Consider the following 72,089-nt stretch of genomic DNA (forward strand, 5'->3'; position numbering starts at 1 on the left):
TATATTTAATAAACAGAAAAGAGGTTTAAAAAATAAAATAATAGGCAAGAGTTAAAAAGCTATTTTAAATGGCAAAGAGGAATGGGGTAAAACACAACAGACTCACACAACAGTGTCTAGGGGAGAGCACATCAGACTGGAATTCAGGACTGAGATCTAGTCCCAGCTCTGCCACCAGCCTGCCGTGTGAACCTGGGCAAGTTGCGTCCTCTCTCTGTGCCTCCGCTTCCTGTACAGTGCATTGCCTTTCTTAGAGAGTGTAAGTTCCTTAAGGGTAGGGACTGCCTCTGATTTTGGTGGTAGGGAATGCCTCATTGTTATTAGTAACAATACCTAGCTCTTACACAGGGCTTTCCATCCACAGATCTCAAAGCACTTTACAAAGAAAGCCAGTAGCATTATCTCTAATTTTGCAGGATGAGGAAACTGAGGCAGGGAAGTGACTTGCTCAAGGTTATCCAGCAAAGTAGGAGTTGAACCCACGTCTCCTAATTCCCCATATAGCACCCTAACCACTAGTCCACACTGTCTCCCTCTTTAGCCATCATCTAGCATTTTGGTTGGGGCCTCCAGGCACCACTCTAATACAAATACTAAGAAAAACAGCATAGGATAACTTAAAAAAATAGTCTTGTGTCCTACTTTGTCTGCGTCCTCTCTGTCTCTACTGCCTATTTAAGGCCTGATTCTGCAAACACTCACAGAAGTAGTCCCACTGACAGTGACTGCAGTGGGAGAACTGACACAAATAAGATGTAATTGCCTGGGCCAGGATTTTCAGGACGGAGTCCTCGATCCCCCATTCTACAAACACTTATGCAGAAGAGTAACCTCATGCAAGGAGGAAGGCCCATTAAGTAACTGCACTGGGGCAGATCCCTGAGGCAGATATGATTTAGATCAGGACCAGTTCTGGCGCACTGATGTAAGTGATATCCACTAAGTGGTTGGCACTGGTATAGTTTCACCAGTAGAGCTATCCCAGTGGACAATATGCCCGTGTAGACAAAGCCTTTGATTGTAAGCTCTTCAGGGCAGGAACCTATCTTCTTACATGTTTGTAAAATGCAACTTGTTAAGAGCTCCCTGTAAAGAGATGCACCCTTTGCAGTCCACACTGCCAGTTTTCATTGATCCTACAAAACCTCTGACCCACGCTGTCTATTCTTGAGCACCATTTACTGGCACATTATCTATTAACTAATTACATATATACTGATATGCCTGCTGCAGAGCCCTCTTACACCATTCACACCTATGGCACTAGAGTAAATTGTTGTCCAATACTTTTAAATGAACGTACTTCTGACAAGACTCTCCAATGTTTGCTTTACCGGAGACAATTGCTGCTGTAAAGCTTAAAGTAGACAATTATTCTGAGAGAATAAGCTGATGCAGAGACCCTTTTTCCGATCTGACCTTTGTTCCCACTCTGAGGACAGCTGTCACCTGTGACAGTCACAGTTAAGCTGCAGTCTGGAGTTTCTTGAGTGAGCTAAGTGGATTCTTGTAACTCTCCTGTTCCTACCAGGAAAATATCCAATCTTGTGAGTAACATCTGTTACTTTAAAAATGACAGGCTTTACTCAGCTAAAACAATCTCTGATCTTGACAATAAGCCAAACTGGAGCTGACCCACAGAAGCTCTTTTCTACAATTATGTGATAGTTGTAAACACCAAAAAGGAGGGAAATTGTTTTAGCTTGTCAGGGAGGGAAGATGGCTTACCTGTTAAGGGCCTGATCCGGTGCTCACCGAAGTCAGAGGGGGCTATTCCAATTACATCATTGGGTCAGACTGTAAAAGAATTGGACAATGAGTCAGAGGACTTGGGTTTGCTTCCCGGCTTTGCTACCTGTTTTGTGTGACCTTGAAAACGTCACAATGGCAACTATTTTGAACATGTCAACATTTTCAAACATTTGTTGAGCTATTCAGTCTAAGTTTTCCTTTATGCCATTTCACCCCCTTATAATAATATCTGACATTTCTGTATCATCTCCTGACCACAGCTCTCAAACCAACTTACAACGAGGAGTCTTGTGGCACCGGACCGCTCGTTGTTTTTGTGGATACAGGCTAACATGGCTACCCCTCTGATACAACTTACAACTATTAACCAATTTAGCATCACAAAAGTCATACCCATTTTCTAGTTGGAAACAGTGGTGACAACTCTCATGATTTTACTGAGAGTCTCACAATAGTTGGATTATTTCTTAAAGCCCCAGATCCTAGAGTAATTTGATTATGTGAGGATCTCATAAGAACATAAGATAGCATAATAGTTAAGAGGGACAGTGGTCATAATTTAAAAAAAAAACACCAAATAAACTCATGAATATAAGAATGGCCATACTGGGTCAGACCAATGGTCTATCTAGCCATAGGCGCCGACTCAGTGGGTGCTCCAGGGTTGGGGCGGGGAAAAATTGGTGGATGCTCTGCGCCCACTGGCAGCCCCCTGCTCCACCCCCCTGCCCCAGCTTGCCTCCACTCCACCTCCTCCCCTGAGCACGCTGCCAGATCCTGCTTCTCCCCTTTCCCTCCCAGTGTTTGGCATCACAAAACAGCTGTTTCATGCGGCAAGCCTGGGAGGGAGGGTGGAGGAGGTGGCGTGCTTGGGGGAGGAGGTGGGGCTGGGGCGGGGATTTGGGGAGGGATCCAATGGGGCAGGGAGGGGCAGGGACTTTGGGGCAGGGGTGGAGTCAGGGTGAGGCCCGGTGTGTGTGTGTGTGTGTGTGTGTGTGTGTGTGTGTGTGTGTGTGTGTGTGTGTGTGTGTGCGCGAGCTCCCACCAGCACTGAAAAAAGTTGGCGCCTGTGCATCTAGCCCAGCATCCTGTCTTCTGATACTGGCTAGTGCTAGATGTTTCAGAGGGAATGAATAGAACAGGGAAATTATCAAGGGATCCATCCCCTATCATCCAGTCCCAGCTTCTGTCAGTCAGAGGTTTAGGGACACCCATAGCATGGGGTTGCGTCTGTGACCATCTTGGCTAATAACCATGGATGACCAATCCTTCATGAATTTATCTAATTATTTTTTGAACTCAATTATAGTTTTGGCCTTCACAACATCCCCTGGCAAGGAGTTCCACAGGTTGACTGTGCATTACTGGAAAAATTTAAACACAAGAAAGATCAAGGTCAGACTATTCAAACATGGAAACCTAATGGTAGGCCTCAAAATCCATTGTAGACACTGTGACTGACCCAGGCCAGCTGGGAACAGCAGAGTAGTAGAAGGGAGATATACTGGCCACTGGATAAGCAGTTTTCTGTTCCCTAAGTGACCAGAGCAGGGGCTGCTCCAGGCTAATGAGAACACCTGACTCCAATTAACCTGCTAAGAGTCAGGTGAGGCTGTTAAGCACCTGACTCTAATTAAGGCCCCTCTGATGCTATAAAAGGGCTCACTCCAGTCAGGCCAGAGGGAGCCAGAGGAGAGGAAGTGCATGCGAGGAACTGGGAGCAAGAGGCGTGCAAGAAGCTGAGAGTGAGTAGGCATGCTGCTGGAGGACTGAGAAGCACAAGCATTATCAGACACCAGGAGAAAGGTCCGGTGGTGAGGACAATGAAGGTGTTGGGAGGAGGCCATGGGGAAGTAGCCCAGAGAGTTGTAGCTGTTGTACAACTGTACCAGGAGGCACTCTAGACAGCTTTAGTCCACAGGGCCCTGGGCTGGAACCTGGAGTAGAGGGTGGGCCTGGGTTCCCCCAAACCTCCCAACTCCTGGTCAAACACAGGAGGAATTGACCTGGGCTGTGGGTTCTGCCAGAGGGGAAGGTCTCTGGGCTGTTTTCCTGACCCTTAGGGTGAATCTCTGAGGTGAGGAAATCTGCCAATAAGAGCAGGACCCACCAAGGTAGAGGAGGAACTTTGTCACAACACCTAAATAAAAGCAGTCTGTTTTTTACTCAGACCTTTGGTTTTCTTTTACTGAATAATAAAAAAATAATAATCTGAATTACACAACCAAAGTCCATTAGACTGCTGAGCAGTAGCCCAAGGGAAGTGATGAGATCCCCAGCCTATAACTCATTTCAAATTAGATTGGACAATGTTCTGGAGAGGACAATTTTGCCCTAGTTGGGATATACAAGAGAGATCAAATAGAACTTTCCTTTATCTTTCTTCCATGAAATTTCTCTTAGATAACTACGAAGAGCCCTCTAGGTCTGTAGAAATTGGAGAAGCTTATGAGAACTCTTTTTGGTACTTTTCTTTTTGGCTACAAAAGTGTCCCTAGATGTTCTTCACTTTGTTTACTTGTTACTGAAGTAAATGGCTGGCGTAATCTACCTAAGAACTCTTGGTTGGAAGGATGGATGTGTTGGTCCCCTGAAAATTCAGACACTACTGTGTATATAGCATAGGGGTAGCTCATAGATTTATCTATAGTGATGGTTGCATCAATATTGTAGTTGTAAAGGGTCATTTTCCGTTCGTTAGAACTTTTTCATACTCTTGTTTTTCTGCATGAAATTTCACAAATTTGTTCTTAGTCAATGACTGCCTTTTGGGGGAAGGTGAGAGGATGGATTTTTGAGCTAAACCAGTTCAGCTCTTTTTGAGAACAAAGTGGAAGAATACATGTTTCTCAATATTTATTTTTAAAAGGTGGCACTTTTTGAATAGCCTTTGTACATCGGCCGTAGATAATAGAAACTTTACATTTGGCAGGGAGGTAGAACCTAGCTCACAGATTTGCCTGTTGGTGTTCTGTTGAAAATTGCTTGTGACTTGTTAACATTCTAAGGGGTTTAAAATGTACTTTGTACACGCATTCTGCAATACAATCTCCCATTAGATTTCTGGAGGTGACAAGGCCAAAGCTGAGTAAGCAACTCATGTCATGCCCGTGAAATGTATTGTATGCAGCATCTGTAGTAAAGAGAAGAGGGATGGCTCAGCAGCTAAGAGGCTTGTCTAGGCTTCAGGAGACCTGGTTTCAATTCTCAGCTCCACTGAAGACTTCCTGTATGACATTGGGCAAGTTACTTAGTCTCTCTCCCTTTTTTTTTCTTTTTCGTTTTTTTGAAAACCCCACTGTCTGTGCCTCAGCTTCTCAGCTGTACAAGGGGACAATAACCCTGTGTATCTCACAGGGGTATTGTGAAGATAAATACAATGAAAATTGTGAGGTGCTCAGAGACTCCAGTAAGGGGAGCTATGTGAGTGCCATAGATATATATAGGCCCAATTATAACAATAGAGGTCATATCACTTTACTCAACTGTGAACTCAACTGTAAGAGGTGAGTGGAAGTTTATAAATGTCACAGTAACCTAGAACAATAAACATTGACAGGAAGAGGTGCAAAAGCAAGACAAGGCAGACTGAATTAATCCAAAGAAAAAGGCCTGCTGATATCATTCAAGGACTGTTAAGATCAGGTCTGGTAACCAAGAAAAATGTGGTATCAGAAATCAATGGACCCAAATGGGGTGTGTCAGAAATTAGGCCTAATTAGTGGACAAAATGAGGAGGATGGGCTATTTCACACATCACTCCTTTTGGGGTTTCTCAACAGAGACTTTTGGGGAAAACCTGGCTACCACAACACTGGCTGAGTGAACGAAGGGAAAAGAACAAGCTTCACCATCATAGCTGCCCCTGCCAGGATCTCCTGGGACTCTGGGATTCAGTATGACACCATTGTCCTTGTTTATCCTGATCCTGAGATATGTCCTGACCAGATCAGGCCAAAGAGAGGGACCCAGATAACATTGCCATCTCCACAGACTCCAGCTACATGCCATATACTACCTGGAATTTGATATTTTGTCACTCCTCCTTGTGTGTCCTTTTCCTTTCCCATCTTATTTCTTTTCTTTCCTATCTCTCTCCTTTTTCCTGCTGTCTCATAAAAGTCAGGCTCAGCTGGCTAGGACGGTATTGTTTGCAATACTGCTGTAAGCCTGTGGCAACTAAAAGCAATGCCCCAAACACCCCAATACTGGTACTAGTTTGCCATGTCTTGGAGTGGCTGATCAGGCCGTGTGCTGTGCCTGTGTTTATCCAGCAGTGAGGCTGCAAGTGAAAGTCAACATCAGAGACAGAAGCTGCATTTTCTATCTTTGCTGTTCTCTCCCCTTTTGCGTGTGCTTATTTGCTAGGAAATGGGATCAGACTTTAGCAACAGCAACAATAAAACCAACTTCAGCCCATTTCAACTAACTTTTTCTCTCCCCTCCCCTCCCCAAGAACAGTTATTACCATCTTTGATACCATCTAAGACAGTGTTTTTCAACTTGTAGTCTGCAGACTCTAAGAGGTCCACAAAGGTGGTTGTTACCAGGAAACAGTGGTTTTCAATCAGAGGTACATAGATTTCTGGGGGCTGGCAGACTATATCTCAGATTTCCAAAGGAATCCACGCCATTTGAAATTTTTTTAGAGGTCTACCAATGAAAAAAAGTTTGAAAACCACTGATCCAAGAGACTGTCAAACAAAGCCCCAGCCCCCCTCCTTTTAAAGACTCTCTCCAGGTAAAGGGAAAGAGAAAAAGGGCTGTTAAAATTAAGGCCTTATTTAATACTGGATAATTCAAATCCTTAAACTATTTTTCCTTCTTTTTCTGTATCTTTGATAACAGGTTAAAAGGATTTTTAATGGTACACATCTGACATGGTACCAAGCATCAGTGTTTCCCAAAGTTTGGTTGTGACCCAGGACTGGGTCATGGCATGTAAGGCATTAGGTTGCCTTGCTCAGCACCCAGGGACCCTAGCGGCTCTGGTCACCTCCGCTGACCGGGACATTAAAAGTTCTGTCGGAGGTGCTGCCCAGCTAAGGCAGACTAGTGCCTAACTGATCCGACCCCGCGCTGCGCCCCAGAAGTGGCCAGCAGCGTGTCTGACTTCTGGGCAAGGGGGCCACGGGGCTCCACACGCTGCCCGAGCACCGGCTCTGCCCTCCCATTGTCCAGTTCCCAGCCAATGGGAGCTGCGGGGGCCGGTGTCTGCAGGCAAGAGCCACAGGGAGCTGGACCTGCTGCTGGCTGCTTCCAGGGCGCAGCATGGTCCATGGTGCCAGGACAGGTGGTAAGCATGCCTCTGCACCCCAGTTGCGCTGCTGACTGGGAGCCGTGAGAGGTAAGTTCACACCCCAATCCCCTGCTCCAGCCCTGAGCCCCCCCAAACCTGGAACCCCATACTGAACCCCAAACCCCTCATAGAATCATAGAATATCAGGGTTGGAAGGGACCTCAGGAGGACCTCATCTAGTCCAACCCCCTGCTCAAAGCAGGACCAATTCCCAACTAAATCATCCCAGCCAGGGCTTTGTCAAGCCTGACCTTAAAAACCTCTAAGGAAGGAGATTCCACCACCTCCATAGGTAACCCATTCCAGCGCCTCACCACCCTCCTAGTGAAATAGTTTTTCCTAATATCCAACCTAGACCTCCTCCACTGCAACTTGAGACCATTACTCCTTGTTCTGTCATCTGCTACTATTGAGAACAGTCTAGATCCATCCTCTTTGGAACCCCCTTCAGGTAATTGAAAGCAGCTATCAAATCCCCCCTCATCCTTCTCTTCTGCAGACTAAACAATCCCAGTTCCCTCAGCCTCTCCTCATAAGTCATGTGTTCCAGCCCCCTAATCATTTTCCCCCGGTGAACCTAGTTTAAAGCCCTTCTCACTAGGTTAGCCAGCCTGCTTGAGAAGATGCTCTTCCCTCTCTTCGTTAGATGGAGCCCATCTCTGCCTAGCACTCCTCCTTCTTGGAACACCATCCCATGGTCAAAGAATCCAAAGCCTTCTCTCCGACACCACCTGTGTAGCCATTTGTTGACTTCCATGATTTGACGGTCTCTACCCAGGTCTTTTCCTTGCACAGGGAGGATGGACGAGAACACCACTTGCGCCTCAAACTCCTTTATCCTTCTTCCCAGAGCCACGTAGTCTGCAGTGATCTGCTCAAGGTCATTCTTGGCAGTATCATTGGTGCCCATGTGGAGAAGCAGGAAGGGATAGCGATCCGAGGACTTTGAGTCTCGGCAGTCTCTCCGTCACATTGTGAATCCTAGCTTCTGGCAAGTAGCAGACCTCTCGGTTTTCCTGGTTGGGGCGGCAGATAGATGACTCAGTCCCCCTGAGGAGGGAGTCCCCGACCACCACCACCTGCCTCCTTCTCTTGGGAGCGGTGGTCGTGGAACCCCCATCCCTAGCACCGTGCATCTTATGCCTTTCAATCGGTGGAGTCTCCTTCAGCTCCCTTCCCTCAGATGTATCATTTAATCCACTCTCCGCATTAGTACCTGTGAAGAGAACATGAAAATGGTTGCTCACCTGTATCTCCATTGCTGGTACATGGACGCTCCTCTTTCTTCTTTTGGAGGTCACATGCTGCCAAATTTCTTCCAGGGATGCCCAGAGGATTCAGGGGGCCTGGGGCAAAGCAATTTTGGGGGCCTCTTCCATAAAAAAAGTTGCAATACTATAGAATACTATATTCTCGTGGGGGCCCCTGCAGGGCCCGGGCCCTGGGGCAAATTGCCCCACTTGCCCTCCCCTCTGGGCGGCCCTGATTTCTTCACCATCCCTCTGTTCCCACTGCGCAGCCGGCTCTGATTCTTCTGAATGTTGCGCCCATAGAAGCATATCCTGATGTCTGTCCAGGAAATCTTCATTTTCTCTTATGCAACACGGGGTCGACACTTGTTTCTCCAGACCTCGAACCTTCTCTTCCAATATGGAGACCAGCTTGCACTTTGTACAGACAAAGTCACTTTTGTCCTGTGGAAGAAAGAAGGAAGGAATTATGGAAGATGAGCGTTCAGCTGTTGTAACCTGCACAGGTTGTGCCATGTTTGTCTAAGAGCTTCCTCAGCTGTTGCAGTAACTACTCAGAGAAGCCTGCAAGATGAAAGCCTCAGTGGGCTCTCCCAAGGTGAACTCCCTCTGTTAGCCTCCGCTGTTCACCACTCAGCTCGTTCGCTGCTACTGCCTTTTTATAACAGTCAGGCTCACCTGGAACGAAGCACTCCCAATTCACACTTTTCAAACAATCAATCAGGCACACAGTCAAACTGACAAACTGTCCCCACAACAGACACTCAGAACTCACCAACACAGCCCCCCTACTGCAGCACTTAGGGTACCTCTTCTCAGACAGATCCCAGGCAAACTCCCTTTGTTAGCCTCCGCTGTTCGCCACTCATCCCCAGCCCCACCCCAGAGCCTGCCCCCAGAGCCCTGACCCCCCCTGCACCCCAACCCCCTGCCCCAGCCCTGAGCCCCCGTAACCCACAGCCCCTTCCACACCCCAAGCCCCTTATCCCCACCCCAGAGCCCCTTCCCATATCCTGAACTCCTCATTCCAGGCCCCACTCCATACCCCAACCCACTGCCCCAGCCTTTCCTACACCCCAAACCCCTCATCCCCAGCTCCATTGGGTTGTGGGCATCAATTTTCTTCAACTGGGTCACCAGAAAAGAAGCTTGAAAACCACTGGTCTAAGGTCTCTGTATGCCAAACCCCACACCGTGTTTACATTGTTTAATATTGGACACTGACTGGAGACTGACTGTGTCATGTTAATACCTTTGACTCTCGGGGCTCATGTAATCCATCTAAACTAATACAACACCTCCACTGACAGTATAATGGTATATGGCAGAGATTCTCAAATGGTGTCTGCTTAGCACTTGGTGGTACACTGCAGAGGTGGCTGGTCACACAGTGCTGGTTCTTCCTCCTTGTCTCCAGCTGCCAAACTGCACTGGAAGAAGGTAAACTATGCTCAGTACTTCTCAGGGCTGGTCTACACTAGGGGGGTGGTATCGATCTAAGATACGCAACTTCAGCTACGTGAATAGCGTAGCTGAAGTCGAAGTATCTTAGATCGATTTACCTCGGGTCCTCATGGCGCGGGATCGACATCCGTGGTTCCCCGTGTCAACTCCGCTACCACTGCTCACTCCGGTGGAGTTCCGGAGTCGACGGGAGTGCGTTCGGGGATCGATATATTGTGTCTAGATGAGACACGATATATCGATCCCCAAAAAATGGATCGCTACCCGCCAATACGGCGGGTAGTCTGGATGTACCCTGATTGTCGTTTGCCAGGCAAGCAATTGCTGTGATGCCACTCAGGGATGTTTGTTCAATCACTAATGGGTGTTAGTCTGGATCTGTAAAAAGCGACAGTCCTGTGGCATCTTATAGACTAAAACATGTATTGGAGCATGAGCTTTCGTGGGTGAATACCCACTTTGTCAGACACATGTAGTAGAATTTTCTAGAGGCAGGTATAAATACGCAGGCAAGAATAATCTACAGATAACAAGGTTAGTTCAGTCAGGGAGGATGAGGCCCTCTTCTAGCAGTTGAGGTGTGAACACCAAGGGAGGAGAAACTGCTTTTGTAGTTGGCTAGCCAACTAATGGGTGGAGAGGTGTTTGTAGGACAACGTCTCAATGAAGAAGGGATCCACCTTACGAAAATGTTTTGGAAACCCTAGTATATGGTGTACATTTTATTTCAGGCCCTGGATCCAACTCTTCTATTTTAAAGCCACCCTGGGTTGAAGGGCTACCATATTAGCTGCCTAACTACCAATCAGCTATGGGCAATACCCTTGCAATGACTCTGGGGCTTCACATATACAGGTTCCATGACATTTGCCAGCTCAGCCATGCTACGTAGTGGTTTGGACTGACACCCTTCATTGTAGTATCTGAGCACCTCCCAAGTTTGGCGTAGCAAGGTCTCTTTGGCTTTTCTTCCTCCCCTGGTTATGGGATGTTCTGCTTGAGATGGCGAAATGATTGAGGAATGACATCAGGACACTCCCCTAGCATGCTCAGTGGAGTCCTGTACATCTTTGTTAAAGGGTCATCATATATCCTATATGGCCATGGCTTGAAGGAGAAATGATTATTTTGGGAGGCAGGGGTGGGGGTGATGAGTTGAGAAGTCTATGGTTTTTCAGTTGCAGAGCTAATTTGGGGCTGGATCAGTCCCTGTGCCCAGTCTAAATTTCCCTCCACCCCTAGCAACAGAATAAAATGCTTGGTCTTGGTCCTTGCTGCTTGACAGTTCAGGCTGGGGTGCTAACTCTGCTGTTAAGTATCATTTTCCTACTACCAGGAGGAGCAACTTTCAGGTGCTCCCTTGGGCCTTTGGTTCATCTTTGGGGATCGTTAAGAAAACTCAGGAACCGCTCTTGTGCTGTGTTAGAAATCTTGCCTTCTCAGGCTTCCAGAGGCTAAATGCTTCTTATTGCACATCACACTGACTTTGAGTTACACTATGTGTCATGCTGTACCGTAAAGTGATTGACACAGCTCGATGTGACACTGGCCCAGGGAAACTAGGAAGGCTGCTAGAATTTTGACCCAATGAAAGCTAATGAGCCATGAGGCCAGGCAAAGCAATGGACCTTGTTCATGACAAGTGGTCTGTAAGGCTCAGCATAATTTATGACATGTGTAAAGTGTTATTGCTAGGGTTGGGAAAACCCATGTACTGAGACAACCTGGTCCACACACAGCCTCTGTAACTGCCAGCAACCACTCTCTGTCTGTATCTCTCTCTCCCTTTCACATGCATGCTTTCTGCTTCTCCCTCCCCTGCTGTAAAACAACCAGTGTTCCCTACAGGGCCAGAAGCTACCATAGAATCATAGATGATTAGGGTTGGAAGAAACCTCAGGAGTTCAGCTAGTCCAACCCCCTGCTCAAAGCAGAACCAACCCCAACTAAATCATCCCAGCCAGGGCTTTGTCAAGTCAGGCCTTAACAATCTAAAGATGAAGATTCCACCACCTCCCTAGGTAACCCATTCCAGTGCTTCACCACCATCCTAGTTAAATAGTTTTTCCTAATGTCCAACCTAAACCTCCCCCACTGCAACTTGAGACCATTGCTCCTTGTTCTGTCATCTGCCACCACTGAGAACAGCCCAGCTCCCTCCTCTTTGGAACCCACCTTCAGGTAGTTGAAGGCTGCTATCAAATCTCCCCTCATTCTTCTCTTCTGCAGACTAAATAAGCACAGTTCCCTCAGCCTCTCCTCGTAAGTCATGTGCCCCATACCCCTAATCATTTTTGTTTGCCCTCCGCTGGACTCTCTCCAATTTGTCCACATCCTTTCTGTAGTGGGGGCCCAAAATTGGATGCAGTACTCCAGATGTGGTCTCACCAGTGCCGAATAGAGGGGAATGATCACGTCCCTCGATCTGCTGGCAATGCTCCTACTTATACAGCACAATATGCCATTAGCCTTCTTGGCAATGAGGGCACACTGCTGACTCATATCCAGCTTCTCGTCCACTGTAACCCCTAGGTCCTTTTCTGCAGAACTGCCGCTTAGCCAGTGGGTCCCCAGCCTGTAGCAGTGCATGGGATTCTTCCTTTCTAAATGCAGGACTCTGCACTTGTCCTTGTTGAACCTCATCAGATTTCTTTTGGCCCAATCCTCTAATTTGTCTAGGTCACTCTGGACCCTACCCCTACCCTTCAGTGTATCTACCTCTCCCCCCAGGAAAACCTTGTGTTTTCCTGGTGCGTGCATAGAGTGGAGAGCCCACCAGCTGTCACAACCCTGCTCTTCAGGATGGGCATTCAAAAGGGACAACCAGGCCCATCGGCAGCTATGCCACATGCCTGAACATACACATGCTGCTATGCCCCCTCTCACAAACACCCCGTGGCCTCACACTTGGACTCCTCACTCTTCTCCATTCTCTTCCCCTCCCACCCAGCTGTCTGAAAGGAGAGGAAGAAAGAGCAGAGCCCCAGCTCCTCCACGGGGAGGGTCTACAGTTGAGGGGTGGAAGTCAGGGGCCGGGCAGAACAGACAGATCTAAGTTACAGCCCACAGCAGCACCTGTATTTCCTTCTCTAGGAAATATGTGTCAGCGGGGGCATCAGGGGAGTAAGGTGTTGTTTCGGGGGGTGGAGGACTGGCAGGTGGCTGTGGGGATGGGGCTGGAGGCTGAGGAAGAGGAGTGGGAGGAGGGCTGGCTGAGAGGAGTTGTTCCCCAGCTAATCAAAGAGCTAGGGGCTCTGGTTCTTTGTCTAGGTAGGGGTCAGGGTGGCCCGGTCAGCATTTATATGCCAGCTCTTAGGTACACTCCAGGAGAGTGGCAGTGCACTGCTGCCATACTCTAGGCAATATGCCTGGCATAGGGCAGCTTTAAGCTTTGTACCGGTCTCTACAGGAACCCTAGTGGCAAAGGCTGCCATGGGAATGCACTTACTCAGTATGACCCCTGGCTTTCCTGAACACGCCCCCTCTGCAGCCAGTGCCATCTGCTTATGCCTGTAATGTCTCTGGCACAGGAGAGCTGAGGGCCCCTTGTGCTGCCACAGAGCTCCTCTGGGCACAATTTCCATGGCCAGGGGCCCTGCATCCTGGCTTATCCTGCTTCTGATGCCCTAACCTTGGGTCAGATGTAGCTCAATGTCCTTGAGACATTTTAAATGAAAAATGTCTGGGTGTGTAAGGGAGCCTACAGATCTGAGCCCCCCTAACAAAACGGAATAACTCTGGGGGCTTCCCATTTATGCACAAGCTTCATTGTAAAAATAAATCCATAGAGCAAGAGAAATGAACACCCAGAAAAGCCATCGAGAATTCTTCCCACTACTGAGATTATTCATTTATCTCTGCCGTGCTATCTCACAGGGCTACAAAGTACAGAAAGCTCACAAGGAGTGCTCTAAGGCATCCTGAGATCCACTGATGGACCCAGAACTTACTCAGTGAGACCCTCCTAGCCATGCCATATCATCATCCTAATACACACAATGCTTGTACATTTGTTTAGACCCATCCCAACATCACGGCAAGTATTTTGATTTAATGCCCCACTGACTTTCTTTTTAAAGTTTTTTTTGTGTTAAACCCCTTTCCCCCCCTCACCCCATATACACACACTCTTGATCATGTGTGAGGTTTCCCACACCCCATTTAGATGCACAAGATTCATTTGCCATATCCCCCAGGCTCCAAAACCTCTTACATGAAATTGACTAGTACTGGACACAGTCCAGTGCTATTATCTTTTGTCAGGTTCTCTAGTGATCGACCTGTGGTAGATCACTCCTCCTGGACCTCTGTCCGTTAATCATCTGTAAGCTCTGTCCACTTAAAGGAACAGCAATTCTTTAAAATATCTGACTTACTAACACTTCCTATATTAGGAAGTGAGGATGGTACAGAGCCAAGACCTTTATCTGACAACTCTTGAAGACCAAAATAAATAAAAGACGCTCACTCAATCAATTGGCAGCATTTACAACACTATCAGTAAAAGCTGATAGGACACAGAAAGGTTAGTGCCTTTAGCCCTTAAATTTTGTTGAAGGCTGCAAGAGTGTCTGCAAATTAGAAAGATGACTTTTGTGCCCTGTGAATAGCTGATGCCGTACTAATACATTCAAAAGGAGCTGCTCAACCCTGGCCTTTCCAATCAAATTGATTAACATTTAGCCGAAATCATTGGAATCACAAAGTTTTTTGGAATTTGACGGTGGCCATCCTGAGCAATTTTGAAGTCATGTTGTAGAGAGATTAACATTCCAAAATCTACCATTCAATTTCCTAACTCCATTCCAGCGGAGAGATGTGATGGCAGTTAAGTAAGATGCAAAGCAGCTCACTAATGTGAAACCCTTTTTCCAACGATGCTAGGAAACTTTCTGAAACTCTCCTGAGTAGCACAGAACTGGCTGTCCTAAAGTCAAGGTTTATGAATTACCTGCAGGGTATTCTTATCTCAGCATAATGTCAAAACTCAGGAATCTGCTGATATTTCAAGATCTGTTCCAGATTTTGTATTAATAGTTCCGAGGAGACCTCAGATGTCAAATCTTGCCAGAAGTATATTACAATTGTAAAACCATTATGCTTGCAAGTTCTCTGCTTTTCATTTTTTTTTGTAAAAGTTTATTAGTTTTCCTAAGTTTACCATTCTATGTGGATTCAATAAAAGCCAGTGAAAATTGTATTTATTTGTTTAAAATTCTACATGTTGTTCTTGATGATCAATTCCATTCTGAGTCAGGTTTGTAATGACCCACAGTTGCTATGGATGATAAAAGCATGGTCAATCCAGGATCAGTCCAAAGCCAGACCTGGATGGGCCATGTTTATGAAGAACAAAGGTTAGGCTGCTGGGGTGCAGAGACCACTCCCCATCCTGCTGACCAGTAATGTCTTATTGTTCCCTTGTACATCCCATTTGTCTAAATCAGTGTTTCTCAACCTTTTTGATACCAGGGACCAGCTTGTGCCTTCCTAAACTGTCATGGACTGATTGAGAGGGGAAAAAAGAACAGCGTTTCACTGGTATTTCTTGCTGTTTTTTCAATATTGTCAGGCATTTCTTTTTTGTACAATCTGCATGTAGGACATTTCTTACTTGCTTATCAGCAAAAGGCCACTACTCCAATTCTGTTTATTTGTTAAAATAAAGTCCAGTCAACAAGTTATGTGATATGAAAATGTTAACCTGGTTTTTAAACATTGTTTCAAATGAAGACTACAAATAACTTTGTCTACTGTATAGCTCATTTAGTACATTAGAGATAATTCAATTGATTAGCTTCAAAAAAAATAATACAAAAAAACAGATGGCTTCACTCACCGTGCTATTAATGAGATGTTTGTGCTTGCCTTGTAGACACAAGTCTTTCAATCGGGGGATGAATGTTTGACAAGGGCTCTCTCAGCCAGTTGTGGTATTTTGTTTTCATTGAAGTCACCGCTGAAAATCCAATTTCGCAGAGGTTTGTGGAATGGAACAGAAGCAAAGTTTTGATAGTAAGTTCACTGAGTTGTGGGTATTCACTTCTGACTTTGATCCAGAAAACAGGTGGAGTCAGTTCACGAAACTATAACTTCAGACCCTCATCACTTCACAGTTCCAGCAACTTGTCCTTCAATGATGGTGACAGAGGTCTCAGTTTCTAGAGAGAAGAATGGATCATGAACCCATTGATTTCCTTTCTGTGGATAAGAATCTTATGGGAAATACTCCTCAAAATTTTGGAGAGGTAATTTTAGATGGGATGCAATTATTTCACATAGGAGAGGCAGACCATGTCTTTACTGTCATCAATAGCAAGAAACATGAAAGATAGGAACATGTTATAACAATCACTCACTTTCCAGACTTGGAGCTTTTTTTGCAAAGACACTCAACATACTTCTCTGCATAGAGAGATTGCGCTGATTGAAGTAATCAAATATATCTGCCAGATATGCAGGCTTGGCAAGCCATTGTAAATCCTGGAAATATGCTGCCAGAGGAGACTTCTTTTGAGACCGAAAGGCTTCAAGTTCATGTTGCAGTTCATACACTCAGTTTAATACTTTGCCACAGGATAACCACCACACTTCAGCGTGTAAGAATAAGTGACGGTGTTTGGATCCCATTTTCTTCACAGGTTGTAGCAAAGGTGTGAGAATTGAGTCCATTTGTTTTCACAAAATTCACTATTTTAACAACTATACCGAGGACATCATTAAGCTCCAGAGATTGCCAAGAGCTCTCGATGAATAAAGCAGTGTGTTGCCTGAGCTGTCGGTGCAATTTCCATCGCTCTCACCACTACACCTGAATGTCTGCCTGTCATTACAGTCGCTCCGAGAGTGCAAATTCCAATGCAGCGGTCCCACTGAAGTCCATGTCCTGTCACTTACTCATTTAGGACCCAGAAGATTTCAGCCTGTAGCAGGCCGGTGTGGCTCCCCTCCTCCCCGGGGAGGGTTGAGCCCCGGACACCGGAGTGGGTGGGGCTACAGAGCAGTGATCCCGCCCCTCAGAGGGTCAGGCGGTGACCCGGAAGTACAAAAGCCGGCTGGCGGAGCTCAGTAGGAGCCCAGCCACCGTCGGGAGCAGACCTGCCAGAGAGGGCTCGGGACTGGGAAGCCACTGGAGCCCAGGGCAGTTGCCCTGACTGGCCGGAGCTTCCCCTCGCCCGCTACTGGGAGGACCCACCAGAGCTTCCCCGTGCCAGCTACGAGGAGGAGCCGCTGGAGACTCCCCCTGCCCCTTGCTGTTACCCCGAGGAGCCCCCGGAGCAAACCTGGCTGGACTTCCCAGAGGAACTGCCGGATCTACCCCCCAGCCCGGGCTGCGAGGAGCCCATGCTGTTGGACTTCCCGGGAGCGGACGCCACAAACCAGGTAGGCCCAGAGGGGGAAATTGGAAGTGGCCCGGGGGCAGCCGACCCCAGTCAGGCTGCAGATCAACCAGTGCCTATGTCAGTGTTTTGCGGCCAGGATCCCCACTGACCGTCAGCGGTGGTAGCCGCTGCTAGGGCCCCGGGCCGGGACACAGTGGAGTGGGTGGGCCTGCGTCCCCCCTGCCACCCCACTCACGGGTGGCAGCCTTCCCCCTCACCCCAGCGCTCAGGCCTAAGGGTCTGGGCCTGAGCTCCCTAGACTGCTGTATTGTTACTCAGCCCCTGCTCCAGAGGGCCTGAGCTCCCTAGACTGCTTGTACTGTTACTCAACCCCTGCTCCAGAGGGCCTGAGCTCTGACTGTTGTTGCCCCGCCCTGATCCAGGGCCTGGGCCTCTATACTAACTGTTTGTTGCTCAGCCTTGCCGCAGAAGGCCTGAGCCCCTAAGTGACTGTGTGCACTGTTGCTCAGCTTTGAAGAGTCGGGACAGGATGCGACTAAGAGCAGCAGGCCGGTGTGGCTCCCCTCCTCCCCGGGGAGGGTTGAGCCCCAGACACACACGTTTACACAGCCCCTATTGTGTTTTGTGGCAGTTCTTCACAGCAGAGTAGATCTTTGTGAAACCCTCATTGGCATAGCGCACATAAACAATAACAAGCGCTGCGTTAGAAATGTCCGATGACTCATCCAACTGAATTGCAAACCAGCTTGATGCTCTCTCCCTTTCTATCAGCTGAGCTTCGATATCTTCTGCAATATTGATTCGACAGGAGATAGTATCATTTGACACTGGAATGCAACTCACTTTTTTGGCAGTTGCATCACCCAAGGTTTTGCGACAGGCATCTATTACTGAAGGTATGAATAGATCTTCACCGACTGTAAATGGGTATTTGCATTTAGTTGTGTGTAGCGACAGCAAATATGATGCTTTTAATATACTGTACCTTCATTTGATGTTATGGCAGCAGTTTCTTTTACCCCTTCACTTCATCTTGCTTCCATTGGAAGAATTCTACTGGCTTTTCTTTTAAACTCTGTTTTCTTTCAAGGTGTCAAATCATTTTTCAAGGTTTTATAGCATCATTGCTCAGAGTCGTACCACACACAACACAGAGAGGTTTTGGGCATTCTACATTTTCACTTGCAACAAAACCATACTAAACGTAAGCTGGACCGTATTTTCCATTGAAGGATGAATGTTTCCTTTTCTTTTCTAACCCTTATCACATGCGGAGTCGCTTGCATCTCTGCTATGTTTTTTCTGAACCTTTGTTAGTTCTGAAAAATCGATCCAGAGGTAACTGCTTTGACAATGACGGTGTCTGGTTAAGTAAAAGTTTTATTAGAACCAGGGGCAGCTCTAGCTTTTTTGCTGCCCCAAGCATGGCAGTCAGGCAGCCTTCGGCGGCTTGCCAGAGGGAGGTCCCCGGTCCTGTGGATTTGGTGGCTTGCCTGTGGGAGGTCCCTGGTCCTGTGGATTCGGCATACCCTCCGCCACATTGCCACCAAATCCGCGGGACCGGTGGACCTCCTGCAGGCGAGCCGCCGAAGGCTGCCTGACTGCCGCCCTCGCAGGGACCGGCAGGGCACCCTCCGCAGCTTGCTGCCCCAGGCACGTGCTTGGAGTGCTGGTGCCTGGAGCCGACGCTGACTAGAACTTACATTTTGCTCACCGCTAACTACTTCCTTCCAACTGTTAGGCCTGAATAAAGATGTAGCACAAAACCAGTTATGCCAACCTGACTGAAGTCAGGCTAACAGAGGTTTCTGGGTAATCCCAGAGTGAAAAAATACTGAGAAGCAGCATTGTCTCACAAAGCCCTGGGAAAGAATAAAATAAGTAAGGGGCTGGTACCAGCTGTGTTATGTTAGGAACAGTGTTTGAAAAACTGATAAGAAACATTATCCCACAGTTCTGACTCTAACTCCCCGGTTTAGTTTTCGGTGTGTTTAACTCCCTTACATTCCTAACTTTTGGCGCTTGTTAAAATATTAACAATTCAATTCTGTAGAAACTAGGCATGCGTATATATTAAAAGGTGTCTAATTTCTAGTTGTTAGACAAAGGGGGGTGGGTTGCTCAAGTGAATAATCTATAACGTAATAAAACTGTCTATATAGGCTAATACTAAGCTTTAAAGGGGGGGCTGGTTCTCTCTGGAGCCGAGCTGCTCTCTATTGATGCGTGCACTTGTCAATAAAGAGCTTTTGATCGGACCTTGCTGGTGTTGCCTGTCTCACTGCGGTCAGACAATGAACTTCGCTGTCGGGGTTCGAGTCCCTGACACAACAAATGCATGTCAACGTGCTTTACATATCAGCATTATGGCAGCCGATGTCAACCAAATTGGTTTGTTTGTTTTGTTTATTTTTTAATGTTCAGAAAGAATTGAAGGAATACAGTGATGTAAAATGCAAATACAAAAAAACCCTTTACATTTTAAATATTAATATTCTGTGTCAGGAAAATCTCAGGGACCAGCAAGGAGGCTGCCCCGGACCGGCACCATCCACAGACCGGTTGTTGAGAAACACTGGTCTGAATCCTAGGCCTGGTCTACACTGGTGGAGGGAGGGTTTGATCTAAGATACGTTGACTTCAGCTACACTATTCTCATAGCTGAAGTTGCGTATCTTAGATCGACTTAGAATTACTTACTTCGCATCCTCACAGTGCGGAATCAACGGCCGCGGCGCCCCCATTGACTTTGCTTCTGCCTCTCAACGAGCTGGAGTTCAGCAGTCAACGGGAGAGTGATCGGGGATTGATTTATCACGTCTACACTACACGGGATAAATCGATCCCCGATAGATAGATCGCTACCCTCTGAGCCGGTGGGTAGTATAGACGTACCCCTAGAATCCTGGGCTGGAAGGGAGAGCTTGAGAGGTCATCTAGTTCAGCCCCCTGCACTGAGGCAGGACCTAGTATACCCAGACTGTCCCTGACACGTGTCTGAATCCCCCCTCCGAAGCGTCAGAGTCCGAGCTCCAGCCCAAACTGCAACTTCAAGGTGCTGTCTATACAGCTATTTTTAGAGAAGTAGTGTGAGCCCCACTAGCCTGAGTCTATTGCCCTGGGCTGGGAGACTTGCTCCAAAATGCTGTGCAGACATAGGCGCCGACTTCTGCTCGAGCTGGAGGATGCTTGACTCCCCCCCCCGCTCTGCCCCTGGCTCTACTCCGACTCCACCCCTGCCCCGTCCCCATTCCAACCCCTTCCCCAAATCCCTACCCCAGGCCCGCCTCCTCCCCTGAGCGTGCCACGTTCCCGCTCTTCCCCCCTCCCTCCTGGAGCTTGCTACGCCACGCGGAGGCAAGCGCTGGGAGGTAGGCGGAGAAGCGGGAACGTGGTGTGCTCAGGGGAGGAGGTGGAGGTGAGGGGGGCGGGGAGAGGAGTGGGGAACTTGGTTGCTGGTGGATACAGAGCACCCACTAATTTTTCCCCGTGGGTGCTCCAGCCCTGGAGCACCCATGGAGTTGGCGCCTATGTGTGCAGACATACCTCTAGGCACTATGGTAATAAAAAGTGAACAGCTGCTGTAGGTGAAAATCATCTCCTGTTGTTGAGTGCTTATGATGTGCTCAACTCTCTAAAGAACAAGGATGATCAAGGACACCTGGTGTAAGAAGGTTACACTACAGTGAAGCTTGCAGTTTAATAAGCCTGTGGTCAAAGTCTGGTGGAAAAAAAATGCCTTTTTTCTACAAACTCTTTTGAGTTGGAACAGTCTTTTTCTTCTTGATCACTTATGAAAACTACTGGAGAAAGCAAGTTATTTTTGCAAACTGAGGATATGAGCTCCTTTCCTTTAAGTGGAACCACAACCCTCACTTTGTGCTCATGAAAAGGGCGTTTTGGGTCCCTTTCAGGTCTCTCATTCAGGAAAATTAATTGCCTTTCTGAAACCTACAGACAAAAAGCATAGCAGTGCTTGAAGAAACTGATTAGTCAAAGAGAACAAAAGTGAATGAATCAGGCATTATTTCTTGTTAGAAAGTTAACTCTAGCTTGATGCGTGTGTGTGAATTTCACTTGCCTGAACCCAGACCGAAAACATTAGTGAAATAACAAGCAGAGAGGAATTATGATCAGGTGAAGTTTTGTGTGTGTTTATGGCAAAGCAACTGCAGTTTCTTCTTCCCTTCTAGAATTATTTCTATTTGCATCTGTCTAATTTATCATTGTTGCGGTACAGTGTATTAAATCACATTAATCTAATGATGAGGAGTCCTTGTGGCACCTTAGAGAGTAACAAATTTATTTGAGCATAAGCTTTTGCGGGCTAAAACCCACTTGATCAGATGCATGGAGTGGAAAATACAGTAGCAGGTGTATAGATACACAGTACATGAAAAGATGGGAGTTGCCTTACCAAGTTGGGGGGGTCAATTAACAGCAGAATACCAAGGAAGGACAATTCAATTAACAGTAGAATACCAAGGAAGGAAAAATCACCTTTGTATTGGTAATGAGGGTGGCCCATTTCAAACAGTTGACAAGAAGGTGTGAGTAACAGTAGGGGGAAATTAGTATGGGGGAAATTAGTTTGCATAATGATCCATCCACTCCCAGTCTTTATTCAGGCCTAATTTGATGGTGTCCAGTTTGCAAATTAATTCCAGTTCTGCAGTTTATTGTTGGAGTCTGTTTTTGAAGTTTTTTTGTTGAAGAATTGCCACTTTTAAGCCTGTTATTGAGTGACCAGGGAGATTGAAGTGTTCTCCAACTGGTTTTTGAAAGTTATAATTCCTGATGTCAGATTTGTGTCCATTTATTCTTTTGCGTAGAGACTGTCTGGTTTGGCCAATGTACATGGCAGAGGGGCATTGCTGGCACATGATGGCATATATCACATTGGTAGCTGTGCAGGTGAACGAACCCCTGATGGTGTGGCTGATGTGGTTAGGTCCTGTGATTGTGTTTCTTGAATAGATATGCGGACAGAGTTGGCACCGGGGTTTGTTGCAGAGTTTGGCTCCTGGGTTAATATTTTTGTTGTGTGGTGTATAGTTGCTGGTGAGTATTTGCTTCAGACTGGGGGGCTGTCTGTAAGTGAGGACTGGCCTGTCTCCCAAGGTCTGTGAGAGTGAGGGATCGTCCTTCAGGATAGGTTGTAGATCCTTGATGTGCTGGAGAGGTTTTAGTTGGGGGCTGTAGGTGACGGCTAGTGGCGTTCTGTTACTTTCTTTGTCGGGCCTGTCTTGTAGTAGTAGGTGATTTCTGGGTACCCTTCTGGCTCTGTCAATCTGTTTTTTCTCTTCAACAGGTGGGTATTGTAGTTTTAAGAATTCTTGATAGAAATCCTGTAGGTTTTGTCTCTGTCTGAGGGATTGGAGCAAATGTGGTTGTATTATAGAGCTTGGTTGTAGACATTGGATCGTGTGGTGTGTCCTGGATGGAAGCTGGAGGCATGAAGGTAAGTATAGCGGTCAGTGGGTTTCCGGTATAGGGTGGTGTTTATGTGACCATTGCTTATTAGCAGGTCAGTGTCTAGGAAGTGGATCTCTTGTGTGGACTGGTCCAGGCTGAGGTTGATGGTGGGGTGGAAATAGTTGAAATCCTGGTGGAATTCCTGAAGGGCCTCCTTCCCATGGGTCCAGATGATGAAGATGTTATCACTGTAGCGCAAGTAGAGGAGGAGCATTAGGGGAAGAGAGCTGAGGAAGCGTTGTTCTAAGTCAGCCATAAAAATGTTGGCATACTGTGGGGCCATACGGGCATTCACTGGGAGCAATGTATGTTCATCCAAAGTCAGAATATGACCCAAAGACATTGGTATCATTTAATGACATGGCCAATGCTTATCTCCAGAGAAGTAATTGTGTCATGTCTTTTGGTTTGTTGTGGAAAGAGCCAGGCACAATTTGAGACATTAGATATATAATATTCTCTAAAATTTCCATTTAAAAGGTTGAAATGTTTTTGCATAAATCAACGATTTCAGGACTGTATGGCAGAATACAGCACACCTATAAAAGTAATGTCATTTACATTTGCTGGGAACTGAATGGATACTCCAGTGATTTCACATTCGCTAGGAATTAAGAGTACTCGGCAGGAAATACTGTATTTAATATGTATATATTTATCTTGAGGGTAGTCTCTCCTTTCATGCTTGATTTTCACTCAGAACATAACAAAGGTCAGCAATTACTTCAAAATCCACACTATGCAATTCTTAAAGGCTTTCTGTATGAAAGCATGACTCTGAATATGCCAGTGTAGCTGTATGGAAGATAAGCTTTGCTCATAGATTTAAGGCTGTATTTACAACCCAGCCTTATCTGGCCCTTTCATAAAAACATAAGAATGGCAATATTGGGTCACATCAGTGGTCCATCTAGCCCAGTAGCCTGTCTTCTGGTGGTGGCCAGTGCCAAATTCTTCAGAGGCAATAAACAGAACAGGGCAATTATCAAGTGATACATCTCCTGTTATCCAGTCTCAGCGTCTGGCAGTCAGAGGTTTAGGGTACCCAGGACATGGGGTTGCATCCCTGACCATCTTGGCTAATAGTCAGTGATAGATCTATCCACCAAGAACTCATCTAATTCTTTTTTGAACCCACTTATGCTTTTGGCCTTCACAACATCCCTTGGCAATGAGTTCCACAGGTTGACTGTGCCTTGTGTGAAGAATTTCTTCCCTGTTTGTTTTAATCCTGCTGCCTATTAATTTTATTGGGTGATCCCTGATTCTTGTGTTGTGCAAAGGGGTAAATATCACTACTGTATTCACTTTCTCCACACCAGTCATGATTTTATAGACACTTGCCACATCCTCTGAGTCTCTTTCCTAAGCTGAACAGTTCCAGACCTTTTCATCTCTCCTCATATGGAAGCTGTTCCACACCCCTAATCATTGTTGTCGCCCTTCTCTGTACCTTTTCCAATTCTCTTGTATCTTCTTTGAGATGGGGTGACCAGAACTCCAGGCAATATTCAAGGTGTGGGCTTGCCATGGATTTATATAGTGGCATCAGGATATTTTCTGTTTTATTATCTATCCCTTTCCTAGTGGTTTCTAACATTCTGTTAGCTTTTTTGACTCCCGTTGCACATTGAGCAGATGTTTTCAGAGAACTATCCACAATGACTCCAACATCTCTTTCTTGAGTGGTCACAACTAATTTAGAACCCATCATTTTATATGTATATTTGGGATTATTTTCTACGTGTGCATTACTTAGTCATTTGGCTCTTGTTCATACATGAGCAGTTTCTTTTTGGTTTTTGGGCTTTGACCATCACCCCAGTTCCAGCTCTGACAATCTGATTAGGATGCAGCCAGCAACTGGACTAAAGAGCCACGAGGAGCTACAGAAGTTGCCAAAATACAGCCCCTTCCATTCCCTCAGAGGCTGGCATTAAGCAAGCTGTCCCAAAAATAAAATCACATTAAAACTTCAATCCTTGCTGTGGCGACAGACACGATTCATTAAGATGTTAATGCATTTTGCACTGTGAACCCATAGTGATACCAACCCTTAATGTCAACACTGAAGAGGGACTGGGATTGTGATATGTATTAGTCCCAAGCAGCCCAGAGGGATTTGCAGTTCTGGAGGGAGGAGTATGTGCTTCATGCCTGAACTGCACAGCAATCAATTGGTGCCACTTTTCAAACAGCTTCATCATTCCGAATGACAACAGAAAGGCCAGGTTGCGTGAATGGCTACAGTAACTACACATTGCGGTGCACCAAAGGAGGTATTCACTAGGCAGGGATGGAGAAAGGGTTTAAAGAAAGGCCATAAGGCATTATTGGCACAAGAAAAGCCATCTAGTCCAGTGTACCAGCCACTTATGTACTGTGTCTTAATCCCACCTTTCAAGGAGCTTTATTGGCTGTCTAAATTGACAGGGCCCAATTCTGAGATCCTTTCTTGCGCCGGTTGCAGAGCCCAGATCTTGTGGTCAACTCAGATCAGGTCAACCAACCAAAGTTCAGTCTGTAACACAATCCTTATCATTATTCTTGGTGGAAGCTTCATTCAATCCTATTTCCTCAAACTGTTAACCCAAATGTGGACCTGCCACAGGGTGAAACATCTCCAATTTTCAAGCACTGATGCTTCTTTCTAGCTGTAGGCCAGGATTCCCCTAAAGCACCCGGCCAATGTGCTAGTTATAGCAGGCTGCACTGCAGCTTTAACAGATTGCAGCTAGCGCACAGACAGTGGAATTAGGAAACAGCAGTGAAGTTGTTAATGTTCTTTAGTAATATATAAGGTTAAGATTTTGTCACGGTTATTTTCAGTAAAAGTCACGGACAGGTTGTGGACAATAAACAAAAATTTCTCCATCCCTGCCCAGTGAATACACACCAGCTGTGACCCGTCTGTGCCTTTACTAAAAATAACCAGGGGCTGGGGTGTGTGTGGGAGGAATGACAGCTGGAGCTCCATGGGGGGTGGGGGCACAGCCCTGGCTCCAGCCCTGGACACAGCCATGGGGTGGGGGGCAGGGTGCACAGTCCTGTCTCTGGCCCCAGCCCCCGTCACAGTTGCGGAGCAGGGCCACACAGTTCTGGCTCTGGCCCTGGCCACAGCTGCAGGAGAGGGAGGCAGGGGGGCACACAGCTCCAGCCCCAGTGGCAGCTGCGGGGGAGGAGGCACGGCTCTTGCTCTGGCAGCAGCTGCTCACATCTGATGCGGAAGAAGTCAGGGAGGTCCAGTAAAGTCACGGGATCCATGACTGCCGTGACCTCCATGACTAAATCATATCCTTAGTAATGTACTATATCATAAAGGCAGCAAAGAGTCCTGTGGCACCTTATAGACTAACAGACGTTTTGGAGCATGAGCTTTCATGGGTGAATACCCACTTCGTCGACATGCATCTGATGAAGTGGGTATTCACCCACGAAAGCTCATGCTCCAAAACATCTGTTAGCCTATAAGGTGCCACAGGACTCTGCTGCTTTTACAGATCCAGACTAACATGGCTACCCCTCTGATACTATATCATAGTATTTTCTTCTCTGGAAATTTCACACAGTTTATAGAAAGCTCTACTGAATAAAGGTAATATTTTCAAAGGCTTGTTCATGCTCCAATCTCTTTCATCAATGCCCATTTAGATCTCTTCATCTACCACTTGGATTCCATGACAGCTCCTTTTGAATTCCAAACCCAAATCTATCTGCAGACTTACTATCTCATTCAGCAGGGCAATCACCTTCTACTAGATGTTACCTCATGACAAATCTTGCCACTCATCTTGGAATTAGTTTGTCAGATAATCTATATCACCACTGAACATGCTCACCTTTTAAAGCAAGGGAAAATCTGAAGCAATTGCAACCTGTTGCTCAAAAAAACCTCAGGCCAGGATTTTCGAGAATAACTGATTTTAAGAGCATCCCTTTTTGAAGTCCCTTAAAGGGACCGGATTTCCAGAAAGATCTGGGCACCCACCCTCTGAAAATCAAGACCCTTTACGGTGTCTCAAGTAGGGCACCCAAAATTAAGGCACTCAGAATCAGGAGTCACTACTGAAAATCCTGACTATGCTTTTCAAACTGTATCTAAATTTGTGAATTCTGGGTGTATATAATACTGTAGCTTAGTGGTGTTCACAGATATAGCCTCAAAACTCACCATCATTATTAAGGGGAAATGAGATTATTTCTTTTGCAGGACGTTGTGTAAATTATATCCTTACAACATGAGTTACTGTCACTATGAAGACAATGGGTGAAAAAAAACCTGTGACCTTTGGAAAGAAAAGATAAAGGCCACTTATTTCAAACTTGTGCAAACTTAAATGTCTTTAATAATCCCTTTTAATATTCTGCAGATGGAATCATACACTGAGTTCCAGACTCAAAGGACATGTCATCTTGGCCTTCTTTAAAAAAACCAATTTGCATATAGAATCTCCTTTAATTATCTTTGGCTGGTGAAATGACATAAAGGGGCAGTCACGATTCACTGAAGTATCCACCCTCACTCTGAATGGGGATGGCCATCATCTCAGTGATATACATCAATTAAACAAGTCACTTTAAATCATGTAATTATATCAGGTGAGATTCTCATCCCTTAGGTTATTTGAACTGAACCTACAAATTGTGAACTCTGCAATAATGATCACAGCTGTTCCCCCTTCCCTAGCAATCCTGCAGGGCTATTGCACATAATTCCATCCTGTCTCCTGCTCTGAGTCAGCTTGTCCTCAAAGAGACCTTTACTTCTTGCCACACATGGTCATTTTGGTATAAGGACCACACTGGGGGCCCTCAAGAGGATTTTCAGGCCTCTATAGATGCAATAGCTCTTTTCTGATCTCTATATATTCTGATCTACTATATATATTAGGAGTAGGGGATATTAATCCTGGACAAATTTCAACTCTGCCTACCTAATTCTCCTGCGCGTTCAATTGAACATGGTCATCTTCCCTTCCTGGTCTGGATGGCTGTGTTGTGTTGATATGTGCTGAACTAACAAAAGAGTTTTTGTGCCTTTTTGTCTTTATACTTAGGAGTGGAATTGTTCTCCACCTTTGGAGATGCCCTACTGAGCATGCTTCAAGGGTTCATGACTCCCCCTGCCCCATTTGTTTACCTGCTAGTCCCAGACTAGCTGGACTTAGTGGGCAGCTGCTCCATTCTTCTGTCAGGAAAAATCCAAAATGGAGTACTACAGTTTAAAAGCAACAGCGACAGATGCATGGGTTACACAACAACTATCCACCACCACAGAGCACTTCCTATAATCCCAAATTTTCTTCAGGAACCATAAGAATAGCCATCCTGGGTCAGGCAAATGGTCCATGTAGTCCAGTATCCTGTCTTCTGACAGGTGACAATGCCAGGTGCTTCAGAGAGAAAGAACAGAACAGGGCAATTATTGAATGATCCCAGGTCATCCACTCCTATCTTCTGCCAGTCAGAATCTAGGGATACCCACAGCATGGGGTTTCATATCTGAAAACCTTGGTTAATATCCGTTGATGGACCTATCCTCCATGAACTTATCTATTTTTCTTTTTACCCAGCTATACTTTTGGCCTTCACAACATCCCCTGGCAACAAATTCCACAGGTTAACTATGTATTGTGTGAAGAAGTACTTCCTTCTGGTTGTTTTAAACCTGCTGCCTATTAATTTAATTGGGTGATCCATGGCTTTTGTGTTATGTGAAGGAGTAAATAATACTTCCTTATTCACTTTCTCCACCCCATTCATGATTTTGTAGACCTCTGTGTACTCCTTCAATAATCTCTTTTCCCAGCTGAACAGTCCCAGTCTTTTTAATCTTTCCTCATATGGTAGCTGTTCTATACCTGTAATCATTTGGTTGTCCTCCTCTGTACCTTTTCCAATTTTAATACAACTTTTTTTCAGATAGAGCTACCAGAACTGTAGGTAATATTCAAGGTGTGAGCGTACCATGGATTTATTTAGTGGCATTATGACATTTACTGTCTTATTATCCATCCCTTTCCTAACATTCTGTTAGCTCTTTGACTGCTGCTGCACATTGAGCAGATGTTTCTGGAGAACTATCCACAATGACTCCAAGATCTCCTTTTTGAGTGGTGACAGCTCATTTAGACCCCATCATTTTGTATGTATAGTTGGGATTTTGTTTTCCAGTGTGCATCACTTTGCATTTATCAACATTGATTTTCATCGGCCATTCATCAGGCACCCAGTTTTGTGAGATTCCATTGTAATTTCTCACAGTCTGCATTTAACTATCCTGAGTAATTTTGTATCATCTGCAAATTTTGCCATCCCACTGATTACCCCTTTTTCCAGATCATTTATGAATATGTAGAACAGCTTTGGTCCCAATACAGATCCCTGAGGGACACCACTATTTACCACTCTCCATCTTGAAAACTGATAATTTATTCCTACCCTTTGTTTCCTGTCTTTTAATCAGTTACTGATCCATGAGAGGACCTTACCTCTACCCATGACTGCTTATTTTGCTTAAGAGCCTTTGGTGAGGGACCTTGTCAAAGGCTTTCTGAGAGTCCAAAGAATTCTAATAGATCAGTGAGCCATGATTTCCCTTTACAAAAGCTGTGTTGATTCTTCACCAACAAATCGTGTTCATCTATGTTTCTGATAATTCTGTTCTTTTACTAGAGTTTCAACCAATTTGCCTGGTACTGAAGTAGGCTTACTGGCCTGAAATAGCCAGGATTGCCTTTTTGATCACATTAAGTGATAGTTTGCATACCACAGTAAATAGTTCAGCAATTTCATATTTCAGTTCTTTCTGAACTCTTGGGTGAATACCATCTGGTCCTGGTGATATGTTACTGCTTAATTTATCAATTTGTTCCAAAGCCGCCTCTATTGACACCTCAGTCTGTGACAGTTCCTCAGATCTGTCACCTAAAAAGAATAGCTCAGCTCTGGGAACCTCCCTCATATCCTCTGCACTGAAGACCAATGCAAAGAATTAATTTAGCTTCTCTAAAATGGCCGTATCTTCCTGAAGTGCACCTTTAGCAACGCGATCGTCCAGGTGCCCCATTGATTGTTTGACAGGCTCTCTGGTGCACTTAATTTCTTTTTTTGCTGTTCGATTTTGAGTCTTTTGAGAGTTGCGCTTCAAATTCTTATTTGGCCTGCCTAATTATACTTTTACACTTGCCTTGCCAGAGTTTATGCTCCTTTCTATTTTCCTCAATAGTATTTGACTTTCAGTTTTTAAGCGATGCCTTTTTGCCTCTAACTTGCTCCGTGTTCCAGATCTGAAGAAGAGCTCTCGAGAGCTTGTCTCTCCCACAAACTGAAGTTGGTCCAATAAAAGATATTAATTACCTTACCCACCTTGTCTCTCTAATATCCTGAGACTGACATGACTACAACAACACAGTATAAAATAGTCATTTTGTTTGTACAATAGTGTTTTTAAAATCTTTACTAGAAATGGTGTGCAAAGGAAAAAAGTTTTTTGTTCATTGGTTTGAGCCTCTTATTTTATTTTTGTATCTTCAGACAACAAACAAGTTAACTTGAGATGTGAGGATGTGAGCAGCAATAGTGTGTGTGAGAGAAAATTGTATTAGTTATTTGTAATGACAGTTACAGAAATATGTCTTAACTGTAGTGGCTGAAAAGTATCAGGCATCTCAAATGACAAACACATTTGGCAGCCCTGACAAGCCTGTCTGCAGCCTAGCTGAGGTTGTATGCCTCATACTGGAGTGCAGACAGAGCTGCAGTTGCTCTTCCAAGCCACCAGGGGCTGCAGTGGTTTTAGGCTGTGGAGTGGCTTCTCTACCTCCCCTCTCGCTGCTCTCCTGCTGGCACCAGGCTAGCACAGAACAGCCAGGGCTGCCTATAACATAGCTAGCTCACGGCATGAGGGCTAGCATCCCACACACAGGGAGTGGCACACAAAGGAGCGGGAGCGGGGAACTTATTACTGTGCTGTGCAAGCACCGTGGCCCAGAGTTTTAGAGTTATTTAAGCATCACTGTGCTCAGTATTGCAATGCCTAATTGATTTAGGAGCTAAAATCTCATTTTTCTAAAGGGATTGGGGCATTTAGGAGCCTAAATTACATTGACTATCAATGGGGTTTTGGCTTCTAAGTGCCTAAATCCCTTTTGAAAATGAATTTCAGGATCCTAAATCAGTTAGGCACTGCAACATTGAGCCAACATCTAAATACCTTTAAAATTCTAGGCCTGTGTCTATAAGATGTGAACTACTCAGCTAACTTGAAGGAAGGGCTAGTCCCTGTGACACTCTGTACCTCAGGGGAACACTCTGCACCCCCATGTTCAGCCTTATAATATGATTGTGTGGTATCCAATGGAAAGTTTGTCATATTGGGTGTCTTCGGAAGGCTCACGATTCACTGAGCATTCTTGTTATACTGATGTTATAGGTTGTAATTGTATGTCTATAGTTATGAGGCTGAAAACGTGTCCTCATGGCTTAAAACAAGCCCAGGGAAAATTCTCCAGAAGCAGAGGGACAGTTCATACCTCATCAGGGCGTGTATGGGACAAACCCAGCCCAGCCTCACAGGAACAAAGGACACTGGCCTAGGCAGCAACAAAGAGCCTGTTGGACTCTGGAGTGAGTCACCCCCCTTCCCTTGGTCAGTCTGGGGCTACGATGAGGTAATGCTCACTTGACTCTGAAGGGAGGGGGGCAAAGCCAAGAGGGAAGAAAGAACATGATAAAAGGGAGAGACGTTTGCCATGCTCTCCTCTCTCTTCCACCTCCATCTACAGACACCATCACCACCACCACCAACCAACTGAAGCGCTGATCAAAGTGGAGAGCCTGCCTGAAGGGCAACCAGCCAGCCTGTGGTGAGAAGCATCTAAGTTTGTAAGGGCACTGAAAGTGTTAAGATCAGCTTAGAATGCATTTTCCTTTTATTTAATTTGACCAAATCTGATTTGTTGTGCTTTGACTTATAATCACTTCAAATCTCTTTTGTAGTTAACAGATTTGTTTGTTTATGCTACCTGAAGCAGTGCATTTGGTTTGAAGCATGTCAGAGACTCCCCTTGGGATAACAAGCCGGGCATAACTGGGCACTGCAAGACAGGAGTTCCTAGGGTTGTGTCTGGGACCGGAGATATTGGCTAGTGTCATTTGGTTGCACAATCGAAGCAGCGGCTGGCCAAAAGTGCTCACTCACGAATCTGGGAGCAGCTTACATGCTAGAGATTGTGCGTGAACAGCCCAGAAGTGGGGGTTAGCACAGCAGAGCAGGATAAGGTTGACCACAAGAGTCGAGGATTGGAGTGACCTAGCAGATCACTGGTCCAGATAACAGCGGATGGAACTGATAGTTCCTCTCTCTACAGCCCTGCTGTGGCCTCATTTGGAAAAACATGATCATTTCTGGGCACCTCAATACCACAAAGACACTGATGAACTGGGAGGAGTTTAATGAAGAGTAACAAAACCAATCAAAAGGGCTGTTGGGATTGATTTATGAAGAAAGATTGAAAGATAACTTGGCCAAACAAAGACTGTGTGTATGTCCGTGTGTATGTTGCATAATAGTCTACAAATTTTTTTTGTTTAGTGTTTGTACAGCACATGGGCCTCTTAGGTACTACTCTAATACAATAAATGATAATAGTCACCCATTTGTACCTGCCACTTTCAGAGGAGCTTTAATTAAAATGGTTGCTCGCAAACTTTAACAAGAACATACATAGTTGAACCACTAAATGTGTATGGATCTAAACACAAAATAGATTCTGTTGCTCCAGTCTGACCTATTAGAATGTGATATAGTCATGCATCTTTATAGGCACTGGAAGGAAAGTTGATGGCAGAAGAACACGAACACAAAAATAATATCTTGGATGGATGATGTGCTATCCTGGGTGGATCAGAAGGGTTGTTCATGCACAAAGAGGTTACCAGAAGATCATACAGAATGGGCAACCATGGTTGCAAACCTCTATTAACGGAGATGCCACATAAGCAAATTTTAACTATCTTCTTCTTTTAACTTATAAAGGAAGGAAACTGATATGCAAACTTTTTAATGGCACATGTGTACAATTTTTTGACATTAAAAATGGGGGAGGAAGGTATGATTGCTCTAATCAGCCTTATCTCTAACTTCTCATCCAATTTCCATTTTGAAAGTCTTTAATGGAGAAGCAAGGCATGTTTAATTGCAATTAAAATCTTCAAAGGAAATGGCAAGATGAAAGTTGTTTCTAATTACTGTATTATGATGTAAGCTTAACGACACGCCACTTCTCCAAATTGATTTTATTAGAATTTAAGATGAGGAATTAATTGAGTTGCTGCATTGATCCAGTTTATTTTCCAGTGACAAAAAATGTCCAGTGACAAAAAAGACTGTGGAGGTGTTGAATAGTAATGAGGGCTTGAGAGAAGAAGTTGAACTGAAGATGAAAGGACTAATAAAAATAATTTTAAAATACAGAATGTGATGGTACACATTACATACAGTTATGACAGGGTACGTAGTGGTAACATTCAATTTAGTCCTAAATTAATTAGGATAAATGAAGGTTAATTATTCTGTTATTTATTTTTATTCTTTTGTCTTCTTTTTCCTCACCTGTCTCTAACACCTCTGTTAACCTTCCCTCCAGGACCTCTTAAATGTAGTAATCCCTTTTTTCTTCTCTTATAGTTTTCTTTGGAATATGTAGTTGCATTTAATGTTTTCTCTGTATTATTTCTTACGGAGTGTCCTATAGTCTGTTCCCTGTAAATTAGTTCAAGATTGCCACGGCCGCAGAGTGAGTAACACAAACTGTACTCTCTTGTATATGTTCTTTGTGTTGATTTCTCTGAATCTAAAAAGAAAAGCCATCAAGATTGAAAGTACATGTTGGCACTTTGGTTCTTTGCCATTATGTTACATTACACAAACATAGAAAAGGGCTTCCTTATAAACACAACTGGAAGCCATAAGACAATCATTTAAATGGTAGTGAAAGTGATTCAAAAATAAAGGAAATTGCTCTTGATGTTCTATTTTAAATTATAATTCCTTAGCATGTTGTATTCAGCTAGCTAATGGTTGCTAGTGGAGATGGTTGCCATCTCCACTAACAACAAATTTGTTTGATTAATTTAATGATTTTTTTCTCTGTTCATGAATTGTCTGAAAACAGTAATTCCCCCCTAATTTCTTTATTTAACATTTGCCAAATAATTTCAGTGACTAATTTTTGATCTTTAACCTGTTTGCAAGTAGCTTATTTGGTATTTGAATATCATGCTGTTGTGACTGACCATATAGTTCCGGTTGTATCGTTACATTTTTTCATTGGCTGAGCATAGCTCTTAGAATCAAGATCTAAAAAATCATGTTGAGGCCATCTCCACTTGTCATGCTAATTTATGCAAATTGGAATGCTTTACATATACAAATAGACTGCAGTGATGCCCACTGATACTTTAAACTCCAATTGACTTCAGAGGGAGTTGCAGGTACTTGAATCAAGGCTGAATTATTATGTTAATACATGGGGCTACAAGGCTGATCATGCAGAAATTTGAATGGACAGTCCTAGAGAAGTTAAACAGTATTTCATCTATTTTACCCTTGGCATTTATACCACATTCATCACTAAGTATTCCATGCTAATTTTCCACATCCTGTGTTTCCTTTGTAGAGCCAAATCTACAGTTTACAGTCAAGAAGAGACAAAATCAGAACCCTCAGTCTCTGGGAACTTGGATGAAATAGGACTTGGGTATGAACCACTCCTTGCTGTTGTTTGCAAACCCAAAACTTGGCCAACAAGGTTCTGCAAAATCAAATCTATTCCAGGTAGTGTAATCATAGTGTTTTTGTTGGATCTTTGAGTGCTGTGGTACATCAATCCCTAGCAGCACACCAGGTGTACCATGGCTGAGGCAGGTGCTACAGGCACTTCAGCTGTTAAGGATCTACGTGCCCCTTGTTCATCACCAGTATGCATTCCCCCAACTACCTTCATCACCTTGCTTCACCCAAGCCAACTCAAACACCCTGGCTCTCTGTGACCACTCCTCCAAACAGGCACAGAATCAGAGATTGTGCTGATTTGTGTATTGTAGAAATATATGCCTGGGTCTAGGATGGGTGGTAGCAACCATGTCTGACACATCAAAGAGGCACAGATGGTGAATGAACAGGGGCTCCCATATGGTTGTACCATAAGAAAGAAAGAAGAGCTATGGGTCTTCGTAAGCATAAAATGTGACTATGTCTCATTTACTTACCCTCTGGCTGAGCAAGGAAATAGGATGGAACATACACAGGCTTAATTATCCCCATCTAATCTGCAGTATCAATGGGAAAGGCTGAGCCAGATCCAGGAGAAGAAGGTGGAGGTTTCCCTGGAGGGTCTGCTGGAAGTTTGAGGGGTTTTGATTTTGTTTTGTCCCTACACGCTTGGCAGTGCATTATCCATGCTGTGCAGTTGTTCCCTCCCTTGCCTCCCGCCCACACTGCTTGTTTCTAAAGAATCTGTGGAGGACAGAATCAGAACCAATTCTCTTTGGAAACATAACTCCTCTCACTGGTTGTGCACTCAAAGCGTAGCAGTAAAACAGTGTTTTATGAGTTTATAAATAAATTGTAGTGATTGATTTTATTGCTGATCATCTGACATGGCATCAAGGAGATGGGGCTAAGTGCAAGCTAATGAATTAACTGCAGGAGAAGAGCAAAAGTAAACATTGCTCATGACAGATGGACTTGGGATTTTGGGCAGCAATATTTCTCTTTGTCCATCCACTGACTACTCCAATGCATTGGCCATTCTCAGCTCGCTGTCAGGCAAACAAGACCTTTTCATCTCTTCTCTTGAAGCTCAAAGATTCTGCTGAAATCTCCCCATGTTTGGATAATGTGGGATGGGGAGGGAATTTCACATTGGAAGCGTGAATTCCTCTTGGAATTGGAGAACTTTCCAGGGACTATTGGCCCTGATGGACTCGCCTTGCAAATCCTGGCGTGAGTGTAGCCCCTCTTCGCTGCACTTTTACCAATAGCTTGGTGGCCAAAATGAGGTATTCATCAAGGCAGGTGACTGATGGCACCAGCTTGAGCTAGATGCTGTTGAGTATTTAAGCAGTGCATAGGGCTTGTGCTGGCTCCCTGTACAGGGTCAATTTCATCTTCTGTTATTGACCAGGACCCACATGGTAGGTAGACGTGTTTCATACAGGAATGATTTCCAGGAATTACAGGTGGTAGGAACAGCTCTGGTGGACCCTCAGTCTTCCCATCTTTTCTTTCTATATTTTCTGTGTTGCTAGGTCAAAGTAGTGCTGGATACTTGATATGCACATCACTCTTGCCATTTGAAGATGTGCCAAAGTGATTCCTAAATCATTCAGCTCACGTCTTTTGCTGCCACCCTTTCAGATGAAGCAGCAATTCCTGCTTTTGGGAAGCACCATGAGGCCAGCACAGGAACAGTGGGACAGTAATTACAGTCTCTCCCATGGATGTTTAGCATTTGTCTTATCCAGCATTTGTACATATTTAGGCCCTACATGTTTCCTTTTAGGAATATACTGCTAGCTGCTTGAAGTACCCATAAAACTGCTGGGAAGTGACAGTGCCAATTAATCTGCTAACAGATTTGTTGTTTAAATATTAACAGAATGTTAACCAAATGTTGGTGGCTGCACATAAATCCATTCACAGCTCCCTCTGCTGCAGTTCTGAGGATTAGTAGGTGTGTGAAGTTGCCACAGACACAGCAAGAGCAGCAGGAAAACATGAACTAGTGTCTTGCACCCTTGATGAGTTTTCAGTTTATATCCTGGGGAGCCTGCTGTGCTGTCACCCGGGAGCCGCCTGAGGTAAGCGGTGCCAGGCTGGAGCCTGCACACTGAACCCCTCCCGCACCCCAACCCCCTGCCCCAGCCCTGAACCCCCTGCCTCAGTCATGAGACTGCACCCCACACCCAAACTCCCTCCCAGGGCCCGCACCCCGCACCTCCTTCTGTACCCCAACCCGGCCCCAGCCCTGAGCCCCCTCCCACAGCCCAAACCCCTCCCCTAACCCATAGCCCCCTCCTGTACCCAAACTCCTTCCCAGAGCCTGCACCCTGAACCCCCTCCTGCACCCCAATCCCCTGCCTTAGGCTTGGCCCGGAGCCCCTCCCACACTCTGAACCACTCGGCCCCAGCCCAAAGCCTGCACCCCCTCCCACAACCCAACCTCTTGTCCCAGCTTGGTGAGAGTGAGTGAGGGTGGGGGAGAGCGAGTGACAGAGGGAGGGGGAATGGAGTGAGTGGGGCAGGGCATCATGGAATGGGCGGGACACCAGCAGGGGCAAGGGTGTTTGGGTTGTGTGATTACTGTTATTTCTACATTTTCTTTGAGGTAGATCCTGGGTTCCACTTAAATTCAAAAAGTGATCTTGTGCTTAAAAAGGTTGGAGACCACTGGACTAGATCAGTGGTTTTCAAAGTTCAGCCTGGGTCATGGAATGCAAGGCATGGGGTCGCCTTGCTCAGCTCCCAGGGACTCTGGTGGCTGGCCACTAAAAACGAGTAGTTCCTAGTTCTGACATTGCACTGTGCCCCGGAAGTGGCCAGCAGCAGGTCCAGCTTGTAGGCAGGGGTCCCCGGGACTCTGCACGCTGCTCCCGCCCCGAGCACTGGCTCCACACTCCCATTGGCCTGTTTCCGACCAATGAGAGTGCGGAGCCGGTGCCTGCGGGTGAGAGCTGCGGGGAGCCGCTTGTGCGTCTCCGCCTAGGAGCTGGACCTGCTGGCTGCTTCCACAGCGCAGCACGGTCTGCGGTGCCAGGACAGGCGGGAAGCCTGCCTCTGCACCCTGGCTGCGCTGCTGACTGGGAACCACCAGAAGTAAGCCTGTGCTCCAGCCCTGTGCCCCAATCCCCTGCCCCAGCCCTGAACCCCCCCAAACCCAGAACCCCTTCCTGCACCCCAACCCACTCATCCCCAGCACCACCCCAGAGCCTGTACCCCCAGACCAGAGCCCTGACCCCTCCCTCTCCCCCAACCCAGAGCCCCCTTCCACACCCTGAACCCCTTTCCCAGCCCCACCCCGCAACCCTCACCCCCGCACTCCAACCCTCTACCCCAGCCCTTAGCCCCTGCCCACACCCCAAACCCCTCACCCCTAGCTCCATTGGGTCACGGGCATCAACTATTTTCTTCAACTAGGTCACCAGAAAAAAAGTTTAAAAACCACTGGACTAGATGATCATAATGGTCCTTTCTGATCTTGCAGTCTAAGAAGTAACGATCCTGGGAGGTAGGAAAAGACTACCAAAAAAAAAAAAATCCTTGTCATGTGCCTAATTTGTCAACCAGCTCTAGAGTTGAAAAAAGACAGAGGGAAGGGGAGGTGGAGTATAAGGAGTTTTTAAAGGCCGTTGTATCCCCAAGGGCAGCTAATCATTACCAGGAGTCATTACCCAGTGTTCCTCTGTTTTGGCTGTGGTGGAGTTCAGCAGCGTGGGTTCTTAGCTACTGACTGACAGTGCCACCACCTGACTGTTTAAGGGAGTCAGGAGCCCGATCTTACCTCACTGTGTGGTTTGAACTATCCCCGACCCGGTACTTAGGCCTATCACTAGCGTGATACCTCATACATATACTCTGACACCTCCATAATGAGTGAACCAACAAACAATGAAGACTTTATATCCAAGAGGATATAGAGAGGAAGCAAATGAAGGGACGGGCCAGATGAATTTGGAGTGGGTACATCAGTAACACCAGACGACCAGCAAGTAACACAACCCCCAGAGTGGATTGCCCTGAATTCACAAGTCCAGTTTATTCCACACTAGTGGGCTTCGTAATGTGGAGGAACCCATGTACCTTCACAAGGTGTTGCAGGCCTGAAGCTGCTGGAGCATGGTGAGGGGATGAGGCCACCGAGTTGCACGGGGGGGCCCACTTTTCTGCAGCCCAATAGGTGTTACTCCCAGTGGAAAAATTCGCCATGGCATAGGGTGCCTTAGTGTTTCCACTGCGAGTAGTTTGGCAAATCCCTTTCAGGGCAAAATAGGCAATGACCCAGGCAGGGGAGACAGTTCTGGGATCGCCCACACTGCCTCAGGCAGGGAGAGACAGACCAGGGATTGCCCACAATCCCCTCAGGTGGGGGAGACAGTCTGGGGATCACACGTGCTACCCTCAGGCAGGGGAAACAGTCAGGGGATCACATGTGCTCCTCTCAGGCAGGGGAGACAGTCCGGGGATCACTCGCACTCCCCTCGGGTAGAGGAAACAGTCAGGCAGTGAGAGACAGTCACAGGATCACCCGCTCTCCCTCAGGCAGTAGGAGACAGGATCACTCGCACTCCCCTCAGGCAGGAGGAGACAGTCACAGGATCACCCGCAGTCCCCTCAGCAGTGGGAGACAGTCAGGGGATCCCCTGCACTCCCTTTAGGCAGGGAGAGACAGTCAGGGGATCATCCGCACTCCCCTAAGGCAGTGGGAGACAGAGGGTTGCCCTCACTCCCTCAGGCAGAGGGAGACAATTAGGGGATCCCTCAAGCAGGGGGAGACAATCAGGGGAACCTCTGCACTCCCTCAGGCAGGGGGAAAGAGTCAGGGGATCGCCCACAGCACTTTGAACTCCGATGCACTAGCCAGGTACACTGGAAAAGCTCCGGGAACTTTTGAATTTAATTTCCTGTTTGGTCAGCGTGGTGAACTCAGCAGCACTCAGCAGCACAGGTGACCATGCAGTCCCCCCAGAATCGTAGAGCGTAGAATGTTTCTACCCTCCCCCTACCATCTCCGTCCCTGAGGTTATCGCACATTAGAAGGTGAAAAAAACCGCAAGCACAATGACATGTTTTCCGAACTCATGCAATCCTCCTGCACTGATAGGGCACAGCTTAATGCATGGAGGCATTCGGTGGCAGAGGCCAGGAAAGAATTAAGTGAGCGCGAAGAGGAGGCAGGATGCGATGCTGAGGCTAATGGGGGAGCAAACGGACATGATGAAGTGTCTGTTGGAGCTGCAGGAAAGAGAGCAGACCTCCACTGCATCCACTGTATAACCGCCTATCCTCCTCCCCATATTCCATAACCTCCTCACTCAGACGCCCAAGAATGCTGGGAGGAGGCTCTGGGCACCCAGCCACTTCACTCCAGAGGATGGCCTGAGCAACAGAAGGCTGTCATTCAAACAGTCTGATTTTTAGTGTGGCTACAATAAGCAATGTGGCCATGTCCTCCCTCCTCCTTCACCTCACCCAGGCTACCTTGTCCATGATCTCATTTTTTTAAATTAATAAAGAAAGAATGCATGGTTTCAAAACAAGAGTTACTTTATTACAAAGGGGGGAAGGTGGTTGGCTTACAGGGAATTAAAATCAACAAAGGAGGTGAGTTTGCATCAAGGAGAAACACACACAACTGTCACACCATAGCCTGGCCAGTCATGAAACTGGTTTTCAAAGCCTCTCTGATGCGCAGAGCGCCTTGCTGTGCTCTTCTAATCGCCCTGGTGTCTGGCTGCTCCAAATTGGACACCAGGCGATTTCCCTCAACCTCCCACCCTGCCATAAACGTCTCTCCCTTACTCATACAGATATTATGGAGCACACAGCAAGGAGCAATAACAATGTGAATGTTGGTTGCGCTGAGGTCTGACCTAGTCAGCAAACAGTGCCAGCGAGCTTTTAAAGTGCATGACGGTGAGCTGAGTGGGCTCCATGCTTGCCATGGTATCGCATCTTCATGGGTAACCCAGGAAAAAAGGTGTGAAACGATTGACAGCCGTTGCTTTCACAGAGGGAAGGGCAACTGACAACATGTACCCAAAACCACCCGTGACAATGTTTTTGCCCCATCAGGCATTGGGAGCTTAACCCAGAATTCCAGTGGGCAGCGGAGACTGCGGGAACTGTGGGATAGCTACCCACAGTGCATCACTCCGTAGGTCGATGCCAGCCATGGTAGTGAGGACACACTCAATACACAATCTGCTATATAAAATTGATTTCCTAAAAATCGACTTCTATAAAATCGATTTAATTTCGTAGTGTAGACATACCCTAAGAATATGCTGCTAGCATTACTGTATGAGCACATCACCCTCTATCCTCTTCACCCTCTTAGTTTTCATCCTTGTCACTTAGTGGTTTCAGTCCAATGCTCTTTCTATTTCCTTTTCCCACTAAGCACTTTCATGGTTCTAGAGAGTTTCTTGCTGCCATTTCAGCCTTGTGTCTCTTTTAATCCTACTATTTCCATTTCTTGGAACCTACCCATCAGGCTTTGGCTCACTCTTGGGTTGTTGCTGCTTTTGCATAAGCAGTTCTTGGCATCCTGATAGATATTTATCTTTTCCAGAGTTTCCATTTTCTGCTAGAGTCACTTTCTGAACCTTCCCTTGCACATTTGTAAGTTTTTCTAGCCTAAGCTAATTCCACATCTTTTCCTTGAGATATTTCAGTAAGGATCTCAACATCTCATTTCTTGGGTAGGTCTGCCAGGGGCCTTTGTTGTGTACATATCTCTATTATATATTCAGGAACAGTCAACATGGATTCACCAAAGGCAAATCATGCCTGACCAACCTGACTATGGTGAGATAACTGGCTCTGTGGATATGGGGGAAATGGTGGATGTGATATATCTTGACTTTAGCAAAGTTTTTGATACAGTCTCCCACAGTATTCTTGCCAGCAAGTTAAAAAAGTATGGATTGGATGAATGGAATATAAGGTGGATAGAAAGCTGGCTAGATTGTCGGGCAGCCGGTATCAAGCGGAATGACCAGGGGTCTGTCCTGAGGCCGGTTTTGTTCAACATCTTTATCAATTATCTGGATGATGGGATTAACTGCAACCTCAGCAAGTTCACAGATGACACTAAACTGGGGGGAGAGGTAGATATGCTGGAGGGTAGGTATAGGGTCCAGAATGACTGAGACAAATTGGAGGATTGGGCCAAAAGAAATCTTATGAGATTCAACAAGAAGAAGTGCAGAGTCCTGCACTTAGGATGGAAGAATCCCATGCACCGCTACAGGCTGGGGACCCGCTGGCTAAGCAGCAGTTCTGCAGAAAAGGACCTGGGGGTTACAGTGGACGAGAAGCTGGATATGAATCAACAGTGTGCCCTCGTTGCCAAGAAAGCCAACAGCATATTGGGCTGTATTAGTCAGAGCATTGCCAGCAGATCGAGGGAAGTGATTATTCCCCTCTATTCAGCACTGGTGAGGCCACATCTGGAGTATTGCATCCAGTTTTGGGCCCCCCACTACATAAGGGATGTGGACAAATTGGAGAGAGTCCAGCGGAGGGCAATGAAAATGATTAGGGGGCTGGGACACGTGACTTATGAGGAGAGCCTGAGGGAACTGGGCTTATTTAGTCTGCAGAAGAGAAGAGTGAGGGGGGATTTGATAGCAGACTTCAGCTACCTGACGGGGAGTGGGGTCCAAAGAAGATGGAGTTCGGCTGTTCTCTGTGGTGGCAGATGACCATACAAGGAGCAATGGGCTCAAGTTGCAGTAGGGGATGTCTGGGTTGGATATTAGGAAACATTATTTCACTAGGAGGGTGATGAAGCACTGGAATGGGTTACCTAGGGAGGTGGTGGAATCTCCATCTTTAGAGGTTTTTAAGGCCTGGCTTGACAAAGCCCTGGCTGGGATGATTTAGTTGGTGTTGGTCCTGCTTTGAGCAGGGGGTTGGACTAGATGACCTCCTGAGGTCTCTTCCAACCCTGATAGTCTATGACTCTATGATTATAAAACTGATCCATAGTGTTGAATTCTTTTTGTGCTGAAATCCATATTGATTACTACATGCTTGCCACTCCATCTCAGTTTCATTAATCCTCCCACTCTATATTGTATAATAATCAGATTACCGTAGATAGCCAGGTGTCATCTAGGGCACTGAAGGTAAAGATAAAATATTTGATCAAAGGTTTGGAAATATTCTTAGTATATCCCATTGACCCATCATCATATAAATAAGAGATTACTGATCTTTGCTTTGCTACAGCAGTCTGTGTATATCCCTGCTAGAACAGATCCTCTTAGATTAGCCCTAGGCCAAACCCTTTCCAGCCAACCTCTTCTCATACAGCGTATGTACAATGTGCATTGCATACAAGAGACGAAATGGCAAGTTAAATATTTTTGTGTGTGTTAAACCAAGCTGAAGGATCAGAAAAGCTTAGGAAATGTTGACAACAAACTTCTAGGCTTGGCTTTGACTTGGAATCTGAATGGCGCTGACATAAGAAGGGTTTCAGAATTGAAAGTTTGAACCATTTACTACTAAGAACGATTGCTCTGCCCAGGACCTGGCAAGGGCATCAATCAAGAGTCACTCCAGAGTTAAGTACTCACCCTTTTACTGCTCATTTTTATGAATGATCTTTGTGGAAGTGCAAAAACCTCTTTTTTTTTTTAGTAAGAACATAGCGAGCCTCCTCAAAAGCTTTTCTCCTAAATACCATATTGATCACTGTGCAATGCACATTTTCAAAAATAATTTATTTGGTTGTTTAGGGTACCCCAGATGGGAGTAATATGGCATAATCATTCCCAGAAGTACTCCTTGTGGCTGGCTGGCAGTAGTTCCAGGAATGATGCAGCATCACCCAGGTTGTTGATAGCAGCACCAGTAGCAACACACCTGCCCTGCTGCCAAGCCATCTAATATCTCTTTGTACAGACAGATGTGCACACTTTTCTTCATGACAGAACCCATTTGTGAGCAGACACCCACAGTACCTGCTGATGAGTATAGACCTGGTTTGCATCCTGAGGTCCTGATACTACATCACTGACTTCAATGGATGCAGGATTAGCCCAGTTACATAAAGCAAGATACTAACTTCTTCAGTAGTGTATGTGTGTGAGTGTGTGTGTGTATGCACATAAATATGTGCATGGTGCATATGTGTGCCAGCTTTCACGTTTACTAATCTAAGATGTGTATATTTCTGTATCACGTAATCCCACTTTATGTGAAAACCTCAACACAGCTTTAACTAGGAAGTTGCTACAGTTGCCTACATGGTATATGCATTTCTTTTGATCTAAAATCATATTTTATTAAAAAAATCATTGTACCAAACTTATGTTTATCAAAAGGCCCAGAAGAACAGGACAATGCATAGGTTTCTCTGGGCTAAAAGCCAATTTGCCTCAAAAAATACCATAAGAATTGATTCCAATTTCTTTTATGAGATTAATATTGACTCAGGTAAAGCTTCAGTAAATAACATCTGAGACTAAAAATTCTCAAGTCTTACTTTCACATTAAGGGTCATAATTACAACTTGGAAGAGTTTATACACAGATAATTGTTTTTGTGAGAAAAATATAATCTGTTCTGTAAAGAATCGAAGTGACATGTTCTTTCCTAGGCAGTCAAAATTTAGATATTTAAAGGAAAATATTAGGCTACATAATTTCCTTATTTTTATTTTCTTTACATTTGCTCATCACATTTCTATTTTATTATTTTGATTTTGTTCTCTTCTATTTTAACTCACTTCCAGTGGAGAAAAAAAAATCCTGTAGTGTTATGATATATTGTCTTTGTTTAGAAGGTATGCTCAAACATTGGTTTTTAAGGGAGATTGTCCCATTTCTATGGAGGGGATTTCCTGAATCTCTTGCAATGGCTGTAACTTGTGATCCTTTGGTTTGCAAGGAACTGGGCAATTCTGACAATGTTTCAGTGGGAAATGAACACTTTGCACATATAAAACCACCTTTATTAATGTGTGCACGTGGCGGTTTGGGCTATATGAAAAGCCATTGATTTTTATATATCTAGCCGCATGTGGCTGAATCATAAAACTGAGGTCCTGACTAGAGCTGGCTGAAATTTTTCAGCCAAAAAATGTTTCTTAATTTTCTTCTGCAAACATCTGGAAGTGTGATGTTCTCCCTGCTTTTTGCCAGTACAATATAAGTGAATGTCCTTTCTGCAGACCTGTTTGGTAATGGCAATGTACGGTACCCTGGTGCAACAAAGGGCATATCAGACTGAAGCCAAGACTCCTGAGAGCAGACAGGGCTCTGAAGAAGTGGTTACGTGATTGGTTATGAGCTATACAAGAAGTTAGCCAACTGAGGCAGGAGAATCTTTACTCTGAGCAAACCAGTCTATGTTCTTTGTTGCTAGTCAACAAGCAACTGCAAATACAGACGGTGGTGATTTCCTTTCAGGAAAGCAGAACAGATGGTAGGACTAGGATCATAGTGCCAAATTTAGAGACAAACACACAGTAGAAAGCTGCTGGCTAGAGAACTGAACTCGGCTGATGTTTGAACCCTGATGAGCTTGAAGGAAAAACAAGGGTTTGTCTCTCCCCATAGACCACTAACAATCTCTTGTCCAGACAGTCTGACTGTTGTTGTTAAACTAACTCCTCACTGGCTGCAGTAGGTCTATCTGGAAGAACATGTCTCCCTTGCTAGAGGCTATCCCAGGAAAATCAGTAGAATGCAACAGCTCTGACACTGGAGTGCAGGACCACAAGCAAGACATTTACAAATGGCCGGCTCTCACTCTTACATACTGGTCCTCACCCAGTCTGCTACCCAGCACACTGGCACAAGGGGCTCCCAGAGATAGACTGTGTGAACCAGTGAGAAAGGTCAGAAGACTGAGGTGTCTTGTGTGACATGTGAAGCAAGTATTCTTTTCCATCTTATTCAGCATAGGTGTTTATCTCATACTCATCATCCTGGGGCGGCTCTAGGTATTTTGCTGCCCCAAGCATGGCAGGCAGGCTGCCTTCGGCGGCTTGCCTGCGGGAGGTCCCCAAAGGTCCGCCAAAGCCGCGGGACCATCCGACCATCCGCAGGCATGCCGCCAAAGGCAACCTGCCTGCCGCCCTCGTGGCGACTGGCAGAGTGCCCCCCGCGGCTTGCCGCCCCAGGCACGCGCTTGGTGTGCTGGTGCCTGGAGCCGCCCCTGCATCATCATTTAGCCGTGTCAGAGAGTCTCCAAGGCAGTGATGGCTAGATACACTGGAGTTGATGCAGGCATGTGTAAGTCACACTTCTCTGCCTCCTGTGCCCCATGCACCTCTGGAGTGGACAGGCAATTCTGGACAGGATGTGATGAAGCTATGCTGCCCTGCCCAAGCACTTTCTGGCTAGCACTGCTCTACATCCCCTTGGTACAAGGGTCGCCTAGTGCTTCTGGAACCCCGCTGCTTCCCAATGGATATTCTACCCCAGGGTCCCATAGGCTACATCTGAGGCTATTTCTTTTAAATATTCCTTCACTTGCTGTTCCGATGCAAAGGGGTCACAACTGCAGCCTCTTCAAATGGGGACAGGCAGGTTTTAAAGTATTTCAACAGGAAGGGAAAGTGTTCCGAGCACTGGACAAGAAGCAATGCCCTGGGTTGGAATCTGACATAGACTTCCAATCTGGGCTCATCTTGCAGGGTTTCCCTCCCCATGAGGATACTATTCCGCTGTCTTCTAGGGGTACTAGAAGGATTAGTCAGTGAATGTTTCTACAATGATTTGAAAGTGAGAAATATATAAGGGCTGAGTATTAAAGTGACACACCCTCACTACTCAGGACCTCAGCAGGAGTTGCTGGACCTGATTCTGCTCTCACCTCAGTGGAAATCAGAAATTGCTCCATATTTACACTGGTGTAAAAGTGGAGTGAGATCAGACACAATGTCATTGTTTCTTTAACTGGATTTAATACCAAACTTCCTGTTCTCTGCAGCATCTTCTTTAGCAAAAGTTCTGGATCACACTTAAATAATAATCCCATTTAGCACTTGACACATTTTCAAAACACTTGACAAACATGAGCTAATTTGTCTTTAAAAACAATGCATTTTGAAAACAAGGGTCGAGTTTGCTGAATCCAGGGCGGCAGCAGAAATAACATAGAAACCACGATTGTTTTAGTGCCAAACATCAGCTCATTGGGATTAACGCCATTATAGTAAGAAGCAACAGACAAAATACCAGGGATTACGCTGTAATTTTAAAGTGTTTTACATTGGGACTGGGAGCAGTCTTAGTGTGAAAAAAAGACATACTTGGCAATTAAAATAAGTGATTCCAATTAAATTAACTGCTATGATATAGGGAAGAAACCTGAATTGACCGAGGCATGGGCTGGAATGATGCTACCTAGATTACTGAGCATGGAGACCTCTGTTTTGCTTGCCTGCATTGGGGTTCCAAGATCTCACACTTCTGACCACACAACCCTAAAGCACTGTCCAATCCTTTGTAAATGTACCCCGGCTAGACAGGAAGTCATATCCCTCCTCTCTGGTGCTCATGAAAACCAAATGCCTGCATTCTAATGCTTGCTGCACTCCTTCATCTCTCTCCAGTTGTACAACTTAAAGTGATACAGGCACTTTACAGGCAGACATAGTGTGATATTATTATTCGGTGTACCCTGTACCAGTTCATGATGCTTGACAAAACACAGAAAAGATCCAGTCCCTGCATGTGGAGCTTGCACTGCCACTGCAGAAATGCAATCTGTGAGACACTGGTACAGCTGCAAGGAGGCTCGGGAGACAACACTGGTGAGATCAATAGAGAGCTTCATGAAAGGGGCAGATTTAAAGGTAAAGGAGAGAAAGAGTACATGTGTCCTGATCCGAAGCCCACTGAAATTGATGGCTCTTGCTACAGGGAGACTCGGGGTTGTTCCAAAAGAAGCCATGAAGTTGATGCTGGGCAGAGGCATCATTTGCCATGCTGACTATGATACAGCTGCTGTCCAAGAAACAAAATGACCATACTTACTCTTCTGCTGTTACTACTATTAAGGGCATTACAGAAGTGGTGGAAAGGAAAAGCAAAGGAAAAGCCAGGCCCCTCATGGCATAAAGCTAGCAATACTGGTGACAAAATAACAGTGGATTATACTTTGAATACATCTGTAAGCAGTCAGGATGAGCTCTACCCTGACATCTGGTGGTGAATTGTGGCAAGTTGTGGAAAAGAACTTCAGAGGCTGATCTTGTTTGCACAGGCACACCCACCCCGCCTAGCATGAGCCCACAGCTGCCCAAATGGTCACTTTGGCTGCTGTGGGATCCCCAGTTTCTCTGTTATTGGGTCAGGAAGAATAAAGTGTTGTTACCCTGATTATGTGAATCAAGGCCAGTGGAACTGTTTTATGATAGAGGGACCCGCCATCAACTAAGTAGCACTTGCTAGACAAGGGACATGGGTTCCAAAACCCAATGAATTGAGAGAGGCTGGGGATAGGTTTTTGTACCTGATAGTATGGGCCGCTTTTGAGGGCCTGAGCTACTAATTGTACCTTCTCTCTCTACTGTGGAATATTGGAGCTAATTTTGATTCCATTAGGAGTCTAGTCATAGGCTGCTGAGCTGAATTCATGTTGGGCCAATGGTGTACCAGCACTGAGGCTCTCCTACTACAAGCTGAAATCACTGAGTGCTGGGGGGAGCTGAAGATATGTTGTTGGCAGGGCAGAGCAGTTTGTGGGATGACTGCAGTGGCTTGTGGGACAACTGGTGGAGCAGCTGGTGGAACAGAGCAGTTTGTGGAGCAGCTCACGGGACAGCTGGTGGAGCAGAGTGGCTGGTGGAGTGGCTTGCAGTGAAGGCTGCAGCAGAACCCCATGGAGAGGTGAGGCAGTCGGTCTTGGACCACGTAAGGTGCCCCTTAACATCCCTGTGCCCCCCTGCAGGCTGAGGGGGGCACTGCAGATAAACTTTTGAACTCTGGGGTTGCACTGACCAGGGACAGAGACTTTTGGGTTGTTGGACTTTTGGGTGATTATTGGGTTGCTGGACTCAAGAGACTTTTGGGTGTTGGACTTTTGGGACTTTGGGTGATTTTTTTGGGTTGCTGGACTTAAGACCCTGAGGGGAAAAGCACACTGCCAAACTTACCTGGAGGTGGGTCTTTTGCTCATGGTTTATGTTATGAATCCTGTTTGTGGTCTTTCCCCAACATAATGCCGCATTATTTCCTTCCTTTATTAAAACGATTTTGCTACACTCAAAAAGCAGCAAAGAATCCTGTGGCACCTTATAGACTAACAGACGTTTTGCAGCATGAGCTTTCATGGGTGAATGCCCACTTCGTTGGATGCAAGAGTGGAAATTTCCAGGGGCAGGTAAATATAAGCAAGCAAGAAGCAAGCTAGAGATAACGAGGTTAGATCAATCAGGGAGGATGAGGCCCTGTTCTAGCAGTTAAGGTGTGAAAACCAAGGGAGGAGAAACTGGTTCTGTAATTGGCAAGCCATTCACAGTCTTTGTTTAATCCTAAACTGATGGTGTCAAATTTGCAAATGAACTGAAGCTCAGCAGTTTCTCTTAGATGTCTGGTCCTAAAGTTTTTTTGCTGCAGGGTGGCCACCTTAAGATCTGCTATTGTGTGGCCAGGGAGGTTGAAGTGTTCTCCTACAGGTTTTTGTATATTGCCATTCCTAATGTCTGATTTGTGTCCATTTATCCTTTTCCTTAGAGACTGTCCAGTTTGGCCAATGTACATAGCAGAAGGGCATTGCTGGCTTATGATGGCATATATTACATTGGTGGATGTGCAGGTGAATGAACCGGTGATGGTGTGGCTGATCTGGTTAGGTCCTGTGATGGTGTTGCTGGTGTAGATATGTGGGCAGAGTTGGCATCGAGGTTTGTTGCATGGGTTGGTTCCTGAGCTAGAGTTACTATGGTGCGGTGTGCAGTTACTGGTGAGAATATGCTTCAATACGCATCATCAGGGATCTACAACCCATCCTGGACAATGATCCCACACTTTCACAGGCCTTGGGTGGCAGGCCAGTCCTCGCCCACAGACAACCTGCCAACCTGAAGCATATTCTCACCAGTAACTGCACACCGCACCATAGTAACTCTAGCTCAGGAACCAATCCATGCAACAAACCTCGATGCCAACTCTGCCCACATATCTACACCAGCAACACCATCACAGGACCTAACCAGATCAGCCACACCATCACCAGTTCATTCACCTGCACGTCCACCAATGTAATATATGCCATCATATGCCAGCAATGTCCCTCTGCTATGTACATCGGCCAAACTGGACAGTCTCTAAGGAAAAGGATAAATGGACACAAATCAGATATTAGGAATGGCAATATACAAAAACCTGTAGGAGAACACTTCAACCTCCCTGGCCACACAATAGCAGATCTTAAGGTGGCCATCCTGCAGCAAAAAAACTTCAGGATCAGACTTCAAAGAGAAACTGCTGAGCTTCAGTTCATTTGCAAATTTGACACCATCAGTTTAGGATTAAACAAAGACTGTGAATGGCTTGCCAACTACAGAACCAGTTTCTCCTCCCTTGGTTTTCACACCTCAACTGCTAGAACAGGGCCTCATCCTCCCTGATTGATCTAACCTCGTTATCTCTAGCTTGCTTCTTGCTTGCTTATATTTACCTGCCCCTGGAAATTTCCACTCTTGCATCTGACGAAGTGGGCATTCACCCACGAAAGCTCATGCTGCAAAACGTCTGTTAGTCTATAAGGTACCACAGGATTCTTTGCTGCTTTTACAGAACCAGACTAACACAGCTACCTCTCTGATACTTTGCTACACTCAGACTCCGTGCTTGCGAGAGGGGAAGTATTGCCTCCTAGAGGCGCCCGGGGGTGTGTGTGTAATTGTCCCAGGTCACTGGGTGGGGGCTCGAGCCGGTTTTGCATTGTGTTATTGAAACGGAACCCCTGGATACTGAACCCGGCCCTTGTTGCTGCCAGCTCAGACGGGCAGAAGGGTTACACGTCTATGAAGCCAGACAAAGCTCCTTAGATTTTTTTTAAAAAGACAGAGATTAAGGTTCTGATTTTCTCTGCTGCTCATTTTCAAACCCTATATATTATTAAACTGGCTCAGAAAATGACCATTTTGATGCATCTTTCAAAGGAAGCCTAGCATTTCTCTGGGCAGCTGTTATGAAAATGGCTGTAATGTTGGGTAAGACATCTGATTTTAGAGTTATTGTTAAGGAAGCTGCCTAAGGTGCAGATCCACTTTGTCACTAGGAGCTTCCAATAGAAATCTCAGCAAGAGCGCCAAGAGCCAAGCATGTTCTTTCTTTTTCACACATCATTGCTAGTAATAAGGGTTCTTCAAGGCAAGGGGAGGCCTCAGTTGCTATCACACTATGTCCTCTGTGACACCGGTGCAGTCCCATTGCCTTCATTAGATTTGCACAGATATAACTGAGTGGAGCTTGGTGAGCAATTCTATCGATGCACGGAAAGGAATAGAATGCAGCTCATTCTTGTGAGTGGAATTGGGGCCATAAGGAGGAATTAAAAGGAGAAAAGAATTTGAGCAGAACAAGAAGCAGGTAACAAAGGATCATTCTTATACAGCCATGATCAGTGAGGAAGTTTATTTTAGGCATCATGGTAGAAAGGGTTTCAGTCCTATGAGTTGGGTCATTTCAAATTAACCTGGGCAAAAGGAGGCTGACGGGACTGCAAAGAGAGCATTCGGCACTTTGCACGGCAAGGCCCCGGGGGCTAAGAAATAGAATACCTTTTGATACTAGAAATCCAGCCAAAACCCAAAGAGGTTTGGGTGTCATCCTGGAAAGGAGCCTGGGATGCCGTTAGAACAACAGAGGAGGGATATTACTAAGCTAGGTAAGGAATCGGGTTCATTTTCAGTCAAAGCACTTGCAGCATGTTTCTCTGTCGCTTTCAAAGATCCCAAAGCAGAATGAGATAGAGACATTGGCATTTTTATGGGGCCATTTTGCTGCTCCTTTAGGGCCTCCTAAGGGGAACATTCGGGAGGAGTTTGGTTTGAAAGCCTTCAGTTAGACAATTGAAACAGCATCATCTTTCCTCCAGGAACCAGCCCATTCATATGCTTCCCTGAAACAAAACAGGCCCTTGCCTCCACCTGGCAAAATATCACAGCTGTCATCTTGATGCCCTGAATTTCATTTATTCTCCTTCTAAACTGCACAGGAATCGGAAATTGTCAGCGGCATACTGGCTGCTTCAGGGCTCCCACAAGCAATTAGAGCAGGGGCAGGCAAACCTTTTTGGCATCAGGGGCCGCACTGGGTTTCCAAAATTGTATGGAGGGCCAGTTAGCAGAGGCTGTGCCTCTCCCAACAGCCAGGCGTAGCCTGGCCCCGCCCCCTATATGACCCCTCCTGCTTCTCGCTCTCCCCCCGGGACTCCTGGCCCTTCCAACCCCCCTACTCCCTGTCCCCTGACAGCCCCCGGAACCCCGCCCCTGACAGCCCCCCATCCAACCCCCTCCTCCTTCCTGACAGCCCCCCAGGACCCCTGCCCCATCCAACCACGCCTTCTCCCTGACCGCCTCCGGAACCCCTGTCCTGGACTGTCCCCCACCACCCCATCCAATCCCCCCTCTCATTGCTGATTGCCCCCACCCAGGACCCTTGCCCCCATTCAACCCCCTTGTTCCCTGCCCTCTGACCACCCCGACCCCTATCCACACACCTGCCCCCTGACCACCACCCCGAACTCCCCTGCCCTCTATCCAACCTCCCTACCCCTTTACTGTGCTGTCTGGAGCACCGGTGGCTGGCAGCACTACAGCCGCACCGCCCAGAACACCAGGACAGCCAGCTACACCACCACGCAGCACAGAGACTGGGTCAGGCTGGGCTCTGCAGCTGCTCTGTCCCAGGAGCTCGCAGCCCCACCGCCCAGAGCATTGCGCTGGTGGCGGAGCGAGCTGAGGCTGCGGGGGAGAGGGAACAGCAGGGGAGGGGCTGCGGGCTAGCCTCCCGGGGCAGGAGCTCAGGGGCCGGGCAGGAGGGTCCCGTGGGCTGGATGTGGCCCGCAGGCCATAGTTTGCCCACCTCTGAATTAGTGGGTAGTTACAATGATACACTGGAGAAAGAGACATTTAGAAAACTTAGTGGCCAGAAAGGGAGATTTTCCCCATGACATTGAATGTACAGTCATTCTTTTTAAGCATCATGGCCATCACACAATCCTGTGTAGGCCTCGTCTGAATTTGACTTTTTTATTTTTATTTAATGAACTATTTCCCAATATGATCTTTTATAAGTGTCCTTCCTCTAACTAAATGCACCTCTGTAATTATTTGAATGGGCTGGTTCCTGGAAGAAAGATAGTGCTGTTTCAAATGAGGGTAGGGATAGGATATAGAGGGACCTAGACTAATTAGAGGATTGGGCCAAAAGAAATCTGATGAGGTTCAACAAGGACAAGTGCAGAGTCCTGCCCTTAGGATGGAAGAATCTCATGCACTGCTACAGACTAGGGACCGAGTGGCTAGGCAGCAGTTCTGCAGAAAAGGACCTAGGGGTCACAGTGGATGAGAAGCTGGATATGAGTCAACAGTGTGCCCTTGTTGTCAAGAAGGCTAATGGCATTTTGGGCTGTATAAGTAGGGGCATTGCCAGCAGATCGAGGGACGTGATCATTCCCCTCTATTCGACACTGGTGAGGCCTCACCTGGAGTACTGCGTCCAGTTTTGGGCCCCACACTACAAGAAGGATGTGGAAAAATTGGAAAAAGTCCAGCGGAGGGCAACAAAAATGATTAGGGGGCTGGAGCACATGACTTATGAGGAGAGGCTGAGGGAACTGGGATTGTTTAGTCTGCAGAAGAGAAGAATGAGGGGGGATTTGATAGCTGCTTTCAACTACCTGAAAGGGGGTTCCGAAGAGGATGGAGCTAGACTGTTCTCAGTGGTACCAGATGACAGAACAAGGAGCAATGGTCTCAGGTTGCAGTGGGGGAGGCTTAGGTTGGATATTAGGAAAAACTTTTTCACTAGGAGGGTGGTGAATCACTGGAATGGGTTACCGAGAAGGTGGTGTAATCTCCTTCCATAGAGGTTTTTAAGGCCAGGCTTGACAAAGCCCTGGTTGGGATGATTTAGTTGGGGATTGGTCCTGCTTTGAGCAGGGGGTTGGACTAGATGACCTCCTGAGGTCCCTTCCAACCCTGATATTCTATGATTCTATGCTAATTGTCTAGCTATATCATTGATGTCTTGCATGGGAAAATCCACATCTTTGTCCCCACAGCTATAGTGGGAGCTGGTTATCTATTTCCTCATGTCTTCAGTTGTCAAGCTAGGAATGGGAGCCTCTGTGAATGGTCTTTTTTGGACTGATGTAAATCCAGAGTACCGTGAGCCAGAGTACCATGAACCAGAGTATTTTAAATGTACTGATTTCCATGGCAAGTCCCATGTTCCTAAATCAAACCTAGCATTTTAATCTCTCTCCTATTTTACAAGAACATGGAGCTATGTGACTAACAGGGGGCTTTTTCTGAGATACAGCATTTCTCAAGGTGTTTTGGCACCTCTGGCCCTAGACAGATGTGAAGAAGTGCAAGAAAACATAAAAATGATGAGTCAATTGGTTATTTCTGAATCTTTAAGGTCAGTTTTGAGGCTGGTTCTAGAAAAGTTCATGGGTGAGGGGCAATGGAGCAATTCATATAAGTAAAGGGTTGCTCATGTGAATAAGTGTTCCAGGACTGAGCCATATTTTCTTAATAGGAAAGATTCATAGATTATAAACCAGACAGGATCATTGTGATAATCTAGTCTGAGCTGCTGCATAATACAGGCCAAAGGACTTCCCTGAATTAATTCTTGTTTGGACTAGAGCAGAGCTTTTAGAAAAACCTCCAATCTTGATTTAAAAATTTCCAGTGATGCAGAATCCAGCACAACCCTTGGTAAGTTGTTCCAATAGTTAATTTGCTATCTCAGTTAAAAATGTGCATCTTATTCCTACTCTAAATTTGACTAGCTTCAGCTTCCAGCTATCAAGTCTCATTATACCTTTTTCTGCTAGATGGAAGAGCCCCCCCATTATCAAATTTCTGATTCCATGTAGGTATTTTTAGACTGTGATCAAGTCACCCCTTAACCTTCTCTTTGTTAAACTAAACAGAATGGGTTCCTTGAGTCTATCACAGTACGCCATGTTTTCTAATCCTTTAACCATTCTCATGGTTCTTTTCTTTGAACCCTCTCCAATTTATCACCATCCTTTTTGCACTGTGGACACCAGAAATGGACCCCGTATTCCAGTGATGGTTGGACAAGTGGTAAATACAGATGTAATAGCATCTCACTGCTTCTACTCAATATCCCCCTCTTTATATATATCCAGGAATCCCATTAGCCCTTTTGGCCACAGCTGGTAAGAGATTGCAATACACAGACTGTAATATCCTTACACACACTGAGGTGTACTTTACTCCACAAGACGTTTTAATGGCTTCAGTGTGGCTGTTCAAGAGACCATTCTGCTTAGGTGAGGATATCACAATCTGGCCCAATATTTGTGACCACAGAGCAAGATTTTTAGATGATGTAAATTGAAGCCAGTGGAGCTGGGGTGGCTTACATCAGCTGAAAGACCTAGACTCAGATTTTCACTGTGGTGGTTGGGGGAAAAAAAATCACATTTTCACTATTTATCAAGGTAGAGAATCATTTGCCCTTACCCCCACCCCTGTTCTCTCATTTCAGATTTGGTCACAGACACAAAGGCAGCTGTGGTAGGTGTAAAAAACACCATCATTTTCTTACAAAAAATACATGGAAAAACCTTTGTGTAGCAGATTTCTCATGTTTGGATGAAGTTCAGGATAGTTCCTCGGTGCTCTTTAATGCATTACAATCTCATTTAGGTTTCGAGTTCTGCCCAGAAAACAGGAAAGCTTCTCAGTCAACACAGACTGCAATGTGATTAGTCTCCGGTCTTTTCAACACTGTAGGATCCTTGCTGCATATTTAACACATACGACTTTGTTTCCTGATATGGGCTGGGAACTGCTTTCAGATAATGCAAGATTCATTTCCAATTCTTTGCTCAAATAACCTTGAGTCTTTCAAATTTCAATGCTCTCCGGAAAAGAAACGCCCCTTCCCAGTTCCTTATCTTGGCTTGAGGAGTTAATGTTATACAATTGATTGAGGAAGACAAGTGGATCTTAGTATGATGCATTATGTCATTTAAGAAAAGTCACAGCCTGGTTACAGTTGATAATCTCATTCTGATTTCATTAAGCCCCAATTTAGCACTTGAGAACAACCAGCTAACTGGATGCAGCCAATTCACCCCATTCAAAAATAATTCAGCCAGACAATAAGGTGAGCATAAAATGAGATCAGTTTCAAGGAAACTCACCAGCGGATGCTCAGAAGAACGTATCCTGCACTCTTGTCACAGCTGTTCTTGAATCCCTCTCTCTAAGCACCTTCCTGTATCATGGCTCTGGTAATAAACGTGTGTGTAAAAGCAGATTGTGGTGCTGTGTAGGGGAACAACCTGTGGGTTCCCATCCATGCGTCACCCCAATACCCCGTTATGGAGGGCCACTTTGGGAGACTGCAAGTAGGCTTGGAGCCCCCACCACAGTGCAGCGCCCACCTCCCTGTGTAGTCCGGGAGCAGGAAAGAACCTGCCCATCTGCTCCTCTGTGGAGCCTGGGGAAGGGATGCTAGGCTCTGGACAGGAATAACCTCCAGAGTGGATTCAGCCCCACTCCACTGTATGTGGGGAGAATTCTGCTTTCCCCTCCACCCTCTTTCTCCTACAGAGATTCCCCAGTGCCCAGCCCAATTACTGGGGCTGCTGTGCCTAGCTATGACCGTGTGTGTCAGAGAGTTTCATCACTGGGGCAGGCAGCGGGTGTTTGCACCCGGCACGGCTCAGTGCCTTCTGGGGGGTGAACAGGGAGAGGCAGCTGCTATGCACCCTATTAGGATGGTGTAGTTTACACTTCTCTGTATGCCTGGCCAGCTTCATTGACCTCTGTGGGAGAGTCATCCCCCTCCTCTTCTCTACCCTTCTAGGAAAAGCTAGCACCAATGGTGGTGGCGTCTCTGAGCCACTCTGGGATTCAGTGGGGCCACGAGGGATGCAGCTCCAGCCAGTGCCTGGACAGGAGGGCAGGTTCTTTATGGCTGTTCGACATCAAGGATGTTGGCATCATGTGGCAAAGAGACTTGAGACTAGGCTCGCGAAGGAGAATGGGGACGAGGAAATGAAGGAGCCAGGTTCCAGTCTCCTTTTTCCCCTGAAGGGGGTGAGGGACATGGAGGTGGCAGGCAGGGTCCCTCTCTTTCCCCCTGCACTCCATGGAGGGGAAGGGAACCAGCAGGGGGAACAGATCTTCCCATAAAGGGCGGATAGGGGACTCCCCTAGCTTAGATATTCCTTCTCCCCTCAGATGTGGATGCTGCTTCACCTACTAGCAGGAAGTCAGGGATCCCAGAAACTCCCCAAGCAGATGCCAGTTCCAAATAAAAAGAACCACAGATGTAGTGCTCTACACTCCTGTTTATCCAAATGGCCTGGGGACATCTGAGACTTTTGGATAACTGGGCATGCAGATAAACAGAAGTGCTATTAACTAACATAGGGCTACATGGGGGACATCCTGTGGATTTGGATAACTAGGATTTGTGGCTAACGGGAATTTGGATAACTGGAATTACACTGCATTTTTACAGTCTCATAATTTTAGAGGCCCTGACATGGAAGTTTTGAGCATTTAGACACAGGGAAAGTCCTCTAGAGGTCTGACAACGCAGGCCCTGATGACGGATGGTGTGTCTCATACGGGTTAACAGTGGAGAACATCAGTGCAGAATTTTCCCCTACAATATATTTGCTAGTGAACATGTTTCTTCCTAAGTTGAGAGAGGCTCCAGCCTCAAAATATTTATCTGGATTTCAGCTGGGAATTTGATTTGGCCCATTATAAAGACAGCAAAGAGTCCTTCGTTGGATGCATGTATTCACCCACGAAAGCTCATGCTGCAAAACGTCTGTTAGTCTATAAGGTGCCACAGGACTCTTTGCTGCTTTTACAGATCCAGACTAACACGGCTCCCCCTCTGATACTTGATTATAAAGACAGGGACTGATTACGATTCAGGTCTGGGTTCAGATTGTGAATTAACTGCTCTTGCTCAGGGATGTTTGGAGCTGTAATTTCCTCCTAAATATAATAATGCTTCCCGGAGGCAGGGTTCTGTCCTTGTGTTGTAGGTTTGTGCAGTGCCTAGGGCCATTGGGCCCTGATCTCTGATTGGGATCCTTAGCCATTAAGTCAATAGAAATATAATCAGTAATAATAAATACCTACTTAACCTGGGCATTAGGAAGCTAAATCAATTAATGAATGTTAATTAATGTTAAACCCTTTGACATTTTAGATGAAAACAGGTAGATGCTATGAATGCAAAGCATTGTTGTGGCCCAAAAACAACATATGACACCCTTGTAATGCAAACTAAAGGCTATTAACATTCTTCTCATTACCAGATTCCACTTCACCCAGGAACATAAACAAGGCTTCAACAAGCAACACAAAGATCCCAGTGCAGCCACAGCACATCCCAATCCCAGGCAATAACCCTGCATTTCCTGAAGACCATTTCTGAGCTATACAAAAAACACACATAAAGCACATGAGCTTCACATCTCATTGTCACAAACACATGAATAATGTATTTGCACAGCAAAGGTCCTGGCACGCTGAGACTCACAAGAGTCACAGTTCCTTTCCCAGAGATCAGAAGTGTCATCCAGAGATTTTATGACATACATTGCTATGGACACGCTGTCCACACATAATCCATGGCATATCACTCAAGCAACAAAGATGCAACAACCCTAAGCCACTCAAAGAAAGTTAATTTGCAAGTGACCATGCTGCCAAGTACTGCATCCTCACCCAGAGAGAATTCACTCTGAGAAGAGTTTTTTGCTTACAGACTAGACACTGCCCAGGTTGGTAAGTCCAATGTGTTGACTTACTCCTCTCCCCTCCTATCTCTTGGCAAACATTCTATGTACATTTTTCATTTTCTTTCTCCCAAAAGCAAATGCTTCAGTGAGGCTTCTCTACAAAACACATCAGCTTGCTACTCCTGAGCATCCGTACCAGAATATATCTTGAGGCAGTCTGTGTGCTCAGCAGAGCTCTCATGCTGTCTGAGCTGGACGCCATATCGTGTAGGCTTTTGTGACATTCCCCTCTGGTGTTATCCGGACCGGTGATCTGCTAGGTCACTCCAAACCTTAACTCTGGGAACCAGGCTTACTCTGCTCTGCTGTGAGAACCCCGACTCCTGGGCTGTTCACGCACAGCCTCTGGCATGTAAGCTGCTCCTTGGATTGTGTAACCGAATGACACCCAGATGTACAAACACTCGTTTCTCAACCTGTATATTATATAATTTTAACATTAGCTTTCATAAAAAATTTAAATTTGAATGTGGGGGTCATGAAATGTTGTTATCCTTATTGTCTGAGTAAAGGGCAGCGGAATTGTACTTAGAGTGCACGAATGAGGGCGTCTCTTTCAGTGCTTAATTTGTGGTAGGGCTTGCCAGGACTGCTCACAAACAGGGAAGAATTGGTAGAGGAAATAGAAGTGGGTGACAACCTGGGCAGCAGTGACCATGAGATGGTCGAGTTCAGGATCCTGACGAAAGGAAGGAAGGAGAGCAGCCAACTTTAATTTCTGGGATGATGTTAAAACATGAGTTAAATCTAATAAAATGGTCGTGAAACATTTTTCAGTTTATACTATGGTACCATACAGCCTGCCATCGCCCTCATGTCAGCACTCCCTGCCCCCCGTATAGTCGAACATCCCCCCCCCATTTCAATTCCTGGGGTAAGCAAGGCCATGGGTGTTAGAGGAGTTATACATAAGAGTGATATAGCTCCATATATGGGAACATATCTGGCTAGTTAACAGAAAGAGCGCCATCTACTGGCACAAAAGATGTTCATAATTTTGTAGGACTACTAAAGTTAATTGCTGCTGTGCAGTGCAAATGGCTTCTGTTGCAGAGCTCTTAACTCTGGGCAAACAGGAGCTGTGAGAGCAGGATTTACAGCACCTTGCAAGCAGGACCAGCAAGGGAAAGAAGAGGAGGACAAACGGAAAGATTCCATTTGGCCCTTTACCAGGGCTGGGTGAAATACTCACAGCTACATTCAAACCCTGCAAGACTTAAGAATTTCTTTTCAAAATCACAACTATGGGCCAAATGCATGAGCAATATGAAAAATCTTTTTCTTTCTTTCTTTCCCATAATAGGCAAATCAAAATGCTGGATCTGGAATGCCCTCAAATGGCAGTTGCAAAATTGGGATCCAAATTTCAACTTTTCCCAAATTTAGGAGGTTTGGCTTCAGCTTATTAGAGACAAAAGTTTCAGCTGTGAAGTTGAACCTGCACCTGACCAGCCCACCTCTATTTTGAAGGACAGAGCACTAAAGTTAGACTTGAGAAGCCTGTGTTCAATTTCCTGTTCTGGAACAGTCTTCCTGTATGACCTTGGGGAAGTCACTTAGCCTTTTCTCTTAAGCTAACTTCCCTTCCCCCACCTCTCTGTTTAAACGCAGCTCCGCCTTGCAGCAGTTTCCCTCATCACTGTTTCCAAAACTCTAACCCAGTCATTGTCCTTCCTTCCCAGACAGCATTGGCCCAACCGACTTTATATCCCATGTCGTGCATGTTTGACTTTGATAGTGCTGTTCCCATGACACCAGTAACAAAAATATGACCAGGCTCCTAAAGCTTTGGATCAGGCCCAACGTCATGTTGCAGACAGTGCTCCCCTGGATTCGGGCAGGGTGACAGTCTCCTTTTTCTCCTGGAGGGGTCAGGGACATGGAGGTGGCAGATGCCGAACACTGGTGGGGTGGTGGAAGCTGGTATTGCTGAACCTGCTCTGGGGTTAGAAGGAGAATTTCTGACATATCTGGCTTCAAGACTAAGCTTGATAAGTTTATGGAGGGGATGGTATGATGGGACAGCCTAATTTTGGCAATTAATTTGGCAATTGATCTTTGATTATCAGCAGGTAAGTATGCCCAGTGGTCTGTGATGGGATGTTAGATGGGGTGGGATCTGAGTTACTACAGAGAATTCTTTCCTGGGTGCTGGCTGGTGAGTCTTGCCCACATGCTCAGGGTTTAACTGATCTCCATATTTGGAGTCAGGAAGGAATTTTCCTCCAGGGCAGATGGGCAGAGGCCCTGGAGGTTTTTCGCCTTCCTCTGTAGCATGGGGCATGGGTCACTTGCTGGAGGATTCTCTGCAGCTTGAGGTCTTCAAACCACAATTTGAGGACTTCAACAACTCAGACATAGGTCAGGGGTTTGTTACAGAAGTGGATGGGTGAGATTCTGTGGCCTGCATTGTGCAGGAGGTCAGACTAGATGATCATAATGGTCCCTTCTGACCTTAAAGTCTACGAGTCTGAGTCTACGAGAATTTCAATCTCTGGGCCCGTCAGGCCAGCATTTAATGTATGTGAAGAAGCCACTGACATGACTAACAGCACCGGGGAGCCACAAAAGATTTCATAGTGGATAACAGGGATTACACAAGGTGAGACATGAAGGAAAGGAGAGAGACAAAGACAATGTGCTGAAATGGGGGTAGGAAAGAAGAGTGAGGTAGAAAATGAAATTAAAATAAAATCTTTTTTTTTACATATTTTTATTTAGCTTTTAAAAATTCTGCTGCATGGGTGAAATTCATCCATGTGGAGTGGCCCTGTTCCACATTTAACTCTAGAACTGGGTGTAGGGGGGGGGAAATTGGATTTTTTTTGAATTTTGTTCTTGATTTCTAATATTTAAATAGATATTTGATATTTTGACAATTTTTTACCAGTTCTGTAGCTGGTAGGAGATGGTGCAAACAGTTCATTGTAATTTTGTATTCCTCTTCAAATTTCAAAATTCCAGTGAAATTTCAAAATTGTTACCAGCCTTACTTTATTCCCACTTCAACTGGGTGGCTCTGATCCTGCAAAAACTTAAGTAACTTAAGTTATGCGCCTGTGGAGGCCCTGATTCCGGAAAGTAGGTAAATTTAAGTCCAAGCAAATGCTTAAATCTGTTCTTATTCAGGAAAACACTTAAACATGTGCTTAACTTTAAGCACAAGGTTAAGTTCATTGACTTCAATGGGACTTAATGCTTAATAGCATCCTGAATTGGGCCAATTTTTTTTGGTCTAGTATTGGGCTGAAGGACATAAATCTGATTTAAGTGGTGGATAAATCTTGTGCTGGTCCTCTAAAAATGGGTGAATTTCTCCTCAGAAGAATGAAAATCCACTCTCGTTTCTCAGTTGTTTCCCTTTCAGGCATTTTCTTTTGCAAGGCTAATAAATAATCACGACTCTTTTTCACCCTCTTGCATTTTCTCTTTAACAAACATGTGGACATGAAGTTGTTAACGGTCCTTACGGCAGTAGCTTGTCTTTTGCTAAGAAAGGCGAATAAACACACTATTTTAATGTATAATTTGCATAAGGCTTCCTTTAATTTGTTACTTTCATTATGGCAACAGAATGAAAACAACAGATTACACCAATAAAAAAATATACAGCAATGGCAGTACCCAAAGTCATTACACTGTTAACAGAATTGCATCTTCCTCATGGTCATTATTTTTATTAATAAAGAGCCTTGTAAAAACCTCCAACCAGCGCACTGGGAAAGTTTCCGAACTTTACCAAGGAAAGAATAAAATATCCAAATGAAAGAGGACTCCAGGAGGGCTTGGAATTGATAATGAAATGCAAAGCAAAGGATAGGTCAGAAGCGATAGGCCAATGCAGACTACCTACGTTCTTGTCTATAGTCATCCCACCATTATTGTTACCTGTAGAACTGTGGTGTTGCAGGTTCCACCTGAGACTGACCCCCTTGTGCCAGGTGCTGTACATACGCATTGTAAGACTCAGTCCTTGCTCCAAAGAGCTTACAGTCTAAATGAACAGGACAGACAAAGGGTGGGAGAAAGGATGTATACTTGTATAAATGGGGAGCTGTGTCTCAGAGGATGAGGGTGAGCCAGGTGTTAAAGCTTTACCCTGGGACCGGGGGGAGGGGGCAGAATTAATTCCCTGGTCCCCCACCGGCTTCCTGTGTGACCTTGGACAATTTTCGTAACATCTCTGTGCCTAAACACCTCATCTATGAAATGAGGATAACAACACAGCCTTACATTGCTATGATTTAAATCAGCAATCAGGAACCCTTGGTTATTTTAAATAATTGATTTTAATCTTGGTTTGCATTTTGTACTTTTCAGTTATTTTACCGAAAGCAAGTTGCAATCTCATCAGCTGGTATAACCTTTAAAACATGGTGGTCTGCAACAAAATATAGCTTTTACACATCCTTTGGTACTTCTTTTTGCTAACCAGGAAGGTATCATATATCGATACCCATTTATTGAAGCAATTATATAGTTAAACATATATTGATTGGGTCAGACCAAAGGTCCATCTAGACCAGTATCCTGTCTTCCGACAGTGGCCAATGCCTGGTGTCCCAGAGGGAATGAACAGAACAGGGAATCATCAAGTGATCCATTCCCTGTCTCCCATTCCCAGCTTCTGGCAAACAGAGGCTAGGGACACCAAACCTGCCCATCCTGGCTAATAGCTACTGATGGACCTATCCTCCATGAAGTTATTTAGTTCCAGGGCTGCCCAGAGGTGGAGGGGGCAGGCAAGTGGGGCAATTTGCCCTAGGCCCCACAGGGGCCCCCATGAGAATATCGTATTCTATAGTATTGCAATTTTTTTTATGGAAGGGGCCCCCAAAATTGCTTTGCCCCAGGCCCCCTGAATCCTCTGGGCCCTGTCTAGTTCTTTTTTGAACCCTGTTAGAGTCTTGGCCTTCACAACATCCTCTGACAAGGAGTTCCTCAGGTTGGCTGGGCACTGTGTGAAAAAATACTTCCTTTTGTTTTAAACCCACTGTCTTATTAATTTCATTGTGTGACCCCTAGTTCTTGTGTTATCAGAAGGAGTAAATAATACTTCCTTATTTACTTTCTCCACACCAGTCATGATTTTATAGACCTCTATCATATCCCTCCTTATTCATCTCTTTTCCAAGCTGAAAAGTCTCAGTCTTATTAATTGCTCCTCATATGGATACCGTTCCATACACCTAATCATTTTTGTTGCCCTTCTCTGTATCTTATCCAATTTCAATATATCTTTTCTGAGATGGGGTGACCACATCTGCACACAGTATTCAAGATGTCAGTGTACCATGGATTTATACAGTGGCAATATGGTATTTTCTGTCTTATCTATCCCTTTCTTAATGATTTCCAACATTCTGTTCACTTTTTGACTGCCGCTGCACATTGAATGTATGTTTTCAGAGAACTATCCGCAATGAAGCCAAGATCTCTTTCTTGAGTAGTAATAGCTAATTTGGACCCCATCATTTTATATGTATAGTTGGGATTATGCTTTCCAATGTGCATTACTTTGCATTTATCATAGAATCATAGAATATCAGGGTTGGAAGGGACCTCAGGAGGTCATCTAGTCCAACCCCCTGCTCAAAGCAGGACCAAACCCAACTAAATCATCCCAGCCAGGGCTTTGTCAAGCCTGACCTTAAAAACCTCTAAGGAAGGAGATTCCACCACCTCCCTAGGTAACCCATTCCAGTGCTTCACCACCCTACTAGTGAAAAAGTGTTTCCTAATGTCCAACCTAAACCTCCCCCTCTGCAACTTGAGACCATTACTCCTTGTTCTGTCATCTTCTACCACTGAGAACAGTCTAGATCCATCCTCTTTGGAACCCCCTTTCAGGTAGTTGAAAGCAGCTATCAAATCCCCCCTCATTCTTCTCTTCTGCAGGCTAAACAATCTCAGTTCCCTCAGCCTCTCCTCATAAGTCATGTGCTCCAGCCCCCTAATCATTTTTGTTGCCCTCCGCTGGACTCTCTCCAATTTATCCACATCCTTCTTGTAGTGTGGGGCCCAAAACTGGACACAGTACTCCAAATGAGGCCTCACCAGTGCCGAATAGAGGGGAATGATCACATCCCTCGATCTGCTGGAAATGCCCCTACTTATACAACCCAAAATGCCATTAGCCTTCTTGGCAACAAGGGCACACTGTTGACTCATATTCAGCTTTTCGTCCACCGTAACCCCTAGGTCCCTTTCTGCAGAACTGCTGCCCAGCCATTCGGTTCCTAGTCTGTAGCAGTGCATGGGATTCTTCCGTCCTAAGTGCAGGACTCTGCACTTGTCCTTGTTGAACCTCATCATATTTCTTTTGGCCCAATCCTCTAATTTGTCTAGGTCCCTCTGTATCCTATCCCTACCCTCCAGCGTATCAACCACTCCTCCCAGTTTAGTGTCAACACTGAATTTCATCTGCCATTTTGTTGACCAGTCATGCAGTTTTGTTAGATTAAAAAAATAAAAATATGGAGATACACCTATCACATAGAGCTGGAAGGGACCCTGAAAGGTTATTGAGTCCAGCCCCCACCTTCATTTGCAGGACCAAGTACTGATTTTGCCCCAGATCCCTGGGTGGCCCCTTCAAGGATTGAACTCATAACACTGGGTTTAGTAGGCCAATGCTCAAACCACTGAGATATCCCTTCCTTTGTAGAGTGTTGTACTCTGCTTGGGACTTAACTATCTTGAGTGGTTTTGTATCATCTGCAAATTTTGCCACCTGACTGTCAAGATTCAAGATCTTTTTCTACCTCATGTGCTTCAGTGCCCATAAACATTATTTGACTGCGGAACCTCTTAAAATATGCCTGCAAATCAAATATTTCTTGTCATAAGATCTCTAACTAGCATTTGCTGAGTTCCAGTCATCTCCAATATTTTTTTCTTTGGTTACACGGTCCATGATATTTTCACAATTCTTCTATAGCACAATGATTCAAAGGATTGTAATTTCTTTATTATGTTTTGTAATGTTAGAAAATGGTGAATGACACATTTCTTTACCAGATGATACTGTCTTTACTCAGGATTTGTGTCAAGCAGCATTTGGATGGCTAATGGAATTCAATTAAAAATGTACAAAAATAGCATTTTAAAATAGTTTTTTATTAGTTAAAAAAAAAACTCTCTCCCTTTAATATGTCATAACTGTACGCAAATAAAGTTAAGCTTATCAACATGTGTTTTGCTTTTAAAACTAACTGATTTATTAAACTGAGGAAGTATGAACTGTGCATACCTCTCACTAGGCAAGAAAGGGTTAACCCCATTCCATGGGCAGTGGAAGCCCCACCCTTCAGACTGTACTGGGCATGCTCCAATTGCTGCCTCAGTATAAAAGGGAGCAGCCCAGCTCATTCTAGGTTGACTACTGAGGGGAGAGAATGCTTGGTGGAGGCTCCAGCCCAGGTGCTGCATTAGCATTTAAAGGTGGGAACCAGAGATCCCAAGGACCAGACTAGAGACCTGTGGCCAGCCAACTGGAGCCAGAATCCCAGGGAGCTACTCACATTGAGGAGCTTGGAGACCCCAGTGATGCATGGCTTCTGGAGACACAGTAGGAAGTGGCCCTGGGAGGTGGGGTGAGTGGTATCTCCCAGCCAGGGAAGGTTAGCTGTTGTGGTAGGATCCCTGCTGACTAGGTGGTGATCATATTTGCTGATGACAGGGCCCTGGGCTGGGACCCAGTGGAGCAGGGAGGGCCCAGGTCCCCCTACCTGGCCATCACCACCCCTTGGTGGTGGCCCCTGGCCATTAGGCCACACAGCCCTGATCCCCAGGGAAGACACTGACTCTGGCCATTGGGTCATGCAGTCCTGAACCCAAGGGCAGCCATATTGATTCCAGCCATTAGGCCATGCAGCCCTAAACCCAGGGGGTGGCCACATAGGTGCTGACTCTGTGGTGCTCCAGCCTTGAAGTACACACAGAAAATTATTTGTGGGTGCTTAGCACCCACTGGCAGCCAGCTCCCCTGCATCTCCTCCCTCCCAGGGCCTCCTGCCCACCACAATCAGCTGTTCCATGGCATGTAGGAAGTGCTGGGAGATGTGGTGTACTTGGGAGAGGGGGTAGAACTGGACAGGAAGATGTGGGGAAGAGGTGGTACAGGGTTGCAGTGGGGGTGGGAAGAGGCAGGTGGGGCCTGGGGGAAAGGGGTGGAGTGGGGGCTGGGGCTGAGCAGGAGTTGAGCACCTCTGGGGAAAGGAGGAAGCCAGTGCCTTTGGGCAGCCATATTGGCTCTGGTCATTGGCCCACGCAGCCCTGACCCTAAGGGAAGCCATATTGGCTCTGGTCGTTGGGCTGCACAGCCCTGATACCCCGAGGGAAGTTATACTGACTCTTGTTATAAAGCTGCACAGTCCTGACCCCAAGGGCAGATGTATAGACTCTGGTGACTAGGCTGCACAACCCTGAAACTAAGGGCTGCTATATTGACTCAGGCCACTAGGCTATATACCCCAATCCCAGGGGCAGCCATATTGACTTTTGCCATTAGTCCACACTGTCCTGATCCCACAAGGTAACCATACTGACTCCAGCCATTGGGTCGTGTTGCTCTTAGCCTAGGGATAGTCTCCAAAAGGAGACAGAGTGTGCATACTCCATGACAAAGATACGGCAAAGATGAGGGGAAGGTTAAAGCATTTGAAATGTTAAGTATGAAGTAAGGCTTTCCTTATAACATCCCTTGTTTCCTTTCCCTCTAGCTGGAGAAAGGTTTTTAAAAGGACCCATCCCCCTGCACTCTTTCCATTTGGCAATATTTCAGATAGCAGTAAAGGTGGTGACAACTGTCCTTCTGGGGAAGAGACAAAACATTAGCTGAGCTGGGCTGGCCCTGATGTTGTTGGTGTTAATCATAGAATCATAGAATCATAGAATTCAAGATCAGAAGGGACCATTATGATCATCTAGTCTGACCTCCTGCAAGATGCAGGCCACATAAGCCGATCCACCCACTCCTTAGCAAGCGACCCCTGCCCCATGCTTCGGAGGAAGGCGAAAAACCTCCAGGGCCATTGCCAATCTTCCCTGGAGGAAAATTCCTTCCCGACCCCAAATATGGCGGTCAGCTGAACCCCGAGCATGCGGGCAAGACTCTCCAGCCAAACCCTCTGGAAAAGGATATATCATACCATTGACCCATTGTACTATTTACCAGTGTGGCACTTAATTGACCTATTGACTAAGCCCGTTATCCTATCATACCATCTCCTCCATAAACTTATCTAGCTTAATCTTAAAGTCATGGAGGTCCTTCGCCCCCACTGTTTCCCTCGGTAGGCTGTTCCAGTATTGCACTCCCCTGATGGTTAGAAACCTTCGTCTAATTTCAAGCCTGAATTTCCTGACTGACAATTTATATCCGTTTGTCCTCATGTCCACATTAGCACTGAGCTGAAATAATTCCTCTCCTTCCCTGGTATTTATCCCTCTGATATATTTAAAGAGTGTAATCATATCTCCTCTTATCCTTCTTTTGGTTAAGGAAAACAAACCGAGCTCCTCAAGTCTCCTTTCATACGAAAGGCCTTCCATTCCTCGGATCATTCTAGTGGCCCTTCTTTGTACCTGTTCTAGTTTGAATTCATCCTTCTTAAACATGGGAGAGCAAAACTGCACACAATACTCCAAATGAGGTCTCACCAACGCCTTATATAACGGGACTAGCACCTCCTTATCCCTACTAGAAATACCTCGCCTAATGCAACCCAAGACCGCATTAGCTTTTTAACGCCACATCACATTGCCTACTCATAGTCATCCTACGATCAACCAGGACTCCTAGGTCCTTCTCCTCCTCCGTTACTTCCAACTGGTGCGCCCCAGCTTATAACTAAAGTTCTTGTTAGTCATCCCTAAATGCATAACCTTACACTTCTCACTATTGAATTTCATCCTGTTACTAATACTCCAGTTTACAAGGTCATCTAAATCTCCCTGGAGAATATCCCGATCCTCTTCCGAATTGGCAATACCCCACAACTTGGTGTCATCCGCAAACTTTATCAGCCCACTCCTACTCTTGGTTCCCAGGTCAGCAATAAATAGATTGAATAAAATCGGACCCAAAACCGAGCCTTGAGGAACTCCACTGGTAACCCCCCTCCAACTGGACAGTTCCCCCTTCAATACTACCCTCTGCAGTCTCCCCTTTAACCAGCTCCTTATCCACCTCTGGATTTTCATTTCGATCCCCATCTTTTCCAATTTAACCAGTAATTCTTCATGCGGTACCGTATCAAACGCCTTACTGAAATCCAGATATATTAGATCCACCGCATTTCCCTTGTCTAAAAAATCTGTTACTTTCTCAAAGAAGGAGATCAGGTTGGTTTGGCACGATCTACCTTTCGTAAATCCATGCTGTAATCTATCCCAGTTGCCATCGGCCTCATGCTCCGGAACCACTCTCTCTTTTAATGTTAAAGTCCATTTCCTAAAAGACAAAACATCTCACGAAAGGGGAAAGCAGAGAACAGCAATTGTAGAAAATGCAGTTTCTGTCTCTGGTGTTGGTGTTCACTGGCAACCTCACAGCTGGAAAACCACAAGCATGGCACACAACCTGATCAGCCACTCCAAGCTCTGACAAATTCAAACCAGCATCGGGCTGTTTAGGGCATTGCTTTTATCTGCCTCTCTGATCACAGCAGCATTGCAAAAGATAGTGTTGGCCGGCATTTAATGCACTGGATGAGGTACACCACATGTTTTTGATAGGCATGTGCAGGACCCATGGATCTTGAAAGGTGTGTTGGGGTGGGTATTGATCATTGTAGCAGTGGAGATATGTCTGCAGATTTTTCATCAGTGGTTCTGGCAGGATCCAGTGCTGCTTTGAGTTGATGAGTCCTGGTTGGTAGTTTTTAAACTCATATAAGTTGCACACCAAAGAACCATAAGAATGTATAAGTGAGATCTTCATTTACTGATGTGTAATTTACACCATTCTTTCTACCTACCTATCTGTCTGTGTTTTTTATACCACACCCATCACCATTTATCTCAGCATCCCTCATCTATAAATGTCTTGCATGATTACACTTTTATTATACCCCTCTCTGCCCACTATCCTCCTATGCACAATCCCTTCCCCCCCTACCCCGCTCAAAGCATACTTTACAATTCATTTATTTACCCAATATTGATACTTGGTTAGGCCTTTATTTCTGTTAGATGTTCGGCTGCATGGGTCACCGGTGTTAGATGTTCGGCTGCGTGTTTCTTCTCCCTATGTGCTGCCCCAGCTCTGCGCAGACAGCTGGCACAGCAAACCTCAAGCGAACCGCCCAATGACCACAAAATCCTTTAAGATACGAAGGCACCATGCCAGGTTTATTGTTGACAAAGCACGGTAATAGCACCTGGCAAACTCTACAAGAAAACTAAAACATATATGCCTGTGACAATGAATGCAGCTCAGTGAACGGTGGGACTTTCCGTTCCTCCCTAGGCCAGACAAAGATTCTCCCTCTGAGATACATTTTTATACCCCAAGACAAATAAGTTACATACTGCCCCTCTGGCACAGTTAGTTAACTCATCACATCAAGGGGCAGTATCACCCATAACCTTATTCATGTTGGTTCAATTAAAACATCTCTATTACATACCGTCATCCTGCCCTTATCTTCCAGGAGGGGTCAGTATGTTCCTGTTATTCTTGGGGAATGTTTTTGTACCATCCTTGATATTGGGATGTTTTGGTACCACTTAATATCGGGATGTGTTGCGTAAGTGCTCTGTGACTAGCACTTCTTAGAAATGTGTGTTTCTGCAATATCAGCCCTGTTCTTGCCAGATTCTGTGAGCAGGTCCTGCCTCATACCAGGCTTCCGATACAAGGGCTTATGTTTCAGGCTCTCTTCCTACTGCAGTTTCCTCCTTCACAGCACCACTGGCTGACTCACCAGCAATCTCCTAGAAAAAACCCAAACCAGTCTTCTCTCTCATTGTCAAACGGCAAATGGCAAAGAACCTCTGGAATCCTTTTCTCTGCTGCTCTTATGCCTCAGCTGCTGAAGACCTATTCGCAGCTATCAGCTGATGTAGATGCAATTAGTAATCATTCCACTTTTGTTCTATCAGACTTTTTTGGAGGCAATGGAGGCATCTGGAGGGATTGTCAAGGTCAGGGCTAGCTCTACAGTTTTTGCCGCCCCAAGCAGCGCACCGAATTGCCACCACAGATGGCGGGGGTAGTCCTTGTGCCCTTAGGGCGGCAGGCATGTTTCTGTGGCGGCAGCAATTCAGTGGCAGCTTCTATGTTTAGATGAAGCCACCACGGACAGCTAAACATAGAAGCTGCTGCTGAATTGCCGCCACCACAGAAACACGTGTGTCTCCCTAAGGGCACACGGACTGCCCCCGCCGTCCATGGCGGCAATTCGGTGCGCTGCTTGGAGACAAAACAACAGGGACTGCCGCCCCTTGCAGATTGCCGCCCCAAGCACCAGCTTGGAATGCTGGTGCCTGGAGCCGGCCCTGGTCAAGGTCAACTGAAGCCTTGTCTACACGCAAAAGTGGTGCCACTTTAACAAAACCAGTATAAATGAGAGGTTCAAATCCCCAAGCATGGTTGTTTATACTGGTATAAAGGTGCTTATATAGGTATAGCTTATTCCTGTAAGAGAAGAGGAATAGCTATGCCAGTATAAGGCACATTTATAATTGTATAAACTGCTATAATTTTGATTAAAAAGTCACACCCCTACTCAACATAATTATATTGAAAAAAAGTCGGTGTGGCCAGGCCTTGTCTGCGATGGTGCTGCACCCAGGGCCAGCGCTTCCATTAAGCGACCCTAGGCAGTCGCCTAGGGCGCCAGGATTTGGTGGGGTGGCATTTTGTGCGCTCCGCATGGGAGCTTCCGGTTCCGCTCCCGTCGCGCCGCCTAAGAAGGACCTTCTGCCAACGTGCTGCGGGAAACAGCTGCAGGTAATTGAGCAGCTCGATGACTGCTGCTGTCGCCTGCGGCATTTCGGCGGAGGGTCTTTCTTTGGCGGCACGATGGGAGTGGAACTGGAAGCTTCCACGTGCCCTGTGGGGAGCGCACAAAATGCCGCCCCCCCCCCGAATTCTGCCTAGGGTGCCAGAAACCCTGGCGCCGCTCCTAGCTGCACCTGTGAATGCACTGAAGGTGTGAAACATGCAGATTAGATGTTCGTTCCAAAGCAGTCTTCTAAAAACAAAGAAACAAACATGTGCTCTACGTGCTCAATAGGCTCCTGTATTCTGATCGACTCCTTTGATATTCTCCCATCTAAATGGTTTCAATACCCTTTGCTCTTTTTATTTTCTAGGCTGAAGTACCCGGCTTGTGAGAGTTGCTTGGGTCTTGAACTCATTATGTTAACTACTGAGCTGGAAGGATTCATTAGTTGATTACGATAAACTCTAATTAATGTTTGCAGTTGGAGTAATTTACCAACTTCCCAGATACAGCCCCCTCCCCCAGGCCCACCGGCGTAAGTGAGATGATACATCTTGAAGGGGTAATGACTTGATAAAATATTTAATAAGTGACATTCACAGTAGATGCCCTTACAATGGCTGTTTGCACAAACGCTGTAGCTCAGCGGTGGTGCTCTCTGTTGTGGCCTTGTAATTTAATAGGGGAAGTCTGATGATATGGAGAAAACATTTATTAAATGCATCTGAATGAAGAGCATGGAAGCAGCAT

The 72,089-nt window shown here is 45.8% G+C and overlaps 1 long non-coding RNA gene across 1 annotated transcript; it reads left to right on the forward strand.

Annotated features, from left to right (window-relative positions):
• Positions 1–16,990: 16,990 nt before the first annotated feature.
• Positions 16,991–35,014, forward strand: LOC120399276. The gene is made up of 3 exons (XR_005595063.1): positions 16,991–17,148; positions 17,880–18,004; positions 34,265–35,014. It is a non-coding gene; the product is annotated as an uncharacterized LOC120399276 (long non-coding RNA).
• The last annotated feature ends 37,075 nt before the right edge of the window (positions 35,015–72,089 follow it).

Source organism: Mauremys reevesii, linkage group 2, assembly GCF_016161935.1.
Source record: "Mauremys reevesii isolate NIE-2019 linkage group 2, ASM1616193v1, whole genome shotgun sequence".
NCBI classification, from domain to species: domain Eukaryota; kingdom Metazoa; phylum Chordata; order Testudines; family Geoemydidae; genus Mauremys; species Mauremys reevesii.